General features: G+C 33.5%; 1 protein-coding gene across 1 annotated transcript; it reads right to left on the bottom strand.

The window, feature by feature from the left end:
• Nucleotides 1-54,354: 54,354 nt before the first annotated feature.
• On the bottom strand, nt 54,355-55,329 carry CPXCR1 (CPX chromosome region candidate 1). The gene is given in 3 exon segments (XM_028167030.2): nt 54,355-54,817; nt 54,819-54,956; nt 55,013-55,329. Coding segments are annotated over 3 exon segments (918 nt in total).
• Nucleotides 55,330-72,089: the final 16,760 nt, after the last annotated feature.

The following is a 72,089-nucleotide window of genomic DNA, read 5'->3' as shown; positions in this document are numbered from 1 at the left end:
TCATCTCAGTAGATACAGAAAAAGCTTCTGACAAAATTCAACACATTTATGATAAAAACTCTCCAGAAAGTGGGCATAGAGGGAACCTAACTCAACATAATAAAGGCCATATATGACAAACCCACAGAAAACATCATTCTCAATGGTGAAAAACTGAAAGCATTTCCTCTAAGATTGGGAACAAGAAAAAGATATCCACTCTCTCCACTTTTTTTCAACATATATTTGAAAGTCCTAGCCACAGCAAGCAGTGAAGAAAAAGAAATAAAAAATCCTATTTGGATAAGAGGAAGTAAAACTGTCAGTGTTTGCAATTGACATGATACTATACATAGAGAGTCCTAAAGAAGCTTCCAGAAAACTGCTAGAGCTCATGAATTAATTTGGTAAACTTGCAGGACACAAAATTAATACACAGAAATCTCTTCCATTCCTATACACTAACAATGAAAGATAAGAAAGAGAAATTAAGGAAACAATCCCATTTACCTTCTCATCAAAAAGAATAAAATACCTAGAATATACTTACCTAAGGAGGCAAAAGACCTTTATTCAGAAAACTATAAGATACTGATGAAAGAAATCATAGATGACATAAACAGATGAAGTTATATACCATATTCTTGGATTGGAAGAATCAATATTGTCAAAGTGACTATACAGTATGTACCCTACTTATGAACCTTCAAGTTGCAAACTATCAAAGATGCAAACATGCATTTGCATGTCCAATCATGTAAGTTAGTTCACATATCTGGCATACATTGTCATCCTTTACAAGTGGTTGTGATTGTGTGTACTTCACTGTACAGTACTGTATAGAGTACAGTAGCACAGTATCTTTATTTCAAGCCCAGGATGCCCAGAAGCAAGCATAGAGGCAGAAGTGATGTAGCTGTTACTATTGTACTTTTCAAGATACTGTGCTGTAAGATTAAAAATGTTTTCTTTATTTTTTGATTTTGTTTATTTTTTATGTATTATTTGTGTGAAAAGTATTATAAACTTATTCCAGTTCAGCATTATATTGCTGATTGTGTTAGTTGGGTACCTAGGTTAACTTTGTTGGACTTACAAACAAACTGAACTTACAAATATGCTGGACTTAAGAATGTGCTCTCGAAATGCAACTTGTTCCTATGTAGGGGACTTATTGTAGTACCCAAAGCAATCTACAGATTCAATTCAATCCCTATCAAATTACCAATGGCATTTTACATAGAATTAGAACAAAAAACTTTACACTTTGTATGGAAATACAAAAGACCCTGAATAGCAAGAGCAATCTTGAGAAAGAAAACCAGAGCTGGAGGAATCGGGCTCCCTGACTTCAGACTATGCTACAAAGCTACAGTAATCAAGACAGTATGGTACTGGCACAAAAACAGAAATATAGATCAATGGAACAGGATAGGAAGCCCAGAGATAAACCCACACACGTATGGTCAACTTTGACAAAGGAAGCAAGAATATACAATGGAGAAAAGACAAACTCTTCAATAAATGGTGCTGGGAAAACTGGACAGCTACATATAAAAAATTAAATTAGAACACTCCCTAACACCATAAACAAAAATAAACTCAAAATGGGTTAAAGACCTAAATGTAAGACTGTATACTATAAAACTTTTAGAGGAAAACATAAGTAGAACACACTCTGATATAAATAACAGCAAGATCTTTTTTGATCCACCTCCTAGAGTAATGAAAATAAGAACAAAAAAATTTAAAAATGGGCCCTAATTAAGCTTAAAAGCTTTTGCACAGCAAAGGAAACCATAAACAAAATGAAAAGACAACCCACAGAATGGGAGAAAGTATTTGCAAATGAAGTAACCAACAAGGGAATAGTCTCCAAAATATACAAACAGCTCATGCAGCTCCATATCAAAAATAACAAACGACTCAAACAGAAATTGATCAGAAGATCTAAATAGATATTTTTCCAAAGAAGTCATGCAGATGGCCAAAAAGCACATGAAAGATGCTCAATGTCATTAATTATTAGAGAAGTGCAATTCAGAACTACAATGAGGTATCACGTCATGCAGATCAGAATGTCCATCATCAAAAAGTCTAAAAACAATAAATGCTGGAGAGGATGTTGAGGAAAGGGAACCCTCCTACACTGTTGGTGGGAATTTAAATTGGTACAGCCATTATAGAGAACAGTATGGAGGTTCTTTAACAAACTAAAAATAGAGCTACCATATGATCCAACGATCCCACTCCCGGCCATATATCTGAAGAAACCCATAATTCGAAAAATTACATGCACCCCAATATTCATTATAGTACTATTTACAATAGTCAGGACATGGAAGCAACCTAAATGTCCATCAACAGAGGAATGGATAAAGAAGATGTACCTATATACACTGAAATATTGCTCAGCCATAAAAAGTAACAAAATAATGACATTTGCAGCAACATGGATGGACCTAGAGATTGTCATACTGAGTGAAGTAAGTCAGACAGAGAAAGACATATATGATATCACTTATATGTTGAATCTAAAAAAAAAGAAAGGTACAAATGAACTTATTTACAAAACAGAAGTAAAGTCACGGATGTAGAAAACAAACTTATGGTTACCAGGTGTGGAAAGGGGGGAGGGATTAATTGGGCTATTAGGATTGATACATATACACTGCTATATATAAAATAAATAACTAATAGTGACCTACTGTAGAGCACAGGGAACTCTACTCAGCACTCTGTAATGGCCTATAAGGGAAAGAAAAATCTAACAAATGTGGATATGTGTATATGTATAACTGATTCACTTTGCTGCACACTGGAAACTAACACAACATTGTAAATCAATGTAAATATATATATTTATATTAAGATAGGGGTCCAAATCTAAACTTTTACATATGGATATCTAGCTGTTCCAGCACCATTTGTTGAAAAGACTACTTATTGCCCACTGAATTGTCTTGGCACCCTAGTTAAAAATCAATTGACCATAATTTCAAGAGTTTATTTCTGGACTTTAAATTCTACTTCATTCTTCCTTATGTGTAGTCTTATGCTGGTGCCACACTGTTTTAATTATTGTAGCTTTGTAGTAATTTTTTACATTAAAAAGTGTCAGTCTTTCAACCTTTTTTTCAAGATTATTTTGGCCATTCTGGGGCATTTGCATTTCCCTATCAGTTGTAGTATCAGCTTATAAAATTTTTCAAAATGACATCTGTAACTTTGACAGGGATTTTATTGGACCTATAGATCAACTTGGGGAATATTGCCATCTTAACAATATTAAGTGTCCCAATACAACAAATATAAATTAATTTTTTAAATGGTTGATATTAATCCAAGTATATCAATAATTATTTTAAATGTGAATGATCTGAATTTGCAAATGAAATTATAAAGATTGTCAAAATGGATAAGAAACCTTCAAAATCCAATTATTAGTCTACAAGATACTCATTTTAATTGTACAGACTCTAAAAGTTTGAAAAACGATGAAAAAAGATATACAGTGATAACTGATCAAAATAAAGTTAATTAGAATTAATCTCAGACAAAGCTGGCTTCAGAAATGTGAAATTTTCAGAAATAAAGAGCAAAACTGCATGATAATAGAAGGGTTGATTCTTTAAAAAGACATAATAATTTTTAATGTGTATCTATCTAAAAATATTAAGTCAAAATATGTGAGGAAAAACTGACAGAACTGCAAGAAAAACATACAAATTCACTATTATACCTGGAAAATTCAACACTCCTTTTTCAGTAATTGATAGTTCAAAGAGAAAGAAAATCAGTAAAGATATAGTTGACCCAAACAGCACTTCTAAGTGGCATTTATAGAATACTTTGCCCCCCCGAAAAAAAAAAAAAAGAAAAAAAAGAATACTTTACTCAAAAGCTTCACAATGCATCTATTTTTCAAGAGCACATGGATTATTAACCAATATAGACCACATTCTAGGTTACAAAACACATCTGAAGAGATTTAAAATAATACAAATTCTGCAAAATATGTTCTCAGACCACAATGGAATTATAGTAGAAATAAATTACAGAAAGTTACCTTGAAATATTAAAATATATAGAGATTAAACTACACATGCTTAATAACATATGTATCAAAGAAAAAGTCAAGAGAAATTTTAAAATGTTTTGAACTACATGAAAATAAAAACATAACAACAAAGTATCAGAAGCTGGAAAAGGCAAAAATGTATTTTCACCAAGAAGCTTTTGAAGGAGCATGACTATGCAAAAACCTTGATTTTGGATTTCTATTCTCTAGAACTATGGGAGAATAAATATCTGTTCTTTTAAAGCCATCCAGGTTGTGGCACTTAGTTACTGAAACCTTAGGAAACAAACACATTTCCTAACTCATTCTGTATGGTCAGCATAATCTAATACCAAAACCAGATGAAGACATCACAAGAAAGGAAAGCTAAAGACCAGTATATATCATTAATATAGTTGCAAAAATGCTCAAGAAAATCCTAACAAATCAAATCTAACAATGTATAAAAAGAATTATACACCAACTGGAGTTTATTGTAGATATGAAAGACTGGTTCATATGATCACGTCAACTGATGTAGAAAAATCATATGACAAAATCCAACACTCATTCATGATAAAAAGTCTTAGCAAGTACTTCCTCAACTTAATAAACTATATTTACACAAACCTACAGCTTAACATCATATTTAATGAGTCTGGCTAAATGTTTATCAATTTTGTTTATCTTCTCAAAGAAAGATCTTTTAGTTTCATTGATCTTTGCTATTGCTTTCTTTGTTTCTATTTCATTTATTTCTGCTCTGATCTTTATGATTTCTTTCCTTCTACAACTCTGGGTTTTGTTTGTTCTTCTTTCTCTAGTTGCTTTAGGTGTAAGTTTAGGTTGTTTATTTGAAATTTTTCTTGTTTCTGGAGATAAGATTGTATTGCTATAAACTTCCCTCTTAGAACTGCTTTTGCTGCATCCCATAGGTTTTGGATTGTCTCGTTTTTGTTCTCATTTGTCTGTAGGTTTTTTTTTTTAATTTTATTTATTTATTTTTGGCTGTGTTGGGTCTTCGTTTCTGTGCGAGGGCTTTCTCTAGTTGCAGCAAGTGGGGGCCACTCTTCATCGCGGTGCATGGGCCTTTCACTGTCATGGCCTCTCTTGTTGCGGGGCACAGGCTACAGACGCACAGGCTCAGTAGTTGTGGCTCATGGGCCTAGTTGCTCCGTGGCATGTGGGATCTTCCCAGATGAGGGCTCGAACCCGTGTCCCCTGCATTGTCAGGCAGACTCTCAACCACTGCGCCACCAGGGAAGCCCTGTCTGTAGGTTTTTTTTAATTTCTTCTTTGATTTCTTCAGTGATCCATTGGTTATTTAGTAACATAAAGTTTAGTCTCCATGTGTTTGTGGTTTTTTACAGGTTTTTTTTCCTGATGTTATTTCTAATCTCATAGCATTGTGGTTGAAAAAGATGCTTGCTATGATTTCAATTTTCTTAAATTTACTGAGGCTTAATTTGTGACCCAAGATGTGATCTATCCTGGAGAATGTTCTATGTGTACTTGAGAAGAAAGTGTATTCTGGTGCTTTCAGATGGAATGTCCTATAAATATCAATTAAATCTATCTGGTCTAATGTGTCATTTAAGGTTTGTGTTTCCTTATTAATTTTCTGTCTGGATGACCTGTCCATTTGTGTAAGAGGGGTGTTGAAGTCCCCCACTATAACTGTGTTACTGTCAATTTCCCCTTTTATGGCTGTTAGCATTTGCCTTATGTATTGAGGTGTTCCTATGTTGGATGTATAAATATTTACAATTGTTGTATCTTCTTCTTGAATTGATCACTTGATCATTGTGTAATGTCTTTCCTTGTCTCCTGTAACAGTCTTTTTTTAAAGTCTATGTTGTCTGATATGAGTATTGCTACTCCAGCTTTCTTTTGATTTCCATTTGCATGTAATATCTTTTTCCATCCCCTCACTTTCAGTCTGTATGTGTCCCTAGGTCTGAAGTGGGTCTCTTGTAGACAGCATATATAAAGGTCTTGTTTTTGTATCCATTCAGCCAATCTATGTTTTTTGGTTGGAGCATTTTATCTATTTACATTTAAGGTAATTATCAATATGTATGTTCCTATTGCCATTTTCTTAATTGTTTTAGGTTAGCTTTTTTGGTCTTTTTTCTTCCCTTCCTCTTTTGTTCTCTTCTCTTGTGTTTCTTGCCTAGAGAAATTTCTTTAGTATTTGTGGTAAAGGTGGTTTGGTGGTGCTGAATTCTCTTAGCTTGTCTGTAAAGCTTTTGTTTTCTCTGTCAAATCTAAATAAGGACCTTGGTGGGTAGAGTATTCTTTGTTGTAGGTTTTTCCCTTTCATCATTTTAAATAGATCATGCCACTCCCATATGTCCTGCAGAGTTTCTGCTGAAGAGTTAGCTGATAACCTGTTGACAAACTGGAGACTTTCCCTATGAGGTGGGGAACAAGGTAAGGATGTCCTCTCTGACCACTCATATTCAACATTGTACTGGAAGTGTCATCTATTGCGTTAAGAAAAGAAACAAGAATTAATGATATGTCTATTGAAAAGGAAGAAATAAAGTTTTTATTTCATAGATGACATGATTGCATATATTAAAAATTGAAAAGCATCAACAACAACACACGTCCTGGACCTAATAAACATGTGTAGCAAGGTTGCAGGATAAAAGTTGATATACAAAAACCTTTTTACTTTTCTATATATAATCAATGAATGTCTGGAATTTGAAATTTGAAAAAAATGACATTTATAATAACAATCAGAAAAATGAAATACTTAGGTTAATTCTAACTTAATATTCACAGGACCTATATTTAGATGACTAAAAAACACAGATGAAAAAGTTAAAGAAACTCTAAATAAATGGTGAATATTGAATAGTGATGTCTTAAAACAATTGTTAAGGTACCAGTTTTTCCTAACTTGAGCTACAGATTCAATGTATTCTAAATCAAAATAGCAAACTGATTCTAAATTTTATATGGAAATGCAAAGGAAGTAGCATAACCAACACAATACTGAAGAAGAAGAAAATAGTTGGAGGACTCATGTTATATAATTTTAAGATTTTCAATAAGGCTACAGTAATAAATAAGGTGGAATCTTGATGAAAAATATACTTATATAGATAATAAAACAGAATAGCCAACCCAGAAACACACACATGAAAATATAGTCAACCAAGTTTTGACAAAAGAACATAAATAATTCAATGGAGAAAGGAGAGTCTTTCAAAAAATGGTGTTATAACAAAATAATATTCATATGAAAAACTAACCTAGACATGGGTCTTACATCTTACAGAAATATTAACTCAAAATGCATCATAGATCTAAACATAAAATGCAAAAGTATAAAACATCTTGAAGAAAACACTGGAGAAAATCTACCCGTCCTTGGGTTTGGTGATTATTTTGTTTTGTCGTGAGAAAATCTATATAACATAAAATTTACCATTATTTACCATTTTAAGTGTATAATTCAGCAGCATTAAATACATGAACAGTGCTGTGCAGTTATCACCACCATCCATATCCAGAACTATCTCATCTTCACAAACCACAACTCAGTTTGTGCATCAAACAATACATACCTAATCTTCCTCCATCACAGTTCCAGGCAACCACCATTATATTATCTGCCTCTATGAATCTGACTATAGTATGTACCTCAAATAAGTGGAACCATACAATGATTGTAGTTTTGTGCTGGCTTATTTCATTTAGGATAATGTCTTAAATATTATTTCATTTGGTAAAGTATGACAAAATTTCCTTCTCTTTAAAGCAGGCTGAAAAATATTCCATTGTGTATATACCACATTTTGTTTATCCATTCACCCATTGATAGATACATGTGGGTGTCTCAACATGTGAATCATAGCTTTTTCAAATTTTCTTTGATAGTTCCAACATCTGGGCTAATTCTGAGTTTGGGTCTTTTTAGTTGTTTTTAATCCTGAAATTTATTTTTTTTCCTCCTGTTTTTTGTGTGTGTCATTTGATAGAATGCAATAAATCATATCTTTGGCACCAGAGGCTAAGTTATAAAATAGTTATGCCTGAAAATCACTGCTATTGTACAGTAAAGGATTCACCTCACCCAAAGAGAAGGCTAGCTTTTTCCCTTGGCTTCTAGGAGGTAATCTTCAAGGCCTTGGTATGTTTTGCTTAATGACAGTATCTTGGTTTTCCCAGGTACCTGGACCACACCAAAAAGTCTATACTATCAATACAATTTAAGGAGGGGGCTTTGGGCCATGGGGTATCAGCTCAAGCAGTCAATCATAACTGCATGAATGAGCCCCAATAAAAACTGTGGACGTCAAAGCCTGAGTGAGCTCCTTTGGTTTGCAATACTCTGTATGTTTTGTCATGTATTATTGCTGGGAGAAGTTAGTGCTTTCCACAGTTCTACTGGGAGAGGACTAATGAAAGCTTGTACTTTAAACTCTCCTGGACTCTGCCCCTTGTGTCTCTTACCTTGCCTTATTTATTCTGTATTATTTTACTGTAATTAACCTTAACTGTACAGTAGCAATCTGTGAGTATTATTAGTATTTCCAGCAAATTTTTGAACATGAGGGTGGTCATGAGGTTCCCCAATTTTCAATTAGTGTCAGAAATGAGGGTGGTCATGAGATCCCTGGAACTTGTAGTTGGTGTTAGAAGTGAAAGTGGTGCTGGGGACTCCCAAAATTTGTATCTGTTTATTGCTCTTGCTTCACACTGTGAAGGTCTATGGAGGAGACTCTCTGAGTAAGTAAATATTCCACTTGTGTCTATGGTCTGGGGCACCCAGAGGCTATTTGTTTTTACACAATTTTTCATTGTATATCTTTAACCTGATTATATGGTACCCAGAATATCTTCCTACCATGCTTTGCTGTCAGTGAACCAGTACTCACATCCCATCACTCCTTGAAGGAGTCCCGTGTTTCCTTGGAATCTAGGTTACACAGCTGTACTTCAGTTATCTGATGTGTTTGATATAAGGTATTATTTTGCAGCGTATTGGGCATTTTATTGTTTTTAGAATAAGAGGATCACTCTTTCCAGGTTTCTACATCCTAGGTGGAAGTCAAAATCTACAAAGGGTTTTAAATGACCTGTGCAACATTGATCATGATGAACTATGTGACAGGTCATAAAATAAGTCTCAATATATTTAAATTAATTGAAATCAAATACAGCATATTCTTTGATGGCAATATAATTATATTAGAAATATTAACATTGTGATATGCAGTAAACTGCAAATATTTGAAAATAAAACAAGACACTTCTAAATAATACTAGTCAAAGACAAAATTGTAAGAAATCGGAAGATATTTTAATTAATTTGTAGATACGTCTGTAGATTAGTAGAATGCAGCCAAAACTGTGAATATATTGAAATGTATATACTTAAAAGCTTATATTAGAAAATAAAGGTGGAATAAAATCAATGACTTCAAGTTCCACTTTAAGATGCTAGAAAAGAAACAGGGGAGTAAAACCAAAGTGAGTATGAGGAAAAAAACAATATAGAATAGAAATCAATAAATACTAAGACAGGTAAACAATGGCTAATGTTTACAAAATCAAAAGTTGGTTTATTGAAAATGTCAACAAAATTGATAAAATACTAGATTGATTAAGAAAGAAAGCATAAATTATCAATTGTGGGAAAGATTGGGGAGATACTATATTCTTAAATATACTAAAAGAATATTAAAATAATATCATGAAAAACTTTTTGCTAATAATTTTCTCAATTTAAATGAAGTGAACAAGTTCCTTGAAAAATGAAACATAAAAACTGACACAATTTAATGTAGAAAAATACAAATAATATGTATTTACTTTAAAAATTGAAATTGTTATTAAACATTTCTTCAAAGAAAGATTCAGGTCTAAATAATTTTATTGCTGAATTATATCAATTATTTAATGGAGAAATAAAATATTTAATGTAATCTTTCAGACACTAGAGACCTAGTTAACTCTTTGCAACTCATTTTATTAGGGCAGTATAAAGCTAATAGCAAAACCTGACAAAGGCATTGCCACAAATAATTATAGACCATTCAAAACAAAAACAAAAACACTAACTCAAAAAGATACATGCACCTCAATGTTCATAGCAGCATTATTTGCTATTTCCAAGATATGGAAGCAACCTAAGTGTCCATCAACAGATGAATGGATAAGGAAGATATGGAATATATATATGCAAAGGAAGACTACTCAAACATAAAAAAGAATGAAATTTTGCCATTTACAACAACATGGATGGACTTGGAGGTTATTATGCTAAGTGAAATAAGGCAAACAGAGAAAGACATATACTATATATTATCATTTATATATATAATCTAAAAAATAAAACAAAGTAGTAAATATAACAAAAAAGAAACAGACTTACAGATATAGAGAATAAACTAGTGGTTACCAGTGAGGAAAGTGAAGGAGGGAGGAGCAATATAGGGGTAAAGGTTTAAGAGGTACAAACTACCGTGTATAAAATAAATAATCTACCAGGATATATTGTACAACACAGGAGATGTAGCCAATATAATAACTATAAATGGAACATAACCTTTAAAAAGTGTGAATCACTATGTTGTACACCTGAAACTTACATAATATTGTACATCAACTATACCTCAACATAAAATGGTCATGAAGAACCTAGGGGCAAGACGGGACTAAGGATGCAGAGCTACTAGAGAATGGACTTGAGGATACGGGGAGGGGGAAGGGTAAGCTGGGCCAAAGTGAGAGAGTGGCATGGACATATATACACTACCAAACGTAAAATAGATAGCTAATGGGAAGCAGCAGCATAGCACAGGGAGATCAGCTCAGTGCTTTGTGACCACCTAGAGGGGTGGGATAGGGAGGGTGGGAGGGAGGGAGATACAAGAGGGAAGAGATATGGGGATATAAGTATATGTATAGCTGATTCCCTTTGTTATAAAGCAGAAACTAACACACCATTGTAAAGCAATTAAGATGTTAAATATATATATATATATATATATATATATATATATACCAATATTCTTTTTGAACATGGATACAAATATCCTTTAAAATATTAGTAAATTACATCCAGCTAAATATAAAAAGTATAATCCACCCTGACCAATATGGGATTTATTCTGAGAATTCTAATCTTATTATTATTTGAATATTATCAATGTAGTTCACGCAAAATGAAAATGAAGTGAAAAATCTGCATGATCATTTCTATGAATGCATGAGAATCATTGGAGAAAACTCTATAATAAATCATCATAAAAATCTGTCAGGAAATTAGTAAGAGAAAGGAATTTTGTCAGTCTGTTTAAGGGCATCAACAAACAAACAAACAAAAAACTAACCAAAAAAAAAAAAAACCCAAAACAAACGAAAAAAAAACAGCTCCTATGGCTAATATCATTCTTAATGATGCAGTATTGAGCACTACCCCCCATATATCTAGCATAAGAGAAGGTTATTTATTCTACCTCTACTCTCCATTGTAGTAGAGTCCCTATTCAGTGCAAAAAGACAAGTTAAAGAATAAAAGACAAACAATGTCAAGCAAGAAGTAAAACTGCCTCTATTCACAAATCTCATGATTGTTTATATAGAAAAATTAAAATCATTTATAAAAAAACTATAGACTGTATAAGTTAACTTAGCAAGATCACAGGATAGAAGTTCAATATGCAAAAATAAATGGTACTTTTATATATTAGCTGCAAAATATTAGAATAAAAAATTTAAAAAGTTTCACTTACAGTAGCCTGAAAAACAAATCCAGAGTTAAATTAAAACAATAGTTAAGCTTCTCATTTTTAATAAAATAATCACAACAACAAAAAGTTTATTGAGTTTTAGTAAAAAAACCCAAATAATTTAGAATTTAGTATTCCACTTATGTTATCTATAAAATTAGAAAATCATCCAGAAATCCTCACATATGTTACATAGTAGACAATATGTGGTTGAACAACTATGACAACTCATATTGTATAGGGTTGCTCTTTGACTTCTCCCGCAGTTTATAATTTTAGAATTCTTGGTTTTCCATCTTTTGATTTCACCTAGGCAAACCTCATCTGTTGTAACTGCATATCAAAAAAGCATGAGGGAAGAAGAAAGGTTTGGATAGAAAAAAAGGAAAAAGGAAGATGCAAAAAGGGTATTATGCAGTACTTTGTGGGTAACAAAAAAGAATAAGGGAAGTTGGGCAGCCAATGGAAATGGGCAGAATTGGGAGTACAGGAGGGAGTAAATGTTAAGAGAGACAGGAGAAAAACCTTCTAGGAAGTGCTGAAGGGCAGTAATGTGAAGAAATACAAAGTAACAGGATTGTCAACCCATAAGATTAAGCAGTTTTCAAAATTTTTTTTAAAATTCATGGTGTGTTCAAATTAAAAAAAAAAAGATTCTGTCCTTGAAGAGCTTATAGAATATAAAGAAGGAGAGAGATGATAGAAGGAGACAGAGAGAGAAAGGAAGGAGAGAGGGAAGGAAGGAAGGAAGAAAGGCTGGCAGAAAGGCAGTTTAAGTTGTAAAGAGGCAATAAACACCAGAAAAGTATAATGGACTCAGTTTCTCTTCAAGGCTCTTCCAGACTCTTAAATTCCATGAATCTTAAAACACAAAGGTGGGTTAGTTTAGAAGGCTTCATGAAGCAAATATTGTAGGAGGAGTAAGGTATATATTGATCAGTATAGGAGCACTCCAAAGGTCCAATAACCAGGAACGCCAATGTCCAGGGGCAGGAGAACATGAATGTTCCATCTCAAGAAGAAAGAGAGAAAATTCACCCTTCCTCTACCTTTTTTTTCTTATTCAGGACTTCAACAGATTTGATGACACGTGTCTACATTTTTAAGGGTGGATTTTCTTCACTTAGAAAAGAAGAAAAAAATTGTCATTATTCACAGATGATATTGCTATCTATATAATAGCTTATCTAGCTACACAATATCTTTTCTTTAGAAAAGAAAATTGAAATTGTATATATTGATACCAACCATTAGAAAATGTGAATTGAGAAAATATATACTATTTACAATGGCAATCAAAATAAAACTTCTGTAGGAATTCATATCACATGTACTTAAAACTTTCTGAATAAAAATATAACATTTTTGAGAGCCACTAAAAAAAAGCCAAATAAATGAATAATTATGATATTTTTACTAGTTTTCTTTTGTTGCTATAACAAATTATCACAGACAAGTGACTTAAAGTAATACAAATTTATTACCTTGTAGTTCTGTATGCTAGAAATATGACATAGGTCTCACTGGGTTAAAATCAAGATGTTAGCGAGGCTACATTTCTTTCTGGACTCTCTAGAGGAAAAACAGTTTGCTTGCCTTTTCTAGCTTCTAGAAGCCACCAGCTTTCTTTGCCTTGTGACACCCTTACCACAGCAATGCACCATGTTTCTGACTCTGCTTCTGTTATTGTATCTCATTCTCTGACTTTTATTTTTCTGCCCCTTTCTTTCACTTTTGAGGACTCTGTTTACTATACCTGGATAATATGAATAATCTCATGATTTTAAGGAGAGTTGATTATAAATATTAATTCAGTATGTAATCTTAATTTCCCTTTGCCATGCAACCTAACATATTCACAGGTTTGAGGGAATAAAATGTGGACGTCTTTGTTGGGACATTATTCTGCTTACCACATGTTCATGGATTAGATGATTCAATATTGTAAAGATATCTTATTTTCCACAAATTTATCTTTAAAATCTGCAATTTAAACAAAAATTCATGTAGCTTCTAAAGAAGTTTCAACCTGATTCTAAAACATATTTTGACGTACAAAGGACAGAGTACAGTCAAGACATTCATAAAAAGAATGAGGTTAAATTGTTTATTTTCACAGTTATAAAGATTTATTACAAAGTCATGGTTAAGAGAACATATTCATGTCATGGGAGTAGAAAATAGATCTCAGTGAGATAGAATGGAGAAACCCAGAAATAAATTTAAGCATATATGGAAATTTATTAGTGAAAGACTTAGCATCTAGATCAGTGAAGAAAGGATAGATGTTCAGGAAATAGCTTTGAAAAAATGAGTTTTTCACATGAAAATAAAAGTCTTCACTTTCACACACCATATTCAAAAATCAAGTGCAAATAAACTAAATGCTTAGACACAAAATACTGCAAAATTTTAGAGGAAAATAAAGTATTATACTCTTACAACTTGAGGTAATGAAGGCTTTCTCAACATCCTTTTTCCTTAATAAGTTACATTTTATTTTATTTTATTCATTTTATTTATTTATTTATTTATTTATTTATTTTGGCTGTGTCATGTCTTAGTTCTGGCATGCAGGATCTTCACTGAAGCATGCGGGATCTTTCACTGTGGCACATGGGCTTCTCTCTAGTTGTGGCTCATGGTCTCCAGAGTGCATGAGCTCTGTAGTTCTGGCACATGGGCTCCAGAGCACATAGGCTCTGTATTTTGCTGCATGCACACTCTGTAGTTGATACACGTGGGCTCGGTAGTTGTGGTGCACAGGCTTACTTGCCCCCCCAGCATATGGGATCTTAGTTTTCCAACCATGAATTGGATTTGCCTGAGGGCAAAACCAAAGCTGAACACCAGGAGTTGTGCAAACAAAGAAGAGAAAGGGAAATTTCTCCATGCAGCCTCAGGAGCAGCTAATTATATCCCCAAAATCAACTTGATGTACTCTGAATCTGTGGAATACCTGAATAGAAAACAAAGCATCCCAAAATTGAGGCGGTGGACTTGGGAGCAACTGCAGATTTGCAGTTTGCTGTCTGCAACTGATTTGTTTCTGATTTTTATGTTTATCTTAGTTTAGTGTTTAGCACTTGTTATCATTGGTGGATTTGTTGATTGGTTTGGTTGCTCTCTTTCTTTTTAGTGTTATTATTATTTTTAATAATAATTTTTTAAAAATTTATATATTATTATTTGTTTCTTTCTTTCTTTTTTTCCCCTTTTCTTCTGAGCCATGTGGCTGACAAGGTCTTGGTGCTCTGGCCTGGTGTAAGGCCTGAGCCTCTGAGCTGGAAGAACCGAGTACAGGACCTTGGAACACCAGAGACCTCCCAGCCCCACATAATAGCAATTGGCAAGAGCTCTTCCAGAGATCACCGTCTCAACACTAAAACCCAGCTCCACCCAACGGCCAGCAAATTCCAGTGCTGGACTCCCCTTGACAAACAACTAGCAAGACAGGAACACAACCTCAACCATTAGCAGAGAGGCAGCCTAAAATAATACTAAATTCACTGACACCCCAAAACACACCACTGGACATGGCCCTTCCACCAGAAAGACAAGATCCAGCACCACTTACCAAAAAAAGGCACCAGTCCCCTCCACCAGGAAGCTTACCCAAGCCACTGAACCAACTTCAACTACTGTGGGCAGACACCAAAAACTATGGGAACTATGAATCTGCAGCCTGTGAAAATGAGACCCCAAACACAGTAAGTTAAAAAAAATAAGAAGACAGAGAAATATGCAGCAGATGAAGGAGCAAGGTAAAAACCCACCAGAACAAACAAATGAAGAGGAAATAGGAAGTCTACCTGAAAAAGAATTCAGAGTGATGATAGTACAGATGATCCAAAATCTTGGAAATAGAATGGAGAAAATACAAGAAACGTTTAACAGGACCTAGAAGAAGTAATGAGCAAACAAACAATGATTAGCAACACAATAAATGAAATTAAATATTCTCTAGAGGGAATCAATAGCAGAATAACTGAGGCAGGAGAACAGATAAGTGACCTGGAAGACAAAATAGTGGAAATAACTACCGCAGAGCAGAATAAAGGAAAAGAATGAAAAGAATTGAGGGCAGTTTCAGAGACCTCTGGGACAACAATAAAGGCATCAACATTCAAATTAAAGGGGTCCCAGAAGAAGAAGAGAGAAAGAAAGGGACATAAGAAAATAATTGAAGAGATTATAGTCGAAAACTTCCCTAATATGGGAAAGGAAATAGCCACCAAAGTCCAGGAAGTGCAGAGAGTCCCATACAGGATAAATCCAAGGAGAAACACGCCAAGACACATATTAATCAAACTATCAAAATTAACCACAAAGAAAAAATATTAAAAGCAGCAAGGGAAAAACAATAAATAACATAGAAGGGAATCACCATAAGGTTAACAGCTGATCTTTCAGCAGAGCTCTGCAAGCCAGAAGAGAGTGGCAGGACATTTAAAGTGATGAAAGGGAAAAACCTACAACCAAGATTACTCTACCCAGCAAGGATCTCATTCAGATTCGATGGAGAAATGAAAAGATTTACAGACAAGCAAAAGCTAAGAGAATTCAGCACCACCAAACCAGCTATACAACAAATGCTGAAGGAACTTCTCTAGGCAGTAAACACAAGGGAAGGAAAAGACCTACAAAAACAAACCCAAAACAGTTAAGAAAATGGTAATAGGAACTTACATATTGATAATTACCCTACATGGAAATGGATTAATGCTACAACCAAGAGACACAGACTGACTGAATGGATACAAAAACAAGACCTGTATATGAGAGATCAACTTCAGACCTAAGGACACATACAGACTGAAAGTTAGGGGATGGAAAACTATATTACATGCAAATGGAAGGCAAAAGAAAGCTGGAGTAGCAATTCTCATATCAGACAAAATAGACATTAAAATAAAGACTATTACAAGAGACAAAGAAGGACACTGCATAATGATCAAGGGATCAATACAAGAAGAAGATATAACAATTGTAAATATTTATGCACCCAACATAGGAGCACCTCAGTACATAAGGCAAATGCTAACAGCCATAAAATGGGAAATCAACAGTAACACAATAATAGTGGGGTACTTCAACACCCCATTTTCACTAATGGACAGATCATCCAAAATGAAAATAAATAAGGAAACACAAGCTTTCAAGGACACATTAAGCAAGATCGACTTGTTATTTATTGGACATTCCATCCAAAAACAATAGAATACACTTTCTGCTCAAGTGCTCATGGAACATTCTCCAGGATAGATCATATCTTGAGTCACAAATCAAGCCTTGGTAAATTTAAGAAAATTGAAATTGTATCAAGTATCTTTTCTGACTACAACGTTATGAGACTAGATATCGATCACAGGAAAAAAAACTGTGAAAAATGCAAACACATGGACAGAAAATTATATGCTACTAAATAACCAAGAGATCACTGAAGAAATCAGAGGAAAAAAAATGTCTAAGAACAAATGACAATGAAAACACTACGAACCAAAACCTATGGGATGCAGCAAAAACAGTTCTAACAGGGAAGTTTATAGCAATAAAATCCTACTTCAAGAAACAAGAAAAATCTCAACTAAACAACTTAAAATTACACCTAAATCAATTAGCGAAAGAAGAACAAAAAAAACCCTAAAGTTAGCAGAAAGAAAGGAATCATAATGATCAGATCAGAAATAAATGAAAAAGAAATGAAGGAAGCAATAACAAGCATCAATAAAACTAAAAGCTGGTTGTTTGAGAAGATAAACAAAATTGATAAATGACTAGCCAGGCTAATCAAGAAAAAAGGGAGAACACTCAAATCAAGAGAATTAGAAATGAACAAGGAGAAGTAACAACTGACACTGCAGAAATACAAAGGACATGAGAGATTACTGCAAGCAACTATTCGCCAATAAAATAGAAGAGATGGACAAATTCTTAGAAAAGCACAATATTCTGAGACTGAACCAGGAAGAAATAGAAAATATAAACAAATCAGTCACAAGCATTGAAATTGAAACTGTGATTTAAAATCTTCCAAAAAACAAAAGAGCAGGTGCAGATGGCTTGAATTCTATCAAACATTTAGAGAAGAGCTACCACCTATCCTTCTAAAGCTCTTCCAAAATCTAGCAGAGAGAGAAACACTCCCAAATTCATTCTATGAGGCCACCATCACCCTGCTACCCAAACCAGACAAAAATGTCACAAAAAAAGAAACTACAGGCCAATATCACTGATGAACATAGATGCAAAAATCCTCAATAAAATACTAGCAAACAGAATGCAACAGCATATTAAAAGGATCATACACTGTGATCAAGTGAGATTTATCCCAGGAATGCAAGGATTCTTCTATATAGGCAAATCAATCAATGTGATACACCATATTAACAAACTGAAGGATAAAAACCATATGATAATCTCAATAGATGCAGAAAAAGATTTTGCCAAAATTCAATGCCAATTTATTATAAAAACTCTCCAGAAAGTAGGCAAAGAGGGAACCTACCTCAACGTCATAAAGGCCATATGTGACAAACCCATAGCCAACTTCATTCTCAATGCTGAAAAACTGAAACCATTTCCTCTAAGATTAGGAACAAGACAAGGTTGCCCACTTCACCACTATAATTCAACATAGTTTTGGAAGTTTTAGCCATAGCAATCAGAGAAGAGAAAGAAATAAAAGGAATCCAAATGAGAAAAGAAGAAATAAAACTGTCATTGTTTGCAGATGACATGATACTATACATAGAGAATCCTAAAGATGCAACCAGAAAACTACTAGAGCTAATCAATCAACTTGGTAGAGTAGCAGGATACAAAATTAATGCACAGAAATCTCTTGCATTCCTTTACCATAATGATGAAAAACCTGAAAGAGAAATTAAGGAAAAATCTCCCATTTACCCCTGCAACAAAAAGAATGAAATAGCCAGGACAAAACCTACCTAAGGAGACAAAAGATCTGTATGCCGAAAACAATAAGACACTGATGAAAGAAATTAAAGATGATAAAAACAGATGGAGACATATACCATGTTCTTGGAGTGGAAGAAACAACATTGTGAAAATGACTATTCTACCCAAAGAAATCTACAGATTCAATGCAATCCCTATCAAACTACCAATGGTATTTTTCACAGAACTAGAAAAAATAACTTTACAATTTGTATGGAAACACAAAAGACCCTGAATAGCCAAAGCAATCTTGAGAAAGAAAAATGGAGTTGGAGGAATCAGGCTCCCAGACTTTAGACTATACTACAAAGCTACAGAAATCAAGACAGTATGGTAGTGGCACAAAAACAGAAATATAGATCTATGCAACAGGATAGAAAGCCCAGAGGTAAACCCACACACATATGGTCACCTTATCTTTGATAAAGGAAACAAGATTATACAATGGAGAAAAGAGCTTCTTCATTAAGTGTTGCTGGGAATACTGGACAACTACTTGTAAAAAAATGAAATTAGAACACTTCTTAACACCATACACAAAAATAAACTCAAAATAGATTAAAGACCTAAATGTAAAGCCAGACACTATAAAACTCTTAGAGGAAAACATAGGGAGAACACTCTATGACATACATCACAGCAAGATCCTTTTTGACCTACCTATTACAGAAATGGAAATAAAAACAAAAGTAAACAAATGGGATCTAATGAAACTTAAAAACTTTTGCACAGCAAAGGAAACCATAAGCAAGATGAAAAGACAATCCTCAGAATGAGAGAAATATTTGCAAATGAAGCAACTGTCAAAGGATTAATCTTCAAAATATGCAAGCAGTTCATGCAGCTCAATATCAAAACAACAAACAGCCCAATCCAAAAATGGGCAGAAGACCTAAATAAACATTACTCCAAAGAAGATATACAGATTGGCAACAAACACATGAAAGAATATTCAACATCACTAATCATTAGAGAAATGCAAATCAAAACTACAATGAGATATCACCTCACACTGGTCAGAATCGCCATCATCCAAAAATCTACAAACAATAAATGCTGGAGAGGGTGTGGAGAAAAGGGGACCCTCTTACACTGTTGGTGGGAATGTAAACTGATACAGCCACTATGGAGAACAGTATGGAGGTTCCTTAAAAAATTACAAATAGAACTACCATACGACCCAGCAATCCCACTACTGCACATATACCCTGAGAAAACCATAATTCAAAAGGAGACATGTGCCACAATGTTCATTGCAGCACTATTTACAATAGCCTGGACGTGGAAGCAACCTAAGTGTCCATCGACCGATGAATGGATAAAGAAGATGTGGCACATATATACAATGGAATATTACTCAGCCATAAAAAGAAACGAAATTGAGTTATTTGTAGTGAGGTGGATGGACTTAGATTCTGTCATACAGAGTGAAGTAATTCATAAAGAGAAAAACAAATACCATATGCTAACAGAGATATATGGAATCTAAAAAAAAAAAAAAAAAAGGTTCTGGTGAACCTCAGGACAGGACAGGAATAAAGAAGCAGACATAGAGAATGTATTTGAGGACACGGGGAGGGGGAAGGGTAAGTTGGGATGGAGTGAGAGAATAGCATTTACTACCAAATGTAAAATAGATAGCTAGTGGGAAGCATCTGCATAGTACAGGGAGTTCAGCTCAGTGCTCTGTGACCACCTAGAAGGGTGGGATCAGGAGGGTTGGAGGGATATGCAAAAGGGAGGGGATGTGGGGATATATGCATACATATAGCTGATTCACTTTGTTATACCACAGAAACCAACACAACATTGTAAAGCAATTATAGTCCAATAAAGATGTTAAAAAAATGAAATTGAACTCTTAATTTAAAACCTCTATTTTACACCGACCATATTGTATAAAATAAATGTTAAGGTATATAATACCCAGTATTTTTGAAGTTAGGGAACCACATAAATACTTTCATACTTCTAGTGGAAATGTCAATTTATTCAACTACTTTGGAAAATAATTTGCACAATTTAGAATTTACATACACTATGACCTAACAATTGCATTCATTGTTATATATTATGGAGAGATCCTTTCATTAGGAGAAATAAGAATATTCAAAATAAGTTTTTTCTAATAGCCAACATCTGGAAACCACTTTTCTCTAAAATACAGTAGATAAATTAATTGTTGTATGGTAAAGAGCATATAGCTGACATTCAATCTCAGTCCCTGTTCTCAGGGTGTTAACAGGACAGTAAGTGAGCCATAAAAATAAGCAATTAAGTGGAATAGATTGTGATATGTACTAAAGAAGCATAAATTCCCAATAATATTAACAATAGATGTATTAAACATATTTCAGTTAAATATTTGATTAGCAGTCCAAGGCAACATATATTACCCACCATACCGCAAAACAAATAAAGTCATACTATGTTTTTGTAGCTATTCCGCTAAGGAGTTTTTAATGACCTTGCCTTTTTTCTCATATTATTTCTTTCCTAAATGGCTAGATGATATTTCTCTTGACTTTTTTTTTCTCTCCATTGACCACATCCACGTAGCATATATAGCAGTTATTACAAAGACACATATATCATGAAGTCTTTACCCGAATGAAAAGATGTAGAATATTGTATTCATTAATTTTTAAAATGTTCGTATTTTGGGGTGTTCTGGGAATGGCCCAAATGAAGGCCAATGGAAGGTAAATTTGTAACAGATAGGTTAGAAAAATAATTTCAGCTGGGCCTAGAACATGTCTAACAGTTTTGAGGGTTTTCTTGCTATTGTTATGTTGTTTTTTCATTAAGTTTAACTCTCAAAGTAAGAGAAACAGACTGACAGGAGTTTAAAGTCATTTGCAACAATGTATAATGCTACTGTAGTGTGACTGATTTCTTTAGTTTTAGCTAATGCCTCCAGATTGTATTTTGCTGTATCCCCAATTGACGGCCTCTTGGAAATCTATCAGCATCTGTATACCAGTTTATTGGATGAAGTGACCTGCCTTGTTAGCAAAGAAAGTTTAGAAATTCCCTGCTGTTTCAGTTATGTTCTATAATCCTCATTAAAATTCAGTTATAATTTAATAAAAAAAATGTGCCCTAGTGCTTCGGAAAAAGCTAATTCACTTCAATTGAGATTTACAAAGAAAAAGAGGTGCTTTTATCCTCCTCCAATCTTTTTCACTAGATGGAACGAGAAACCTATTATGATAATTTTGAGAAATCATAACTTTTTTAGCAATACAGTCTTTGTACAATCTTTTGAGATAAGGATTAACATCTTTTTGTCACTCTAGTTTAGAATATTCATAAAATAAAAATATTTTATACTATTTTACATAAATTTAATAAATTTCCAACTGTGGCTTAGTAATGACTCAGTAAGATTCCTTTATCTTTGGTATAGCCAATAAAAAACTTCATAGTTTTACATTCTTAAACGTTAATGTTAACTATTTATGGACTCTGAAGAAATGTTATCCTTGTGTCAAGCAATTATTTTCTTCTTTTTAAATCATGAGTTTTATCCAAAGGAAGATAAAATTAGAGGGATTGAGTAATAGGTAGTTGGTTGCAAATCTCTTTCTTTTTAAAATCTTCTTCCATTAAAATTATATACAACTGTCATCATTAAGAACTACCCAAATTATGACAAGAATAGATTGTGAATACCATGTTCAATTCATTAAATATATATGTATTAAATACAGATTGAACAGTACATGTATTAAATTCTTGCAAGAATTCAATTTTTTACCATACTTTAGATATCATCTATATTTTATGAAAATGTATTTTATCTATTTTACTGAGAAAACCAGCGTTCACACTCATCCTATATCTCCATATCTTGTCTTCTTTATCCATTCATTCAACTTTCCTTCCATTCCACCACAAGTCATGATGCTATGAGAATACAATATAGTTTCTGCAGGCAAAAATTGATTCAAACGAGTACTATATAAAATACTGAAAAACAAGAATACTCAAGATTCTATTATGTTTGTTCATATGAAAATCTGGAAAAAATATTATAATTTTTGCAGCAACATTTTAAAAAATTATACATATATTAATATTTTGTAACTGTGACAAACACTTCAGTTTTTACATATGTAAACATCTAAAGTGAATAAAAATGTTTTCAGGTACTAGATTTTTATTGTCATTGTTCTAAGACTACAAATAAGGGATAAATTGTTAATCCATTCCTTACAGGCAACTTAGCAGAAGCAATATAACAACAATGATAAAATTAGTAGTCATGTCTTATAAACCATTTATTATATACTTGGCACTATTCCAGAGTTTTTAAAATTATTTACTCATTTTATCACACAACAACATTGTACAGAAAATGTTATTACAATTTCAGCTTTTACACCTGAGAAAATCAAGGCAGAGAGAGGTTAATGAACTCTTTTAGGACCATGCAGCTAATAAATAGCAAAATTGGAACCTCTCAAATATAACACATACATATAAGACAAAACATACCAAACATCTGTGGGAAAAGTTCCTTACAATTTTAGATACTAGAAACAGTCAGTGATATTTGTAAATATTTGTGTTGTTGAAGTAGGAAAAAAACTGCCTATTACTGGATACTGATTTAATTTATTTGTATAATAAGAAAAATTGAAGTGAAATGGATTCAAACCACCTTATTTTAGAAAGAGTAACTCAAATTAAAAGGACAAATTGTATATACTTGAAAAGGTGAAAGATGATTTGTCAGATATAAAAGACACTAATCTATTTAAAAGCAGAACATAAATAAGCAAATGGCATTAATTTAGATTCTACTCATTCAGATTTTGTTATAGTTTGGACACAGCCTGAATTGAAGATGGCTTTTGCATTATTTACCAAGAAAGGAGTTTTTAAGTAAGTTATTTTATGAATGTATATGATGTCCCTGTCACATTGGCCAAGTCACATAATTTCTCAGAACACTTATTTACTCATCTGTAAAATGGGGGAAATTATATTAGCTGTATAAGTTTGTAGCATGAATTAAATGAGGTAATGTATGTGAAATAAATATAAATGTATGGAATTATTCTTATTCAGCATAAATGACTAAACGTTTTTGCAAAATAAACCTTCTTAAAGCCACCTTAAGTATTTTAGAAGCAACAATTTATTATATACATTTGATACAATGATTTTTAAATGATTCTTATCTATTTGCAAGTAAAATCCAGTTCTTCTGAGGAACATTTATTTAACCTAGTTTTTGCTAAGTATACATATTTTTGTAAACATATATTTAAGAATATGCTCTATAATTAAAATTATCACTATCACTTCCTCCCTTAGTAAGCCTTTACTCTACTTATTGTTCTGCTAGTAAATAAGAATGGTTACACGCTAAATGCAAAGTGTGTCCTGCAGAATCACTCTATTCCCTGTAATCAATTTGTAGTGTTAGTTTGCATGAAATGTGATTGACTCTGACTTTTCCACTTCTTAGTCAAACTGCCAAACAGTCCTGGAGTACATACAATAACTATATGTGTTGGTACCAATATAATTTTCTCCAAATTTAGCTAATTATCCCCCTACTCTATCTAACACAGTGGCCATTACATTAATTTTCCTCAAGATCATGACAACTATCTCAATCATCAGAGCCTTTGCTTTTCTACTTTACAGAGAGAACAGAGCTATCACATGGAACTCCTGCAGTTTCCTTTCCCCATATCTGTAAGCTTATTTTTTATCTACATCCAAATTTACCAGCTTTCCTCCAGATCTACCCAAAGATTCCCCCTCCTTACTGTCTATACAGTTAATCCTTCTGCCAATGTTTTGTATCCTCAATTTAACCTGATGTATTTCCTTATATATTTCAATCTCTTCCTCTCCAAAGACTTTTTCTCAGCATCTAATGATAATAAACTCTCTCCCTTCAAAGGAATCTTTCCTTAACTCTAGAGTGTACTTAAGATACTGCTGTATCTCTTCTTCTTTTACAACAATCTTCTTTAAAGAACTGGTGTACACTTGCTATCTCTAATTCTTCAGCACTCATTTAGTCCTCACACAATCCAACATGGTTTTATTCCTCCCAGATCACAAAGGATCACCTAATTGTCAAACATAATGTATGATTTTCAGCCCTATTTTGACATTTCTGCACATTTGACACTGTTCAGTTTCTCCTATAACTTTCTCATTGTGTGGTTTTGGGGATGCCTGATTTCTTTCCTACTTATATGACTACTTTTTCTCAATTCTTTTAAGAACTTCACTTTCTTATCTGACTCTTAAATATTATTATTTTCTGACTTTCTTTTCACTCAGTACACATCTCTGGGTTCATTTTATCCATAAAAAATTTCAGGTAACTCCACTCTGACAAAGATGGATTTATCTCCAGACTCTATCAATTTTCCGAATTTCAAGGGGATGCATCTAAGTTCCTGCTGGCTTTTTCCATTTTGATGATCCACAGGGATTCTAGAGTCATCATATTTAAAATGGAACTTCTCATCTTTTCACTCAAACCTCTTTTTCTTAATTATCTACCTATATCAATGAATGACAGTGTCACTTACCCATTTGCTCAATCCAGAAATCTTGAAATCAACATTTAAGCGTCTTGATTTTTAATCCTATAACATAAAATCCATTACCAATCCAAGTTGATTTGATCCCAAAAATGTTTCTTAAATCTGTCTACTCTTAATTCCCGTTGCCATCGTCTCACTCTAGACTCTTATGATATTTTGTAATCTTTTAATGGGACTGACATTTTCCAGTCTTCTCTAGATGAAGTCCATCTTCCACATTGTTGCCAAAGCAAAAATTCTAAGCTGATCATATCTCTCTTCTGCTCAATGTTATTTGATAACATTTAATCATTTAAATTATAATTTCAAAATAGTTTAGCATAAAATATTCAACGCAGAAACTTGAACCTTGCTAACTCCTCCCACTTCATTAGCAGACACCCTATATTCAAGCCATGTTGATCCACTTTCAGTTGTAGAACTAATCACATCTTGCAATACCTCTGTGACTTCGAATATGTTATTTCTGCTGCCTGGTACTCTCTTTTTCCACTTTTGAACCTATATGGCTTGCACTCATCCTTTATGACTCAGCTCAAGAGTTTCCTTAGAAGGGTTCCCCAAACATTTGGCCTACTCCTTCCTTTTGGCCCAGGTTACCTTTTCTGTCATTCTATAGCATCTTATGTCTATCTTTCTGTGCTCATCACATAGTATATTATTTAACCTTCTCTACTACTAAATTATGAGATCTATTCATATATGTAAAGGATATTTATCTAGGACCTATTCATTCTAGGCATTTTTCTTAATATTAGGTACAGAATATTCATGAAAGTCATATTTTATCTTCCTAACAGCTTACTGACAGAAGCTGTGCCTTAACTTTATATCAGTTTTTAGCATCAAGCCCCATGCTTGCCCTATGGAAGATACTTGAGAAATGTTTGTGGAATATATCACAAAATAGGTGAACATATAAAGCACTATTTTTGAGCCGTATATACACTAACAGATGCCACCTCAGAATATTACTTTCTAGCCTCTCATGACTACTTACAGAGATTTGCTAACCTCCTTAAATTGTAGGCTTAATATTCCAGTTTTTCAAATGGCCTTCATAAATAAAATGCAGTTTCTGACTCCTTTTGAACTGTCCTAAAATAAATAGTAATACCACTTAATGAGAGACCTGGAGTATTTCTGAATCCCCAATGTAACTCTAAATTTTTTTTTATGCTGAATTTTCCCATTCTATATCCATGTTGGAACTTAATCAAAACTTGTTGAATGAATAAATGAATAAATGTGACCTAACCAGTCCAACAAAACTGTTCATGTCACAATGAATCCTGTTCAACTAGATTTACCATTTTCTTCACTCATGAATTTAAACTGTTTATTCAATAAAATAACTACTGAGAGTCTACTATTTGCCAAGAATTGTTCTGATTCCATAAACAGAACAAACAAGATCCCTTCCCTCATGGAACTTGAATTATTTTGAGATTCTTCTACTAATGGTTTTGCATGTAAGCTCATATGCATAAAATATGCATATGACATAACATGTCCTATCACATGTTTATATATCAACTTATATATAACTGACCCAGTTTCCATTTTATTTCTTGATAACAAACCCTTAAAGTCATAATACTGTATGCAGTTATTATATTTTAACTTGTATTTTCTCTATCCTCAAAGAGTTAGTAGTAATCACTTTAAAATTGCTGTAATCTGTGTTTAGGTATAAAGGTAATTGTTACTTAGATTTCATTACAAACACGTAAATTCTTTGGAATTTTTGTATCTGTGATCTTTTAAAAATCGTAAAAACTTTTTTGAATTTTTTAATATAAACAATTGACCTTGAAAACTTCTTTCTTTTCAGTTATAGATTTTTCTTTTGTCTTTAATTATATTTTCTATCCCAAGATCATATTTGACTAAAATCACCAATTGCACACTATTAATTTTCTACTATTTTTTTGTTTTGTTTTGTTTTCCTCAAAATAAAATGTAATACTATACTAAGTAATGTTTCTCCCCCCAGGGAAACATGATAATATATTTACTTTAAAGAGATACATGGTATCTTTAATACAGTTAATGAAAACTTCATCATGGTCTTATCAGACTAATGAAAATTTTAAATGTAGGATTAAAATGCAACAAATTATTTTAAAAATATGTAATTACTGCTGAAATGGGAAATGAAGAGGGACATCCTTCTTCATTTTATGAAGCAAAAACAAACGTTTAATGGTTTCTCATCTAAATTATTTTTAAGATCAGAGTAAATTTATTAAAAAAATTATTACTATGATATTGAACACTTTCGAAAAGGAAAACCAAGAATTATCTACCATTGTAGGCCTTAGATGATCTGTATTAAATAGTCTAAAGAACTCAAATGCAAGTGATGAGAACAGCTTTATGACCTGATTCCATAAGTAGCAATCCCATGGATCTGCACAGAATTATTTTTAAGATGTGTAGTAGATTAATGTTGCCTGTAGTATGGAATGCTTAGGGTTTGGAGGAAAACTGTTTAGCCTCACAATTACACTGGTGTGAGGGGTAAGATTTCTTAGGACAAGTGTTATTTTATTTCCTAACTTAATTTCTACTCATTGATTATCTCTAAGCTACTTTCAAATCATAGATATTTAACATTTCAGAGTTGGTATAATGCTCATATATCTAGAAACAGTATCACAAACGGTGCAAATTTACTTGATAAATTTGTAATTTATTGTAATATTGAAATATTCAATACCTCCCTTCCTTTGCACACATTTACACATGCTTCCTCTCTTTCCTTATGGATCCTAATACCATTTGAAGGCTATTGCTATATTTGTTTTATATTTCAATAAAAAAGGAAAAAGTTATTTTAAAGCTAATTGAAATATATTGGAATTTTCCCACAAATTTTATATGGATTTTTACCATTATAGATATTTTATTATGGGTATTCAGGAAATGTATTTATATTATAAACATATAAGAATCTGAGATTGTTAAAGAAATTTGGTATTTGCAATATTTTTGTGTGGAGCTACTTACTCCACCAAATAGTCCAAAATATCTTTCATATTTCTTACTAGTTGTACTTCAAAATATTTTACAAGGTAGAAATCTGGAAATTGTATAGATTTCCTTTCCATCATTAATGACAGCTATTTATTTTCAACAAGTTTGGGTCAGCTGATGGTTAGCTGATTATAAACATTACAGATCCTTTATTTTAGAAAGTTGGCAGTGAAAGAAACACAATTATAGATATTAATCACTAGCAAACATTCATTGCCACCTTTCTTTTTTTAATATCAATACCTCTGAGCCTTGATTCCTCTATACAACATGTGTTAATTCCCACCAAGTACTTACCACACCTTCTTGGTACAGAAATGATCAGTTGATGTATAAAGAGAAATTTAGTCATATTACCTTTCAGGGTTTTATATGGAGGCAAGGATCTTTGAACAGAATTTTTCACATTTTAATGGGTAGGGTTTATATTACTTGAAATAACCAAACGGCTCCACGTATTTCTAAGACAGACGTCTACTTGCGGAAGAATAGACAGGGATTTGTCAGTTGAAACAGGTACTCACTCCCCTTGGAAAGTATGTAATTTTTTTGTATTATATATTTTACAATTACAGATGGAAAAAATGATAAAATAATTATATTATTTAAAACTTTCCACAGTTAGACTATATGGTTATTTACACGTAGCTACCCTAAAGGAATCACTATTTATAAAGAGTAATGCAGTCTATAATAATGGTTAGGGTGTAGTTAAATTTGGAGAAAAATTAGAAATAACTGTAATATGATAATAGAGTAAAAATTTAGAGTGAAGATGGAAATTTTAGTATATTTATTAAGTTTTGGTGCCTTACTAATCAATAACTATTTCATTGTGAAATTTTAAAAAAATTATTTTACTCAAGTCATCAATTTCTATGGCTCTGGAAACATACATAAGAGCTACCCAAGCACAACTAAACAGTATTAACTATGAAAACTTCATATTTTACAGATCAGTGGTATATAAATGTTATAGGTACAATTGAAGGAATACTCAGGTGACCTCTGATTACCAACTCTTCATAGTTGTTTTGCTATCCTGCTAACTCAGGAAATCTCAAGTTACTCTAACAGAAAAAATAGAAGAGAATGGAAAAGGCAAGCTACATCCCAAGAGAACTTCATCATTAAAACATTTTTTTCTTATTCCTGGAATTCTTCACTATGACGAGAAGTATCAAACAGATGAGCATTTTAAATTAATAATATGTTTAATACTTTATTATAAGATAAAATTGTATTTCCACATTTCCATTAATATCTACTGACATACATCACAGCAAGATCTTTTTTGATGCCCCCTCCTAGAGTAATGAAAATAAAAACAAAAATAAACAAATGGGACCTAATGAAACTTAAAAGCTTTTGCACAGCAAAGGAAACCATAAACAAGATGAAAAGACAACACTCAGAATGGGAGAAAATATTTACAAATGAAGCAACTGACCAAGGATTAATCTCCAAACTTTACAAGCAGCTCAGGCAGCTCAATATCAAAAAACAAACAAACAAACAAACAACCCATTCCAAACATGGGCAGAAAACCTAAATAGACATTTCTCCAAAGAAGACATACAGATGGCCAAGAGGCACATGAAAAGATGTCCAACATCACTAATTATTATAGAAATGCAAATCAAAACTGTAATAAGGTATCACCTCACGCCAGTCAGAATGGCCAGCATCAAAAAAATCTACAAACAATAAATGCTGGAGAGGGTGTGGAGAAAAGGGAACCCTTTTGCACTGTTGGTGGGAATGTAAATTGATACGGCCACTGTGGAGAAGAGTATGGAGGTTCCTTAGAAAACTATAAATAGAATTATCTTATGACCCAGCAATCTCACTACTGGGCATATACACAGAAAAAACCATAATTCAAAAAGTCACATGTAACCCAATGTTCATTGCAGCACTATTTACAATAGCCAGGACATGGAAATGACCTAAATGTCCATCAAGATGAATGGATAAAGAAGATGTGGTACATATATTTAATGGAATATTACTCTGCCATAAAAAGGAATGAAATTGGATCATTTGTAGAGATGTGGATGGACCTAGGGTCTGTCATACAGAATGAAATGTCAGAAAGTGAAAACCAAATATCGTATATTAACGCATATATGTGGAATCTAGAAAAATGGTACAGATGAACCTATTTGCAGGACAGGAATAGAGATGCAGACATAGAGAATAGACAGGTGGATACAGGGGGTGAAGAGGAGGGTAGGATGAACTGGGAGATTAGGTGTGACATAAATACACTACCATGTTTAAAATAGATAGCTGTGGGAACCTGCTGTATAGCACAGGGAGCATATCCCGGTGCTCTGTGATGACCTAGATAGGTGGGATGGGAGATAGGGAAGTCCAAGAGGGTGGAGATATATGTATATATATATCTGATTCACTTTATTGTACAGCAGAAACTAACACAGCATTGTAAATCAATTATACTCCAATAAAAGGTAACTTAAAAAATAAAAATAAAAATCTATTCTAAAATGAACAAAAATTAAACTTGTATGTATTTTTAGTTCATGCTTTTTGTCAAACTATCACATTTATTCTAACAAAAGTAAAGCATCTGCAAGAAAATGTACATAGATATTTTTAAAACCAGAGAAAATACTATCCACTTTTGAGTCCAGTAGAGAAAATAACTATTGTAGTACAATACTATGAGAAGGCCCCATTGGAGCAATATTTTTGTTAATGGGTTTTCATACTATTGTTTATGTAAAATAGCTTCTCCATAGAGTTGTTTGTAATATAAATTGAAAATTAATGAGTGGTAATACTATATCATTTATCGACCCTCTATTTTCATTTCAGGTTTTTTAATACTTTCACTACAAACCTGTGATGGTACTGCTGCAGGCAATGGAATAAAAATTTAAATCAAATATTGTGAAAACCATAGGAAAAATGTAAATTAAAAAGAATTTTTTGAGAAAGAAGGTATTTACAAAATAGTTTAGTAGCAGTTAGTTTTAAAACTGCACACAAACATGAGGAGATGGAAAAGTGTAAGATTGAGATACAAAAGCATGCTCAATTTCTCTACTCTACCATTTTCCTACCAAAAGTACAAGTGGGTTTCCTTTTCTCCACACCCTCTCCAGTATTTATTGTTGATAGATTTTCTGATGATGCCCAGTCTGACTGGTGTGAGAGTATACCTCATAGAAGTTTTGATTTGAATTTCTCTAATAATTAATGATGTTGAGCATCTTTTCATGTGCCTTTTGCCCATCTGTATGTCTTCTTTGGAGAAATGTCTATTTAGGTCTTCTGCCCATTTTTTGATTGGGTTGTTTGTATATTTTATATTGAGCTGCATGAACTGTTTATATATTTTGGAGATTAATCCGTTGTCCATTTATTCATTTGCAAATATTTTCTCCTATTCTGAGGGTTGTCTTTTCACTGAAGCACTATTTACAAGAGCAAGGTCATGGAAGCAACCTAAATGTCCATTGACAGATGAATGGATAAAGAAGATGTGGTATGTATATACAACGGAATATTAATCAGCCATAAAAAGGAATGAAATTGGGTCATTTGTAGAGACATGGATGGACCTAGAGGCTGTCATATACAGTGTAGTAAGTCAGAAAGAGAAAAACAAATATTGTATATTAACGCATCATATATGTGGAATCTAGAAAAATGGTACAGATGAACTGGTTTTCAGGTCAGAACTAGAGACACAGATGTAGAGAACAAACGTATGGACACCAAGCAGGAAAGGTGGGGGTGGGATGAATTGGAAGATTTGGACTAACATATATACACTAATATGTATAAAATAGATAACTAATAAGAACCTGCTGTATAACACAGGGAACTCCACTTCACTGTACAGTAGAAGCTAACACCACACTGCAAAACAACTATTCCCCAATAAATAAATAAATAAAAGTACCATTTTGCAGACACCATAGTACATGTGAGGTAAGAATTTATATTGACAAACCCTTCCAATAGAAGTTTGGCAATAGTTTAAAATACATTAAAAATTTTATACTCTCTTTGGTAGAGATTTGCATAGCTGAATACCAAATTCAGTTGTCCTTCCTCACAGATAGCAAGGCTAAATTTTCCAGTGTACCTTCTTAAGGGGGTACATTGTGACAGAATTCTGCTGAATAAAATATGTGTGCAATATGCAGGCACTTCCCAGCCTGGCCAAATATAAAAACAAAATTCTGTAACCCTCTATGTCCTTTTCCACTTCTGGCTGTTTAGAATGGAGACAACTTCTAGGACACTGATTGGAATCAAGTGCTGCATATGAAATAAAGAGATTTTTTAAAATATGTCAAAATTGACACAAAATATTAAAGTAGCTTTCAAATTTACAATAATTTAAGGGAATACTTATATAAAATATGAAATAAAATAAAGAAAAAATAGAATACAGGATAATATGAACTTAATACATGATAAGAAAGATAATCAATGGGAAAGGAAATTTTATTCTAAAAACATTAGAAAAATTGACAATCAAAAAAAAATTCCGGGCTTCCCTGGTGGTGCAGTGGTTGAGAATCTGCCTGCCAATGCAGGGGACATGGGTTTGAGCCTGGGTCTGGGAGGATCCCACATGCCGCGGAGCAACTAGGCCCGTGAGCCACAATTACTGAGCCTGCACGTCTGGAGCCTGTGCTCCGCAACAAGAGAGGCCACGACAGTGAGAGGCCCACGCACCACGATGAAGAGTGGTCCCCGCTTGCCACAACTAGAGAAAGCCCTTGCACAGAAACGAAGACCCAACACAGGCATAAAAATAAAATAAAAATAAATAATAAAATTTATAAAAAAAAGAAAAAAAATTCCAAGTATACACTTGCATTGCACTACACACCAAAAGTAATCCTAAATGTATGAAAGAGAGGAAAACATAAAATTATAAAATGAGATATATTGGATAGTAAAGTAATTTTTCTCATTTAAAACCATGGGGAAAATGACTGAGAATTATTAATGCACCAGCATTAATATTTCTGAATACAAAACAACATTATTGACCAAAGTGAAAAGCAAATGAACAAACATGGGAAATATTTGCAATAGTTTTTCCAAAAATTAAAAGTTCTACAAATAAATGAGAAAAAAATCTATTACTTAAAGAGATAAAAGTGTCATCAGACTTGAATAGCTCAATCATGCATACAAAAAATAATGTAGTAATACAATAAATGATCATTAAAATTTTTTAAATGTTAACTATAGTTAATACTGTATTGACTACTTGAAAGTTGCTAAGAGAGTAGATCTTAAAAGTTCTCATCACAAGAAAAAACATTTATAACTATGTGTGACAATGGATGTTAACTAAACTTATTGGGATAATCATTTCACTATATAGATACACATATATGTATAAAACTATACATATATCAAATCAAATCTTTATGTTGTAACCTGAAACTAATACAATGTTATATGTCAGTTATATCTCATTTTAAAAATAGGTAAATAAATAAAATAAATAAATCAAAAGGGCCCATGGTCAAGCTCTGAGGGACTCCAAACCTTAAAGGCCAAGAGGAGGAAGGGATAGTCCAAAGAGAGATTTAGAAGAAACAGCCAGAGAGAGAAGAAGAAAACCACGGGAATAAGGTGCTATGAAAACTAAGAGAACAGTGTTATAAATGCTGATTAGTAGTGTAACCACAGAAACAGTCCAAAACTGGACCTATACTGTTTCTAACAAGATATTGAGTTGTTTTTCAGATAAAACAGAACAAAACTGCAAGTCATGCAGCTGAAGCATGTTCAGAGGGGAAAATTTTCACCTCAAACAACACTCAGAACCAAAGTCTCTCTCTCTCTCAGGGAACAGAAGGACCAGGATACGATCAGAACATGAATGCTGGAGCCCTTTCAGAAGCAAAGGGTCTGTTGCCCAGGAAGATCCAGTGCCAAAGCCCCCTTAACCATACCTTACCATAAATGACCAAGTTTGAAGCACTCCATTTGAAACTTGCCCCACCAGCTCTTCCTCATACCAACCCACCTCTCCTAACTCATGAAAGTTAAACAGAACCCCAGATCGGGGAGACAGATTAGAGCTTTACCTCCTGTCTCCTTGCCAGTCGATGGACCTCGCAATAAAGATTTTTTCTTTTATCAAAAGTTGGTGCCAAAGGGGCTTCCCTGGTGGCGCAGTGGTTGGGAATCCGCCTGCCAATGCAGGGCACACGGGTTCGTGCCCCGGTCTGGGAAGATCCCACATGCCGCGGAGCGACTGGGCCCGTGAGCCACACCTACTGAGCCTGCGCGTCTGGAGCCTGTGCCCCGCAACAAGAGAGCTGCGATGGTGAGGGGCCCGCGCACCGCGATGAAGAGTGGCCCCCACTTGCCACAACTGGAGAAAGCCCTTACACAGAAACGAAGGCCCAACACAGCCAAAAATTAAAAAAAAAATTAATTCATTAATTTAAAAAAAAAAAAAAGTTGGTGCCATAATATTGGCTGTTGAGTTTTGTCAAATGCTTTTTCTCTATTAAGAAGTTTTTATCCATTACTACATTGATACAGTATGTTACAATAATTTTCATATGTTAAACCAAACCAAGCTTTCTGGAGATAAATACCACTTGGTCACAGTATATAATCCTTTTTATATATTGATGGATTTAGTTTGTTAGTGAATTGTTGAGGGTTTTTGCATCTGTATTCATAAGGGTATTGCCCTGTAGATTTATTTTCTTGTGATGTCTTTGCTTTTGGTATAAGGGTAATACTGATCTTACAAAATGAATGGTGATATGTTCCATCTTCTTCTGTTTTTTTGAAGATTTTTTTCAAAATTGATTTTAATTCTCCTTAAAAATTTGGGTAGAATTAACTAGCAAAGGAACCTGGGCCTGGTGTTTTTTTGTGAGAAAATATTTGATCACTAACTCAATCTATTTACTTGTTATAGGTCTATTCAGATTCTCTGTGTCTTCTTGTGTCAGTTTTGTTAGTTTATGTCTTCTTGGAATTTACCCATTTCATCTAGGATTTCTAAATTTTTAGCAGAAAATTTTTCACAATATTCTCTTGAAATCATTTTTGTTCCTGTAAGAGTGGTAGTAATGTCTCATATTTCTTTCCTAATTTTTGTAATTTGAATCATCTTTCTTTTTTTCTTGGTCTGTCTAAAGATTTGTCAACTTTGTTGATCTTTGCAGAGAACAAACTATTGACTTCATTGATTTCCTTGATATTTTTTCTCTTCCCTATTTTATTAATTTCAGCTGTATTATTTTCTCCCTTCTGTTTACTTTAGATTTGGTTTCCTATTCTTTTGCCCAGTGTCTAAGGTGGAACATTAGGTTGTTCATTTGGTATGTTTCTTCTTTTTTAATATAGGTTTTAACAACTGTAAATTTTCTTCTAAGCACTGCCTTAGCTGTATTCCATGCATTTTAGTATGTGTGTTTACATTTTAATTCATCTGAATGTATTTTTCAACTTTCATTGCAATTTCTCCTTTGTTTTGATGAGCTAGAAATACATTATATAAAATTTACAATTTCATGCATTTTTTTAGTGTATTGGTGCATAAATATCTGTTACTGTGCCTGTTTTCAATTATTTTGTGTATGTACATCCAGAAGTGGAATTGTTGATCATATGGCAATTGTATTTTTAATTATTTGAGGAAATTTCATACTGTTATACATACTGGTTGCATGATTTTGAATTTCTACCAGCAATTCACAAGGATTCCAAATTCTGCATATATTTATAAATATTTGTTTTGTTTTTGTTTGTTTGCTTGTTTGTTTGATAGTTGGCCATCCTAATCAATGCAAAATGGTCTCTCATTGTGGTTTTTATTTCTATTTCCTTAGTGACTAATGTTGTTGAGTATCTTTTTATTTGCTTGTTATTCATGTATATATCTTGTTTGGAGAAATGTCTATTCAAGTCCTTTGCTCATTTTTAGTTAGGTTGTGAGTTTTGTTGGCAGGAGTTTGTGATATATTCTAGAAATATATATATATATATATAATATATATATAAGTATATATATATTTTTTAACAAACATTTTCTTCCATTACGTGGGCTGCCTTTTCAATCTGTTGATAGCATTTTATGATAAACAAACTTTTTTTTTATTTAGATGAAGTCCAATTTATCTTTCTTTTTTGTTTCATTTGTCTGTAGTCTGTCCTTTTGTTGTTATATCAAAAAATAATTTCAAAATCCAATTGTCATTAAACATTTACCTTATATCTTATTCTAAGTGTTGTATATTTATATATCTCATGTTTATATCTTCAATCCATTTTAAATTAATTTTGGTACATGGTGTAATATAAGGTTTCAACTTCATTCTTTTGCATGTCAGTAACTGGTTTTCCAGCACCATTTGTTGAAGACACTGTCCTTTCCCTATTGAATGGTCCTGGCAACTTTATTGAAAATCATCTGATCATAAATGAGAAGGTTTATTTCTAGACTCTCCATTCTATTCCATTGGTTTCTATGTCTGTCTTTATACCAGTGTCTCACTGTTTTGATTACTGTAGCTTTGTAGTAAGCTTTGAAATCAGGAAGTGTACAACATCCAGCTATGTTCTTTTTTTTCAAGATTTTTTTCTATCAATACTCCTTTGAGATTTTCTATAATTCTTATAACAAATTTTTCTATAAAAAACATTGTAATTTTGATTAAAAAATGCATTAAATCTGAGGATTTCTTTGGATAATATTTATATTTTAAAAATATTATATCTTCCAATATTTAAACATGAGTTATCTATTTATTTATGTCCTCTTTAATTTTTTTCAGCAAAATTTCCATGTATAAATCTTTTGTCATCTTGGTTAAATTTATTCCTAAGTATTTTATTTATCTTGATGCTATTGTAAATAGAATTGTTTTCTTAATTTCCCTTTCGGATTGATAGTTGTTAGTGTCTTGAAATGCAACTGATTTTTGTGTGTCAATTTTGTATCTGGCAACTGTCCTGAAATTATTAGTTCTAAGAATTTTAGAACAGATTATATATGCATGTATGTGTGTGTGTAAAATAGTGTGTGCCATCTTTAGAATTTTCTACATGTAAGATCATGTCATCTACAAACAGAAAATTTTATTTCTTCCTTTTCTGTTTGGATGACTTTCATTATTTTTTCTGGACAAATTACAGCAGGTAGGGCTTCTAATACTATATTGAATAAAAGTGGTGAAAACAGTATCCATATATTGTTCCTGATATGAGAGAAAAAGCTCTCAATATTTCCACATTTTATATGATGTTAGCTGTGATTTGTTTATATGTATAGCCTTGATTGCTTTGAGGAAGTTTTCTTCTATTCATTTTTTGTTGAAAGTTTTTATCATGGAAGTGTGTTGAATTTTGTCAAATGCTTTCTTGGTATCAATTGAAATATGTATTTTTCCCCTCTTTTGGTTAATGTGGTGTGTTACATTGATCAATTTTCACATGTTGATATATCCTTACATTCCAAGAATAAATCACACTTGGTCATGGTGTATAACCCTTTCAATTTGCTCCAGAATTTGTTTAACTAGTATTTTGTTGAGGAATTTTACATCAACATTTATCAGAGATATTGGTCTGTAGTTTTCTTTCCTTGTAGCGTTTTTGTCCAGCTTTGCATAACAGTAATGTTGGCCTCATAGGATGTGTTTGAAGTGCCCCTTCCTCTTCAAATTGGAAGAATTTGAAAAAGGTTAGTGTTAATTCTTCTTTAGTGTTAGGTAGAATTCAGCAGTGAACCCACGTGTTCAAGGACCTTTCTTTTGAGGAGGTTTTTGATTACTGATTTAATTTCCTTACTGGTTATATAATCTACTGAGAGTTACTATTTCTTCAAGATTCAGTCTTGGAATGTTGTGTGCTTCTTGCAATTTGTCTGTTTTATCTAGATTATCCAATAGATCAGCAAACAATTATTCATTGTACTCCCTTATAATCTTTTTCTTCTGTAAAATCAGTAGTAATGTCCCCACTTTTATTTCTGATTTTAGGTATTTGTATTTCTTAATCAATTTAAGTGAAATTTTGACATTTTTTTTTAATCTTTTTCTAAGAACCAACACTTGGTTTCATTGATATTCTCTATTATATATATATTTTTTTCTTTATTTCACTTGTTTCTGTTTTCAAATTTATTATTTTCTTTCTCTTGCTATCTTTGCGTTTAATACATTCTTATTTTTTCTAATTCCTTAATATGTAAAATTAAATTTGTTGATTTGAGATTTGCCTTTTTTTTTAATACATCTTTATTGAAGCATAATTGCTTCATAATGCTGTGTTAGTTTCTGTTGTACAACAAAGTGAATCAGCCATATGCAAGTGTTTACAGCTTTAAATTCATCCACTTCTCAACAGTGCTTTCAATGCATACCATAAGTTTTGGTGTGTTGTATTTTTATCTTTATCTGTCCAATATATTTTCTATTTTCCTTCATGATTTCTTCTTTGACCCATTGGTTATTTGAAAGTGAGTTTAATTTCCACTAATTTGTAACATTTCCACTTTTCCTTCTGATTTTGATTTCTATTTTCATTCCATTTTGATCAGAAAAGAACCTTTGAATCTAATATTTTCCATTGTATAAATCTCTTTGGTAACCAAATATATGATTTATACTAGAGATTGTTCCATGTACAATTGAAAAAAATGTGCATTCTGCGGACATGTGGAAAGTTCTGTATAAGTCTGTTAGGTCCAACTGTTCTATAATATTGTCCAAGTTTTCTATTTCCTTATTAATCTTTTGTTTGGTTGATTTATGTCATAATTTCTTTCTTAATATGTTCATTATTTAGAAGTGTATTTCCACATATTTGTGAAATTTCCAAATTTTATTCAGTTACTGATTTCTATTTCCTTTCCATTTGTGTCAAAGATTAGTTATTTTATAATTATTATACTTTAAAATTTATTGAGGCTTGCTTTACTGTCTATAATACAGTGTATTCTAGAAAATATTCTATGTGCACTTAAGGACAATATTCACTATGCTGCTCCTATGTGGAATGTTCTGTAGATGTTTCTTATGCGTAATTGTTTTATAATGCTTTTCAAATCTTCTAAATCCTCATTTATTTTCTGTCTGGTATTTCTACTCATTACTGAAAGTGGAGCATTGACATATCTATTACTGTTGAATTGTCTGTTTCTATTTTATAATTCCATCAATCAATGAGGTAATTATATGTTTACATTTTTTATATCTTCTGAATGGAATGAGACTTTGGTTATTATTAAATGTGCCTATTTATTTCAATTAACTACTTTTCATTTAAAATCTATTTGTCTGATATTAATATAGCCACTCCAACGTCCTCATGGTTACAGTCTGCATGATACATCTTTTCCCATAATATTTATTTCAACCTATTTGTATCTTAGAATGGAAAACATGTCTTTTGTAGACAGCATAAAGTTGGATTTTGTTGTTGTTGTTTCTTACTTCAATCTACCATGCTCTGTCTAATGACTGGTGTATTTATATCTTCTATATTTAATGTTATTATTGATATAATTGGATTTGCACCTGCCATTTTACTTTTTATTTTCTTTATATTTTATGTCTTTTTGTTCCTCTGTTTCTCCTTTCCTGCTTTTGTTTAGCATTAAGTCAACATTTCTAGCATAATATTTTAATTACTTTAATATTTTTTACTATATATTTTGAGTTATGTTTTAATGGTTGCTCTAGGGATTACCATATACATATTAAAATATTAGAAACCAAACTATGTTTATACTAACTTAATTCCAGTTAGATATAGAAATATTGCTCCTATATAGTTCTATTTCCTTTTCCCCTTTTTTGTGAAAAATCATTATGTTTATTGCATCTATGTGAGTTATAATCATAACAATGTTTTGTTATAATTAGTACTTTATAATTTTATGTCTTTTACAGAATCTAAAGCAGGAGAAGTATATATTTAGATAATTTAATATACTAACCTTAAATTGCCTTTTCTGGTTCTTTTCCTTTGTTCTTTTGCACTCAGGTTACTCCCTGTTATAGTTTTTTTTTTTTTTTTTTTTTTTTTTTTTTTAGACCAATACTGCTTGGGCCACTCACCTCTACTGTGTTCATATTGTCAAATATATAATATTTTTATATGTTATAGGCTCAACAATACAGTTATATACATACTGTTTTATAATTGCTTTTAATATCAGTGGAGATAAGAAGTATGCATTTATACTGCCTTTTATAATATTATTAATTTTATTTTTGCTTTTTCTATGTTTGTGTAGATTTGAGTTGTTATCAGGAGTTACTTACTTTTGGCCTAGAGAACCTCCTTTAGTATTTCTTATTAGGCAGGTCTGTCAGCAACAAATTATCTTAGTTTGTATTTATCTAAAAATGCCTTTTTTTGCCTTCATTTTTGAAACATAGTTTTGCTGAGCTTAAAAGTTCTGGTTGCCAGTTTTCTTCTTTCAGCACTTTGGCCATGTTATCTTATGGCCTGCTGATCTCCAATGTTTCTGCTGAGAAGTCAACAGTTGATCTTACTGATATCCCCTTTTATGTGATGTTATTTTTCTCTTGCTGCTTTCAATATCTTCTTTTTTTCTTGGCATCAATGCTTTTTTATGGTGTGTCTGTGGGTAGAATTTTTCAGTTTTTTTCTGCTTGGAGTTTGTTGAGCTCCATTGATGTGTACATTAATGCTTTTCACCAAACTAGCAAGTATTCAGCCATTATTTCCTTTAATTTTTTTGTTTCTATCTCTTTGCCATTTCTACTACTATAATTTTGCATAAGCTTTTACACTTAATAGTGCCCCACATTTCTCTGATGTTCTGTTCATTCTTCTTCATTTTTTAAATTTTCTGTTCTTCATATGCATAATCTCTATTGATTTAATTTCAAGTTCACTGATTCTTTCTCCTGCCAGTTCAAATCTACTTTTCAGCTCCTCTAGTGAATTATTAATTTCATCTTTATGTTCTTTTAAATTCCAGAATTTCACTTATTTTCCTTTACAAAATTCTGTATCTTTATATATAGTTTTTATTTAATTAGACATTATTATTTTACATTTCTTCTTTAAGCATGCTTTCCTGTAGTTCTTTGAACATATTTATGATGGCTACTTTGGAAACTTTTTAACATAGGCCTTTAATCTTTCTCATGGGTGTTTTTTTTTTAATTTTTTTGTCTTTATGTTAAAGTCTTTTGATTTTTTTAATGAAAATTGGACATTAATTAATGTATTAAAGCAGGTCTGTATACTGATCTTCCCTTCTGGTGTTTTCATTGTTATTTATTTGTTTAGTGACTTGGACACTTTTAGTGACTTGGAAAACTTTAGTGAAGTCTGCTTCTCTCTCATCTTACAGACTTTGATATCTTTTCTCTATGGACTCAAACTTGGACATGTGCACATTCATCCTAGGATGACAGTGGTTTCATTAGGGCTTTTTTGGATTGCCTCTTTCCCTGATCTCCCTGTTAAACAATCTGTCTCATTTTATTGATATTTCACACCCAGCTAATAAGCTCTGCTAATTTCAGGCTAATCACTCTATTGTTTTTAACAGTGCCCTGGGGCACAATTTGCACTACAGACTCATCATATTAAGTCCATGCCACTTTCTGGGGCAGATTTTTAGGTCAGTCTTTAAAGGTTGTCCTGACTTCAGGTGTGTTCTTAACTATCTCTTTCCCTGGTAATTGCCGATATACTAGGTAGGCTGTTTCAGCTTGTTTTTCTCATAGAGCTACTGGCCTCTTCTTAATTACTTACCTCCAAAAACTCCATTATTTTCTAGAGCACTTTTAGGTTTGAAATTCTCCATAGTTTGTTCCAAGTAAAGTCAGTTTCCTTTGAGAAAGTTTCTGACCTATCTTTTCTTATGACTACTCTCTCTTTCCCCTGGGGAATATTTCTATGCTACTGCTCCAGAACTGGAGGTGAGTACCATGACCAACTTATCTCTGGTTGATCCTCCTGCTTTACAAGCAGGGTGCTGGGATTGGGAAGCAGCCTTTCATCTTCTTAGTTTGTTTCTCTCATACTTGAACCCGTTCCTTATGAATAAGCTAGGGCAAGGGGAATAAAGACCTCAGTATTCTTGACCTGTTGCACCTGTGGTAGATCATCTGTCTTTAGAGCAGGAGATGGGTGAAGGAAGGGAGCCCACTATAATTAAGCTGAAGTTGCCAGGAATTTAGACTTGGCACCATGGAGCTGGGAAATATGAGAAAGATTAATGCCCTGCCCTCTCATGGCAGAAATAGTAGGTTAAAACTAGGAGTAGGGGGAGAGAGACCTCCAAAAATTTTAACCACACCTACCTGGAGTGGAGTTTCTGATGAATTTGAGAAGGGGGAGTGAGAGAGTGGATCATGGCTCAAGTGTTACAGATTCTTCCTGTTCTTAGTGATATTTAGTAGATTTTACTGAATAAATTTTTTTTTTCATTTCCTATGTAACCTTAAGATAATTTCAAGAGATCTTAAATTGTGTTTATTTTTTAATAATTTCACTAGTTATGATTGTTATCCTGGAGATAGGACCAACAAAGCTCTTTATGCCAACATTCTGAAAGTAGTCTCTTTAGCTGCATTGATTTTTGTTCCATTTGATATCTCAATAATTAAATACTTTCTTGTATTAGGTTCTAGGACACTGGATTTCCTTCGTTCCACTTTTACCTTTCTGGTTGCTTTTCTCTTTTTCTCTGGTTTTTATTTTTCTTCTCACTCTTTAAGAGCACATGCATCCAAAACTGAATCTTCAGAACTATGTATAATTACATATTTACTTGACATATTACCCTTATTTTTAACTATGGCCAGATCATCTTCAGTTTAATAATCAATTGTGATCTCAGCCAATATGTCCAGAACCATATCCTCACCTAATAACCTGGCACCCATTTCCATTAACTTTATTTTATTCTGCTGAGTCACTTTTATTATGGTTCCCAAAGGAAGAAACATAGGTATAGTATTTGACTATAACTACTTTTTTGCCAGAAGTTTCCAATACCACTCACCAATGCCTGCTAATCTTTTTTCACCTATGTTTATTGGATTATCTGTACTTTTCTATTCATGATTCTACCATTCTACTCCATATTTGTATAACTGCAACAGCCTATTAGTAAGTCATTAACCTCATATATCCTCTCTTCTCTTCTATTCCACAGTTTATACTGTAGACACTAGCATCTACTGACAGTGCTTCTGCCATATCACAGTAGCACTGAACAAGTGTTATTTTTGTCTACCATATGAAGTCCTACAACTTAGGTGTGGCTTCTAGGACTTTCCATAAATTGTTTTATATCATCTAGCTAAAGTTATTTTTATTGAATATTCGTACTACAAGAAGGAATCATACATATTGTCTACCATAAAGATATTTACTGCCTACCTGCCATCTAATGTGAGCTAGTTTTCTCAAAAAGGTTGACATATGGGGTATGTCAGTTTTGTTCTTAATGTTTTATACTTACTTCACTCCTCATGTTATCTAAACATTCTGCCAGTCTCCTCATATCTCTAACCTGTTTATATTTTAATGTTTATTCCTATTGTGTTTATAAACATATTTACTTACTTTGTTCATTTTTATTTCTCATTTTTCTGAATTAATCTTGAAACATATTTTAGCACTTAAGTGTTCTCTATTTCATATATGCAAGTTTTATCTTCCCAACTACCTTGTAAACTCATTTTACCCGTAGACTACCATTCTCAGTCCACAGATGTTGTTGCCCTGCAAGTGGTTCCAAGACCTCTGTTAGAACACCAGATTACTGAGGTTGTGCACAGACACATAAAGTCTACCTACTTACTGAAGGCTGACCAGCACTGTTGTATTCACTGTTTATTTTCAGTAAGACCATCTATGAAGCCTGATAAGGAGACGATTGACCTGAGATTGTTTCTATCCCACTGTCTGCTTCTCCTGAGATTGTTTCTCCACTTTTCTGTCTGTCACCCATTTTGGCATCATCCATCTCAATTCTCAGTAGCCCCTCCTAGTTCCTATCTTCCTCATCTTCCAAGTTTAAGAACCTCCATTTTCAATTTCCCTTTTTCAACTCCTATCATTTCTTGCATGCCATTTTAAAAACTCCAATATATCCCTCCATTCTCATATTGTTATAGCCTTTTAAACTTCCTTTTTTGTAACCCTCTCCATACTTCATTCTAGGCCTCAATTCTCATACTGCATTCCTCCCTCAGCCCAAATTTCTTTGTAAAGTGGCTTTTATCTTAATCTACAGACCTATACCTGTCATAGGCTCTCCATCTTTCAATCTCAACTCATACATCTCTTCCTTAGCATCTCCCATTTTACAGAGCTCCTAACATTCATTTAGTTTTAGCTTGATCTTAATTGCAACCTCCCTCTGTAATACACATATAAATCTATCAGTTGCTGATACTCAGTCCCCTACTTTCTGTTTATTTCTGCATATTTCCTTGGTCAAAATTTGTCCTCAGTCTACAGTCCCTTTTTACCCCCTATAGTGTGCATGATATTATAAGTCCAGCTAAGCTTCAACATTTTAATCTTTTTTCTTTCCACTGTTGGTCTTAGCCCCTGCAAACTTAGATCAGCAAATCAAAACTTAATTTTCTTGCCAACTGTGAAGTTGCGAGTCACTACTCTACAACCTTGACTGCAGCTTTTTTGGAAGGGGTTTGATTTTTTTTTTTCTTTATTAGGGTATAGTTGCTTCATAATGCTGTGCTAGTTTCTGCTGTACAGCAAGGTGAATCAGTCATATGTATACACATATCCCATCCTTTCTGGATTTCCCTCCCATCTAGGTCACTACACAGCATCGAGTAGAGTTCCACAGGCTATACAGCAGGCTCTCACTAGTTATCTATTCCATACATAGCAGCATATACATGTCAATCCTGATCTTCCAATACATCCCACCCCCCTTTCCCCCCTTGGTAACCATAAGTTTGTTCTCTACATCTGTGTCTCTATTTCTACTTTGCAAATATGTTCATCTGTACCATTTTTCTAGATTCCACATATATGCATTAATATATGATTTGTTTTTCTCTTTCTGACTTACTTCACTCTTTATGACTACATTGTCAATTAATTTAAGCAAAACAATGAGTCAATTCAAATAAAGTGTTATTTGGATATGGCAAACACTTTAGGGGGTTAATAAAATTAACTGAAATTTGGCAAAGCATTGTTCTTAATGTGCCTAACACAGTGTTATGTACATAACAGTGACTCAGTAAAGTCGATCAGTTTTTCTTCTAGATTTTGTTTGATAATTAAGAGAATTTTTTTTTTTTTTGACCATGCGGCTTGCAGGATCTTGGTTCCCCATCCAGGGATCGAACCCAAGTCCCCTGCAGTGGAAGAACAGAGTCCTAACCACTGAACTGCTAGGGAATTCCTTTGTTTGATAATTAAACACATTAAGATGATGTGGATATAATTAGGATATTGAATCCTCAATTTATAGTCCTCTTTCCAACAAAGTTGAAGAATGTTCAGGGTGCTTTTTTATTGTATCCCTTTTCAGGAAAGAAGAGATACAACATTAAGAAAGGGATATGAATGAGAAGAAAATGAATGAGAAGTATTAGTTGTGAATTTTGAATTGCTAGATGAATTTTTACTGGAAATTTAAAAAATGATATGGGTGAGAAATGTAGAGAATGGAAATTTGTGGAAGGGGGATTATGTGAGGGAAATCTTTTTGTGGTTTTATCTTTCAAGTGAAGAAAAATGAATCTGATATATATTCTTTAATATTTAATTTGTTCCAATGTAGTACACTTGGAAAAGCTGTGCTGTTGCTTATATTTATTTCAATATGTAATCTATAATTTTTTTAAATGTGCTCTAACTGTACAGAAAGTAGTCTCAAACATACATATAAGAACAAATGCTCTGTTTGCCATAGCCTTTAATGATATCTAAAACAGTTTCTTATAGTCTTAATTTTTGTTTTTACCTTGTAGCTATGACTTTTAAAGTTAGTGATTATTAATTTTCCTCTCCTGCTTCATGCATCACAGACTTCTCAGATGGTTTACTTGTATTAAAATGCCTGTTTATGCCTTTGAATCAAATTCAAGTTAATGATTTTGACACTAGGTCATATTATCTTTCTGTTTCTGTTGATTGTTCTTGCCATCTTTCTTTGTTTCAAACTATCTTAAAACAGGTTCACTAGAAAAAAGACTCTGAGATGGAGATATATGTTTAGGAGAGTGTTTTGTTTTGTTTTGTTGTTTCTTGCAGCAGAGGCAGGATTGGATACCACTGGCAACCTGTAAGAAAATGAGGAAAACAGGATTGGAGGCAGAATTCAAATGTGAAGTAGTTAAAAGGAAGAATTTAGACAGTTTCAAGGGAGCTCTGGGGCTGAGCTAGCACTTCAGAGATGTCCTGAAATGAGGCAAGTGCGCCAAAATTTTGTTTCTTTCATTGGCCAATAATTATATGTGAGCTGGCACTGTGGAGGGGTTGTAACCTTGGGAGAGGCAGCTCTCTTGTAATTACTAGGGAGGGACTCCACTGTGAGTATAAATCCACATTTATTAGGGCTTTCATCTCCAAACATTGATGCAAGGACAAATTCAAAATCAGACAGTAGAGACACCTATACTCTCAGCCCTTTTATTTCTATTGATTAAAATGAGTCATTTCAGATTGTTTCTATGTATAACAAATGGTATTACACACTAAATATTCCCTTTGAAAGTGTGAATAGAATTGAATATTATTTGAGAATTCACTTTTGTTGTAATTTTAGAACATTCCCTGAAATATTTTTCATGCTTCCAGTTTAACTTTTAAAGTGTTTTGCATAAATTAGAATAAAATTATTACCACACGTGATGTAGTTTGATTCTTTCAAAAATCTGAAATTGTTCTGATTAAATATGTCTAAAACATAACTTACAAACAAATATCCAATGCACTGATGACAGATAAATAATATGAGGAAAATAGAAAACTCTGTCATGATACATCTTTGAAACAAAATATAAGAATGCATTCTTAAATTCTAACTAGTCAAAATTTGAGAACATTAAAATGGGAAAAGGCTGCCATCTTCAGGGTTCTATAAACTCAAAGGTTATATATTCTAAAAATGTATTCTTCACTGTGTTCAGTATATAATTTTCTGGTCTTTGTGATGTTAATGTAATCTGTTATAGATGCTAAATATTGTATATATGTGGAGTAATGGTATTATCATGTACCTGTATTATAAAACATAATGTTCTCTGAGGGAAATCTGAAAATTACTAATGCAATCATAAAGAAATACAGTACATGCTTGTTCCTATATCTTTGGGAAAAAATAAGTACACCTGTGAGGTGTTGAATAAGTTTGCAAAATTTTAAAGATTTAAAAACTCATTTTTTAAATGTTGAACTGCATTACTCATCTGTCTTTTTTCTGGGTGAAAGCTTGCCTTCCTTCTCTACAGAAGCTGAGAATCTTTCAAGTGCACTGCTGGAGAGGATGTATCTAGAATTCTTTATTTTAGATTTTTCTGATTTCACTATTCTGATTTTTATTTCTCATTTTTATAATTTTAGTTCAATAGATATCTTTTTATTCATGAGAAAAATGTAAATAATATCTAGTTTAACTGCTTTGTCCTGTGTTTAAATCATGTTTTCAAATTTTGTGGAGGTTTGCCAGCTGAAGTTTGGATACTATGGATGGTAATATGACAGTGATAAAACCTACTTTTTAAATCTAATTGCTATTTTTATTATACCTTAAGTTAGGAAAAATGAAGAACAAGAACAAAATATTTTTCCTATTTTATTTTTATTGATATCTACCTGATGGCTTATATTTATGTAAACTGTATTTTATACCTCATTTGCATTAATGAGATGAAAATTAAAATAGCATATTTTTAAAATTAAGAAACATTTGATTTAGTTGTCTGAATTGTCATAATCAGTTTAGTTTTTTACTCTGTTTTATTGTTGACAGTAAATAATTGTATCTGGAAGTAGCAAATCTACCTTCAGATAAACAAATTTGACCTGTCTTAAATATAGCCTAGGTATCCTCTACTTCATGACAGTTTAGAATTTCTGTAATACAGTATATCTATGTATTAAATAAATTCAATATATTATATTATACATACATATTTATTTGATAAGGCATAATATGCAACAAGCCTCCCATTAAAGTAAATACCAGCTATATTATGTTATTATATGATAACAGCATGCACTTACTAAATGTGTGACCTGGAGAGTCACTCAGTTTCTTGGAAACTATTTCTATGCATTTAAATTTACAATAAAAATATATACAGGTAAGATTATTGTTAAGACTAACACATGGTATGATCCTAGCATAGTGCTTTACACATAAGGGGTGACCAATAAATATGAGTTGACTTGAAGGTGTAGTTATGGAATTTATCTTTACTCATTATAAATATGCAGATCAAAGGCAATAAAAAGGTACAGAAATTTGAGCTGCCAGTACCAAGATAAGGAGCTCCTTAAATATGTGTGGACATTTGTGCATATAGGCATATCTCATTTTATTGTGCTTCATTTTATTGCACTTCTCAGATATTGCATTTTTTACAAATTGAAAGTTTGTGGCAACCCTGCCTCAAGCACGTCTATCTATCAGTGCAATTTTTCTAACAGCATTTGCTCACTTCAAGTTTCTGTGACACATTTTGGTACTTCTTGCAATATTTCAAATTTTTTATTATTATATTTGTTATGGTGATCTGTGATCAGTGATCTTTGATGTTACTATTGTAATTGTATTGGGGTGCCACAAACTCTACCCATATAAGATGGCAAACTTAATCAATAAATGTGTATGTTCTGATTGCTGCACTGACTGGCCATTCCCCATCGTGCTCCCTCTCCTCGGGCCTCCATATTCCCTGAGACACAACAATATTGAAACTAGGCAAATTAATTACCTTACAATGGCCTCTAATTGTTCTAGTGAAAGGAAAAGTCACATGTCTCTAAAGTCTCCACCTCCAAGTACCACCACATGTGGGCTTCAATATATGCATTTTGAGGGAACACATACATTCCATCAATAGCATTGTTTGTAACTCCTTTTTCTCTTATTTGATATAAGAGACTACTTCATAAAGCGATCATTATAAACCCATGGTGGTGGAAATACAATGTATAAAGATGTAATTTATATAGCAATAATAGCAAAAAGTAGGGGGAGGGCTTCTCTGGTGGCACAGTGGTTGAGAATCTGCCTGCCAATGCAGGGGACATGGGTTTGAGCCCTGGTCTGGGAGGATCCCAAATGCCACAGACCGACTAGGCCCGTGGGCCACAACTGCTGAGCCTGCACGTCTGGAGCCTGTGCTCCGCAACAAGAGAGACCACGATAGTGAGAGGCCCATGCACTGTGATGAAGAGTGGCCCCCGCTTGCCACAACTAGAGAAAGCCCTCGCACAGAAATGAAGACCCAACACAGCCAAAAATAAATGAATAAATAAACAAATTTAAAAAAAAAAGGAGGGGGACACAATGGAAATAGATAGAAACAAAATTTTTATATACTATTGAAATTAAGGTAGTATTAATTCAAACTAGACTGCTATAGGCTGAGATGTTCTGTAATGTTCAGGGCAACCACTAAGAAAATAACTTTTAAAAATATATGATAAATGGAAGGGAATTAAAATTGTACACCAGAAAATATCTAATAACATATAAAAAGAAAATAATGTAGGAGTAGAGGAACAAAAAAGACATATAGAAAACAAAGGGCAAAAAGGCAGGCATAAATCCTACCTTAACAGTAATTACATTGAATGTAAATGAGTTAAATATTCCAATTAAAATGTATGTATATGCAGAATGAGTAAAAAAACATGATCTTACTATATGCAGTCTATAAAGGGCACACTTTAGACTCAAAGACACAAACAGATTGAAGGCAAAAAGGTGGAAAAATATATACCCTGTTCAGTGTAACCAAATGTGAGCTGGAGTACTCATAGTAATGTGAACTAAAAATGCCACCTGCCATATCAGTATATTGTAGCCATCAGCCACTACAACTGAGTCCTGAGGGGACTCAGGATAGAGACATAAAACCTGCCATCAAATCATCAAGATACTGCAGCCACCCCCAAGAGTGCACCCTGAGGAAACTCAGGATGAGAAAACACAGGATACTGGCCCCAGATAGCTGAGGTTCATATCAAAGGAATGATTTCAGTTTGCCCAGACTCTGGCATTTTCCCATACATAGAAAAGTGTTAAATTCCTTAACTTGAGATACCTGGTTTTCTAATTAAAAGTAATCTTTTGATGTTCAGACTACCTGGTCTTTGTTGAAAAAACTCCTATATATCCTGGCTCCTCACTTGCCTCTTTGGAACAGTCTCTCAGAGTTATCAGAGTTGATGTGTCCTGGGATTAAGTCTTCAGTTTTGTCCTGGGGCAAATAAAACATTACTCTCAACTTTTAGTTGTGCATTTTTTTCAGTAGACAGTAATATTGGACAAAATAGATTTTAAAACAAAAATTGTTACTAGAGACAAAAAAGGACATTTTCTAATGATAAAAGGCTCATTCTAGCAAGAATATATAAAAACATTAACAGAGAAGCCTAACAACAGAGCACCAAAACACATAAAGAAAAAACTGAGAATCGAAGGGAGAAATAAACAAAAACAATAATTGGATTCTCCAATACCCCACTTTCAATAATGGATAAAACAACTAGACAAAAGGCCAAGCAGGAAATGGTCTTGAACAACACCATAGACTAACTAGAACTAACAGACATCTAATAGAATATTCCATCCCCAACAAGAGCAAGATACACATTCTTCTCAAATGCACATACAACATTCTCCAGGATAGATTAGATGTTAGCCCATAAAACAAGCCTCAGTAAATTTGAAAGTACTGAAAAAAAAAAAGCTAGAAATTATTAAGCTTAGTGAGGAGGTATATCAAAAGTCAAAATAGGCTGAAAGCCAGGTTTCTTGTGGTGAACAGTTAGCCAATTGTGAATGCAAAGAAAAAGTTCCTGAAGGGAATTAAAAGCACTACTCCGTTAACACATGAATAATAAGAAAGCAAAATAGCCTTATTGCTGATATGGAGAAAGTTTTAGTGATCTGGATAGATAAAGCCAACCATAATATTCCCTTAAGCCAAAACCTAATCTAGAGCAAGGCCTTATCTCTCTACAAGTCTATGAAGGTTGAGAGAAGTGAGGAAGCTGCAGAAAAAAAGTTTGAAACTAACAAGGATTGGCTCATGAGGTTTAAAGAAAGAAGCTGTCTCCATATCAAAGTGCAAGGAGAAGCAACAAGTGGTAATGTAGAAGCTGCAGCAAGGTATCCAGAAGACCTAGTGAAGATAATTAATGAAGGTGGCTACATTAAACAACAGTTTTTCAATGTAGACAAAACAGCCTTATACTGGAAGAAAATACCATCTAGGACTTTCATAGCTAGAGAGGATAAGTCAATGCATGGCTTCAAAGTTTCAAAGGACAGGATGATTCTCTTGTTAGGGGATAATGCAACTGGTGACTAAGTTGAAGCCAATGCTTATTTACCATTCTGAAAATCCTAGGGCCCTTAAGAACTATGCTACATCTACTATACCTGTGCTATATAAATGGAATAATAAAGCCTAGATGACAGCACATCTCTTTGCAACATGGTATACTGATATTTTAAGCCCATTGTTGAGACCAGCTGTTCAAAGAAAATGTTTCAAAATATTACTCCTCATTGAAAATGCACTTGGTCACCCTTGAGCTCTGATGGAGATGGAAAATGAGATTATTTTTGTTTTCATGCCTGCTAACATAATACCCATTCTGCACCCTTAGATCAAGAATAATTTCAACTTTCAAGTCTTATTATTTAATAAATACATTTGTAAAGCTATAGCTGCCATAAATAGTAATTTCTCTGATGGATTTTGGCAAAGTAAACTGAAAACTTTCTGGAAAGGATTCACCATTTTAGATGCTGTTAAGAACATTTGTGATTCATGAGATGAGGTCAACGTATCAATATTAACAGGAGTTTGGAAGAAGTTGATTCCAAACTTCATAGGTAACATTGAAGGGTTCAGGACTTCAGTGGATAAAGTCACTACGGATGAGGTGGAATTAGCAAGAGAATTATAATTAGAAGTGGAACCTGAAGATGTGAAAGAATTGTTGCAATATCTTGATAAAATTCAATGAATGAGGAGTTACTTCTTATGGATGATCAAAAAAAAAAAAAAAAAAGAGGTTTCTTGAGATGGAATCTACTCCTGGGGAAGACGCCGTGAAGATTGTTGAAAATACAACTAAGGGGTTTAGAATATTACATAAACTTAGTTGATAAAGCAGTGGCAGACTTTGAGAGGATTGACTTCAATTTTGAATGAAGTTCTACTGTGGGTAAAATGTTATCAAATGGCATTACATGCTACAGAGAAATCATTGATGGAAGAAAGAGTCTGTCAATGTGGCAAATTTCATTGTTGTCTTATTTTAAGAAATTGCTACGGCCACCCCAACCCTTAGTAACTACTATCTTGATCAGTCAGCAGCCATCAACATCAAGGCAAGACTCTCCACCATCAAAAAGATTGACATGCTAAAGGTTCAGATAAAGACTAGCATTTTTCAGCAATCAAGTATTTTTCAAATTAAGTATGTAAATTGATTTTTTAGATATGTTATTGCACACTTAATAGACTACGGTATAGTGCAGACATAACTCTTATATGCACTGGAAAACAAAACAAATTTGTGTGACTCACTTTACTGTGATATTCACTTTTTGCAGTGGTCTGGAACTGAACTTGCAATTTCTCCAAGGTATACCTGTATATGGGTGGAACGTAAAATGTGAGTGGTGATCATAGGCAATGATGAAGCTATCCACGAAAAAATGATTACTATCTTATGCTACCAGTTTAATATTTGTTCACTTCTATCTCAAATAATTTCACTTCTACCACATTATTTTCTTTTAATGAGTTTAATTTTTATTTTGAATCATCAACATTATTATCTAAACACAGAGGGCTTCCCTGGTGGCGCAGTGGTTGAGAGTCTGCCTGCTAATGCAGGGGACACGGGTTCGAGCCCTGGTCTGGGAAGATCCCACATGCCGCGGAGCAGCTGGGCCCGTGAGCCACAACTACTGAGCCTGCGCGTCTGGAGCCTGTGCCCCGCAACGGGAGGGGCCGCGATAGTGAAAGGCCCGCGCACCGCGATGAAGAGCGGTCCCTGCACCGCGATGAAGAGCGGTCCCCGCACCGCGATGAAGAGTGGCCCCCACTTGCCGTAGCCGGAGAAAGCCCTCGCACGAACCGAAGACCCAACACAGCCAAAAATAAATAAATAAATAAATAAAGTAGCTATTAAAAAAATAAATAAATAAATAAACACAGCACATTTATAATGCTTGAAACTTTTTTCTACCCACAGAAATTTTTATCTAGTTGTAAGCACACAATGCAACTTTCTATGTCTTTAAAATTATTTTTATTGAATTTATGAAGAATGTGTCAGATATCAAATTTAGCAGAGTCTCTAGAAACACCTGGTAGGACTTTGTCTAGCCCTCCAATATATGTTTGCTATTGTTGTCAGAATCCTCTGAACTTGGAATCTGATAATATTAACAATACTTTCTTTCAGCAGAAGTGGATATTAAGAAAGTGCATATATTTTCCTAGTTCAATTGCTGACTATATACAGATCCAGGGCCTGATATTTTGATGATCTGTTTGTAATAGCAGAGTTTAGACAGAGGTTTCCTTATGAGTTGTTCCTCTCTTCTCAATGGTGATTCTTTTTGATATATCTTATTTTGTGTTCCTTTCTGCAACTCCATCTAACACTATTAAAATTTATGTTCATACAATTTTGCCTCAATTTGGTAGTCAAATTATAAATTTTTTAGAAGTTAAATTTTAAAATTAATTTGTCTCAATTGAAGTTAATTCTCAGGAAAGCTGCAGGAATGTTGTCTAAATTCAATCAAATTGTTGAAACTACTTCCACAGACGGGGCATAGTTATTTCCAACCATTATTGGTGTTTATAATTACAACCCTCATGTTGTGGTGAGATCTCAAATGATCCTCCAAAGCTTTTCAATTAAATGTGTTTTGAATTTGGGCTTGTGAGATACAGAGCACAGGCCTCACAAAAATGTGGAATCCATCCTTTCCTTTAGTATCAGTTGATTTGTAAAATTTTCATGGTGTCATTCTCTCAATGAGGGGACGGTAATAGTACACCCTCAAAGGTCTTCCAAATATTATGGTTCTCTCACCGTGAGTGAGGACATTTGGATGAGGAAGACATGCTATATACTTTTGCTTCACCCACATGGTATTTTGACGACCTGTAGCCTGAGAGAAATGTCTACCACAGAGCAGATGGGGAATCATTCTTCTCATGATTGTTAATAAATGGGATTCTTCTCCATGAAATTGAGAGTTGGAGAGAAATTTTGTAATTTATGGTGTTATGACAGAAATCACTTGTTTTCGTCTCCACTTTTCCTGAGTAGAATCTTGCTCTGTTAGTTAAGGGACTGTTTTTATCAATTTTTACTAGTGGGATACTCAGGTAATTCTCCCTAATCCTGACATGAGCAAAACCCGTGTTCTAGGAATGGGAACCTGAATTAGAAAGGACTCATCTTCTTTAAAATCTTCTTTTTGAGAATCTTTTTGGGTTTCTTCTACTTCAAGCTCAGTATTTTCTGCTGCTTGAGGAACAGCATGCTCCTGGGAAGTTGGTGCATCTAGCGCCCTGTTCATTGGGTTGCTTTCCACCTGAGAAATCATATTAGAATCAGCAAATGAAGGCTCTATATCTGCACTGCAGTCATTTGGAGCCTCATTTTCTAAATTTTTGAGAGCATTGTCAGCTGGATTACTTCCTTCTTTAGTAGGAGAATTCATCCTGAGTTCTATTTATGAAAAAGAAGACAAAGATCTATTAAATTGAGGAATGCTCTACTTCATAAGAAACCAGTTTAATCCTGGAAAAAATATGTGGATGTGTTATTCCTGAGCTTTCACACACCTTTAAATATATATGTATTTCTCACATTTTTAACATCAGAGTCACAGACTCATAAAATAAAATAAGGAAAAATGAAAACTGAGGGCAAATTTGACTCCTATTAAATAGGTGGTCTCATTACTTACTTTTGAAACTTGTATAAATTTAGAATAACATAAACTTTCATCTAGTTAATATAGGAATGTACTCTCTGCACTACAGTGCATATAGTTCCCAGTAGGAAGCCTAATTATTCCCTTTTGGATGGTAAATTAAATAGAATTTTTATTTAATAAAACAGATCCAAATACTGACCTGGGATTTTTAACTGAGGATAAAGTAGAAGACAGTTTTCTTTTTGTTTTGTTTTGTTTTGTCTTTTTTTAATGAGTATATATGTTTAAGAGAGAATCAAGACCTATGTGAAAATGAAATGGTTGAATTTGTATGGAGAACTAGCTATTTTTCCCTTGGAATTAAAAAAAAATTGTTTTGTTCTTTTATCTGTTCTTTTAAAGCAATATGTATGCAAAGAAAAACAATTATGAATTATGTGGGAGGGCAAGGCAGAGCAGGTAAGAGAGTAGAAAGCTGAATAGTGAAGTCCAAACTCTGAGTCATTTATTAAAATATCTTTCAAATTCACCACTTCCTTTTCATTCTCATTGCCTCAGCACTAATCAAACTGATAATCACATCATGCTTCCTTTACTGCTAAAAGTAGTTGAATTCTGATTCCAAACTCTCAGCTCACTCCTCTCCTCTTACCTGTTTCTTTCCTTATGCCACCTACCTGCTCAAACACCTTCAGTGAATACTAACTTTCTGAGCCATATATTTCCCATTCCTCTCTATGAGGGTACTTGAGAAGATATGAGTTGGAAGATTTCTTCAGAGTTAGAAACATGGATAGGAAAGTTTCTTACTGAAGGCAATGGTGGAAAGGCAGGTGAAAATGGGCTGAAAACAAATCTGGAGGAAGCTGAGAATTTAACAAAATTTCTCCCATTTTTTATGGCTAGATTTTATGAGCTAACCTAGACAGAATTTATGGATAGGTCAGCTGGATTTAAGGATATAAAGTGGCATAGACCTTTATCTCATACTGCAGTCTTCAGAGATTCTCTATAAGTTGACTCCACCTCCCCTGTTCAACTTTCTTTTCTTTATTCACATAATATGTTTTTTCTGTTCTAATACTGATGGTCTTTTTTTGTTGTTTTTGTTATTTTATATTCATATTTAACTTACAATTTAACCATTAAGTATTTTTTCCAAAATTTAATATTAAGTTTTTTCTCTCAAGCACTTGCTAATTAAATTTTTTTCTTTATTATTATTATTATTTTTACTGAGGACCATGATCACAATGAGATTTTGTTCTGTATGTTCCACTCTCTAGTGTTGTTCAACTAAAGTCATGGAACTCTAAGTGCTTTATCTTCCTGTACTTTTAAGCACACAATTCTTTGATTTCTGTTACCATGTGATAGTTTGTTACCCTTCTGCTTCTTTTATCCTAACCTAATTTTACTTTTTTTTTCTAACATTTAAATGTAGGCATTCCTCAAGATTTATTTCTTGATTCTCTATTCTATTTTTTCTTACTCCCTTCTTCAGTGTATTTATACACTACCCAAATTTCAAGGAGTGGGTCCTTGCTGAGTTTAACTGAGTTTGATCTGTTCAAGATTGTCAATTAAAGCAGCTCTTTACCAAGATATATCAGCAATCAGCACAGTGATAATCAAGGTAAAACAATAAACAGAGTCTATGTTTTAGAGGATGCCTAAAAAAGAAAACAAAAACAAATTGAACTCACTAAGTTTGAGGATAAAAGACTGGCTGCCTCTCAGTAAGGTTGATATCAAGAAATTTGGTGGGAACTGAAGTTCCTGGTGGTCATCTAGATCTTGTCAGATGCACCCTGAAAACAAATCAAGATATTTTCATAAAACAAATGGAGACTAATCAGCTCTTGGACCTTCTACCTCCAAGTAAAGTACCTATTCTGTTTTGCCTATTAGTAGGTTCTTCCACTTCCACATCCCAGGGTAGCTATGAGATTTATTGTTCCCTTCTACATTCAGCATTGACATTTTTATATGATATATCCAGTGCATATACTCATATCGATCACAGATATGTATGCTATTAGAATATATTAAGATGGATGTGCCAGTACAGTATAAGTTATATCTGAAGGCTTTTTTTTCTCTGTAAAGCAGTCACATTAGAAATCTATGTACTTAGGACCATTATTATTTATTTAAAATATAAGTATTCATTGAGATTGAACAAGAATCACATAGGGTATTCTATTCTACATAATAATCTTTATCTTTTAATGCCTGGATTTATGTTTGGAAATAGCCAAGAGTCACATGTCTTCTTCCTAAATTTCTAATAACTCAGTCAAATATGTATGTGTTTATTTAAGCAATACATTCTTCTAATCTCTTCCTGTTCTCTTTTCTTTATATTTGACGTTCCTTCACCTAGAGTATTTCTTTAATTATATATAAAAATATATATGTATATTTACTGAGAGCAGCATTTTATATAAGACAGAAAACCAAAATTGTTACAATCCACAGATAAATGTAAATGTGCCTGATAGCTTTTAAAATTATAATGTTTAACATTCTTAAAAAACACATTTTGAGTTTGTCATTGGGTTCTTGAGGAAGTACAATATTATAGTTATATTTTTATAATGGCTAATTCAAAAGCTATAACTAAATACCAGGGTTGGCGTTTTTAAATATTCTCTCTTCTGATTCAGATTTTTATATACAAGGCCTGTTGAGGTTTAAAATATACATATATAGAGTTTAAAATAAATCTGGCTATTCTGAACCTTTTAAAATCAGATTCAATTAGCCCTAAATTAAGGGAAGTTTTTATTCTTGTCAAACTGTGTCCTCCAATGCCCATATGCTCTGAGAAGAATGTTTGTTCCTTCTACTAAAATTTTTAAAAATTTACACCAAATTGCCTTAATGATTCATCAGCTCAGTAAACATCTTTACATGAATTAAATGTCTCATCTTTTCCTTCTGACAAACTCTCCAAGGTGCACTTCACATTATCTCAGATGAAAGGTCCTCAATTAGCATATGCCTCTGAGCCCCAAGCACCTATGAGTGTCAGGAAACTCCTCACTATGCACCAACTCTTATTTGAAGGAACTTAATATCTCTTGTACCTTCTAAATTTGTTAATTTTACTTTTAAATTGTTTTTGTCACTCCAACATTTTAGCGACAAATAAAATGAAGTACTTTTCTCCATTTGAGGTATATTCACGGAATCATATTTAAACGTATTGAAGCCCTGACCTAAAGAAGCAAGTCTCAGAGTAGCATATCTATCATAGAATAATAAATCAAGCAAAAAAGCTAATTTCAGAATAATTTTAAAACACTAGAAAAAGGATACACACACTTATTAAGATCTCATATTTTCCTTCTCACTTTCAACTTACCCTTTATCTCCATTCTCAGTAGTACAAATCCCTCCAAAAGATGTGCTTTACTAGGCGCAGCCTGTTTTCCCCCTCTCCTTCTGTCCTGTACTTCTCCATTTATACCTTTTTAACATTTCTTTTGACTCTGCATCACAATATCCACAGGACTTGGCAACCTAGAAACTGAAGAGAAACCTCTGCAGAGGGCGGGAGGAGAGAATAAGTGAAATGTCAAATCTTGGATTGGTTTTACATAGCAGGGAATGAGTAAAGGTTGGAAAGATCTATAAACTTATATTTGCCTTATCACAGATAAAATCCTAACTATATGCTTTTCCCCAAATCAGAACAGCATGACAATAGAATTGCTAGATAACATAAAGGACATTCAGTAAAATTTGAATTTCTAATAAACAATGAATACTTTTTTAGTATAAGTATGTTTCAAATGCAGTCAAATATGTTTTGGGACATATTTGTACCAAAAATATTATTGTTTATCAGAAATTCAAATTTTACTGGTCATTCTGCTTACTAAGTATGGCAATCTTACAGGGAGATAATATGACTGTTACATTTTTTTACGTTGGTTTACAAACTTTTAATTGTCTTTACATGATTTGTCTCATCTTCCTTTTTGCTACTTTAGGTGAGTATTTTACAGGTGACCCTTGAACAATGCAGGGGTTAGGACAGTTGAAAATCCATGTATAACTTACAGTTGACCCTCCATATCCACAGTTCCCCATCTGTGGATTCAACCAACCATGTATCATGTAGTACTGTAGTATTTACTATTGAAAAAAAATCCACTTATAAGTGGACCCATGCAGTTCAAACTCATTTTGTTCAAGGCTCAACTGTATTTTCACTACCCGATTTCTCTTAACTTTGTTAGCTTTCAGTCATCAAACAATAAGGAGACCTATATTCTTTGAATGTATTTTTGACCCTTATCAATGTACTTTTATTTTTTATTGGATCTCCAGAAGACTTCTAATTTTTATCTACTGTTGGTTTGGGTCAAGATGAGAAATTTCCTGGTACATGTGAGCTCATGAGGCTCAGAGGGAATATGAGAGTTGAGTGTCTCTCATCTAAGCTAAAGTCTATCCTAAAAGCAGCAGAGAACATGAATGATGAGAAATCTTAAAACCAAAGCATTACTATAGCTCCTGAGTAGAGACTAGAAGTTAAATTGTGACATCAAAAGTGAACCACTAGTCCAGAAAAAAAGGGCTAGTACAGCAACAAATGAAAAGCAGGTGTATTAGGGTTCTCCAGAGAAACAGAACCAATAGAATATATTTATACAGTCTTCACTTGAACAACACCGGTTGAACTGCACAGTCCACTTACAAGTGGATGTTTTTCAATAAATATATCAAAAATTTTTTGGAGATTTGTTACAATTTGAAAAAAATCATGGATGAACCTTGTAGCCTAGAAATATTTTTTAAAAATTAAGAAAAAGTTAGGTATGTCATAAATGAATAAAGTATATGTAGATATGCATATAACTTATAAAACCTGTGTTAATTTTCTATTTATGTTATTGATAAAGCTTCCAGTGAACAGTAGGCTACTAGTATTTAAGTTCTGGGAAGTCAAAAGTTATATGTGATTTCCAGCTGTGCAGGGAGTTGGTACCCTTAAGCAACATGTTCTTCAAGGGTCAACTGTGGATATTTATTATTATTTATATTATTATAAATTATATTATATAAATATATAAATATATTATAAATATATTATATATATTATATATATATATATATATATATATATATATATATATATATATAATGAGATTGGATATGTGATTATTAAGACTAAGAATTTCCACTCTTTTCCATTTGAGAGGTAAAGGCCCAGGAAAGCCTGTGATATAGTTCCAGTCCAATCTCAAAAGCCTGAGAATTAGAGGAGTCAATAGTTTAAGTCCCAGTCAAGTCTGAAGGTCCAAGAATCAGAAGCTCAGATGAATGAGGGCAGGAGAAGATGGATGTCTCAGCTCAGGGAGAGAGCAAATTTGCCCTTCTTCTGCCTTTTTGTACTATCCAGGCCCTCAAGGGTTTGGATGATACTCACCTGCATTGGTGAAGGCAATCTTCTTTACTCAGTCTACAAATTCAAATGCTAATCTCTTCCAGAAAAAAAAAAAAAAAAGAAACAAAAAAAACCCCTCACATACACCCACAGAAATAATGCTTTACCATCTATCTGGGCATACCTTAGTCCAGTCAAGGTGACACATAAAATTAACCATCCTAAATCCATCCCTTGTCACATTGACACACATATTCATCTCTCTAAACTCTGCTTAATCTCCAAATAAAGACAATAACAAAGTTGTAATTCTGCCTAACATGATCCAACTATCCTGCATACAACTAAAAATTCACTAGTCTTTCCCCAAAGAGGAGGCAAAGACCTTGAATGATGTTCAGTCTTCTGCTGATATTCTATAACTTAAGTACTATGATGTAATATTAACAATACTCCAATACAAATATGAAGTCAATATATCTTATGTTATCTGATAAGGAAATGATAGAAGAAAGAAAACAAAAATATTCGTTTAATATATGTATATGTACACACAAATATATTCATAATAAAATGAGTAGAATACATTCATGACAATTACAGTATTCATTTCTGTATCTTGTGACACGATTATAACTGGTATTTATACCTGCCTTCTTTTACTATCCAATCTGTATTCCATTGCCTTCAGCAAGATCCTCAACTGCTTCTGGTTCTTTACCTGGTAGAGTGACCCAAACTTTCATTCCAGAAAGGTCTAGATCATTTGTAGTCCTGCTTGGATTGGATTGCTGTAGTTTTCCATTGATCTTAATCACATGGCATTGTAATACTAAGACAGGCCCTAAGAGATCTCCTCTATTCTAGACATACCCTTCCATATCTTCATTGTGTATTAGTAGTCCAATTTTGCTTTGTGTAGTAGTCCAATTTTCCTACTTCCTCAAGTAGTAGTCAGGGTCAGTAACCCCAATACAGTAACTCTCCTCTTTGTTGATTCTGAGACATGAGGAATCCTAAGTTGCCAGGGGCTTTATTAACCAAAACTGACACCAATAGCTGCCTTGGTTCTCAAGCCTTCTTGTTTGTACTGTATCTACATCATTGGCTTTCATGAGCCTCAAGATGACAGATGGAAGGCTATAGGACTGCTCAGCCTGCAAAATTATGGGAGCCATTACTGCGGAGCTAAAACTTCGTTGACCTTACCTCCATGAGCTCCTACATTGACTGGCGTACCTTGGTAACATTTTAAGTATCTTGAAATTAGTATCAGTTCAGAGTCAGTGTCCAGTAGTCCCCAAAACTTCTAATTATTTTATTATCCCAATGTCCAGTTACCCTAGTAAAAAACTATAGTTTCATTTGTGGAAGACTGGGTAAAAGAATAAAAGTATAAAATTTCAATTGTTGCCAGGATCTTTCTTCAAGGGGACCCATTCAGAAGGCTCTGGGTCTGTATATTGGCTCAAGTCTGAGAATTGATTGAGGCACCATGACTCTGTTTTTATGATTTGAGTTAGACTTTTGTCCACTTGACCTAAAACATTTCTGTTTAAATAGATCAAGTAAGAATTTAGTAAGCTTCCTTTCTATTTCACTTCTAGGAACACCATTATTAACTACCCAACACCATACGTCTGCATAAGTCAGACTATTCTGATTTATAATTTGACTCTGATGTCCATTACGATAATCATGACTACATTGTCTTTGGTAGTTGAATGTCACCATTTGGCCCCTGCCACCTCAAGATCCAATTACTCCCATTGCATTTAGTTTTCTCAGTTCAGTGACTGCAGTTCTAACAGTGAGGCCTGACTTCCAGAGAAGAACAATCAAAGAGCTCTTCAAGGATGCTAAAGTTCCCCACACAAATTTATTTCCCACAATATTCATGAAAGATAGTTCTTCTGGACCCTCTCAGTGAGTAGGCTTTAAATGACAAATATATCCTAACATCCATTCTAACATTCCAATCTCCCTAAGCCTCTGAATCCATTCCTCTACATTAAACCAAGGCATGTCTAACATTTCCAATTCACGTGTACTGGACCATGTTTCATGTTTCAGCCAACCAACCAACCAAACTGTTAGAGCCCTTTCTAACTTCTGTGAACTGCAACATCTCTGCTTATGTGGGCCTATATCAATAATTTCAGCCTGGTCCAACTTTATGTTCCTTCCACCATTATCCCACATCCTTAGCAACCATATTCACACATGTTCCCTGGATTTCTGTCTGTATAAACTAGAACACTTAACCAGTTCTTTTGGACTGTAGCACACCTTCCCATGAGTCATACTTTGTACCTCATCTTTAGGGTCCTGCTGAGACTTGAGTTTAGTTATAGATGTAGAAACAAAGAAAGGTGGTGGGGGTTGGTCCTAAGGAGAATCAGCATCGTTTTGCATATCTACTGCCTCAGGTGAGGCCATTGCCATTTTTTTCAGGCAATGCAGGTTGAATCCCCTAAGAGGGAGGTGGAAAGGCCAAAAATACTGTGGGTGGATAGGCCAATATCATAGGGGTGGGGGTGAGGGTCAGTTCCACTGGTTGAGAAAGCCACTTCTGCTGGGGGTGTGAAATTTAATTCTGCTGGGTTCATGTCCCCAGTAGACCCACCAGGGTCTACTCACATGTCCCCATCTCAACTCATAAGATTTCATTCTTTCCAAATCAATTTCCCTCACTTTAACAGTAGATACCATGTGACGTCAGTTCAGTTTGTGTTGTGATTTAGCCAGTCACAGAATAAAGTTCTGAACTTGATTTTTATAAATTTTAGCCCTGCAGCTAAAGGAGATACAGGACTCTTTCAGAGCACACAAAAAAAGCTCTTGGGTCATTTACATGACACTTTAACTGGGAATTTGAACCCTTGGGTTAATAATTTACGACTTGGCCCATGGACACCAGGAGCAACCAACCAACATCATTATATTCATTAGTTTTCCAAAAATGTTTGAAAGTATATACAGTCACTTAGTGCCTTCCTTCTTATAAGTGGTTGATTAGGAGTATCCAATGCAAATATTCTGCTTACCCCTATAAAAAGTTTATGCCATGGACTATCAGTGCTCTCTTCTCTACCAGAAATAGAGTCATTAGCATTTTAAATCTAACCAGCATAGAAAGCCAAACCCAAAATCCCCAAAAACAATTCAGAATAATCATCCTTAAAATTCTGTTTCTCTAGAACATTCTTGGTACCACAATCTCCTAGAGTTTTTCAGAGAAACAGAAAATATATGATAGATATAGATATATACATATAGATAGATATATAAATACATAGAAAGAGATTTATTATGAAAAATTGGCTCACATAATTATGAAGGTGTAGGAGGCCCATGATATGTTGTCTGCAAGCTGGAGGCTCAGCAAAACTAGTGGTATAATTCCAAACCAAACCTGAATTCCTGAGAACCAGGAGCACCAATTCTGAGCACAGGAGAAGATATATGTTCCAGCTCAAGCATAGAACAAATTTGCCCTTCTCTGTTTTTTATTCTATCCAGACAATGAAGGGATTGCATTATGCCAGCCACATTGGTGAGAAGCATTTTCATTACTAGTCTACTGATTCAACTGCTGATCTCTTTTAGAGAAACCCTCACAGACACACCCGGGAATAATGTTTTAACAGTGATCTGCACATCCTTTAGCACAGTCATGTTGACACATAAAGTTAAACACCACAGCAATCAGACAAGATAAAAGAAATCAAAGGTATCCAAATTGGAAGTGAAGAGATAAAACTTTCACTATTTGCAGATGACATGATAATATATTTAGAAAGCCCTAAAGAATCCACTTCAAAACTATGAGAACTAATGAATGAATTCAACAAAGTTGCAGGATACAAAATTAATATACGAAAATCTGTCATGTTTCTACACACTAATGATGAAGTATCAGAAAGAGACAGTAAAAAAAAATCCTGTTGAAAATCACATTAAAAAGAATAAAATACCTAGGAATAAACTTAAACAAGAAAGTGAAAGGCCTATACTCTGAAAAATATAAAACATTAATGAAGAAAATTGAAGATGATACAAAGAAATGGGAAGATATTCCATGCTCTTGGATTGGAAGAGTTACTATTGTTAAAATAGTCATCTTACCCAAAACAATCTGCAGATTTAATAAAATCACTATCAAAATACCCATGGCATTTTTCACAAAACTAGAAAAAATCATGATAAAATTCATATGGAACCACAAAAGAACCCAAATTGCAAAAGCAATCTTGAGAAAAAAAGAATGAAGTGGAGATATTACCCTCTCATACTTTAGAATATACTACAAAGCTGCAGTAATCAAAACAGCATGGTAGTGACACAAAATCAGATACCTAGATCAATGGAACAGAATACAGAGTGCAGAAATAAGCCACACATGTATGGCCAATGTATCTATGATAAAGGAGGCAAGGATATACAATGGAGAAAAGACAGTCTCTTCAACAAGTGGTGCTGGGAGAACTGGACAGCTACATGTAAAACAATGAGCTTAGAACATTTCCTCACACTGTATACAAAAATAAACTCAAAATGGATTAAAGACTAAATATAAGACCTGAAACCATAAAACTTCTATAAGAGAAAATAGAACACTCTTTGACATAAATCCTAGCAATATATTTTTGGATCTCTCTCCTAAGACAAAAGAAATAAAAGCAGAAATAAACAAATGGAACCAAACTAAACTTAAAAGCTTTTGCACAGCAAAGGAAACCATTGACAAAATGAAAAGACAACCTACAGAATGAGAGAAAATATTTGCAAATGACATGGCTTACAAGGGGTTAATATTCAAAATATATAAGCAGCTTATACAACTCAATATCAAAAAACCAAACAACTCAATCAGAAAATGGGCAGGAGATGTAAATAGACACTTTTGCAAAGACTACATACAGATGGCTATGAGTCATATGAAAAGATGCTCACAATCGCTAATTATTAGAGAAATGCAAACCAAAATAACAATGAGATATCACCTCACACATGTCAGAATGGCTATCATCAAAAAGGCTACAAATAACAAATGTTGGAGAGGATGTGGAGAAAAGGGAATCCTTGTACACTGTTGGTGGTTATGTAAATTGGTGCAGCCACTATGCAAAACTGTATGGAGGTGTCTCAAAAAACTAAAAATAGAACTATCATATGATCCAGCAATTCCACTCCAGGGTTATACCTGGAAAAAAATGAAAACACTAATTTGAAAATTAGTGTTTTCTTGTATTATTATATTTTTCTTGTATTAAAAATTAGTATTATCTTGTAATAACTTTTTTGGAGTATAATCTGTAAAATACTGAATCACCATCTTGTATGCCTGAAATTAATATAATATTGTAAATCAACTGTACTTCAATAAAAAAATTTAAAGAAGTATGAATAGCACCGATTATTTTTGTTCTTTCTGGGGAAAAAAAAAGAAAAAAGAAATGTAAAGAAGGCCAGGATGGTAAAACATACTGCTCTGTATTAATCTATATTTATAAGTAATATATTTGTATACCTTTTTTGAAAAGATGGAACAAATCATTGTTCATAAATTTCCATTCAAACAACATCCAATAATACTTCATCTTCCCTAGATTGACCCCTGTTACTGTTTGTTCTAAATCTTTCTGATCTCCCACCAAAGCTAAATACCTGTAAGAGAAAATAGGTTTTATTACCTTGAACAAAGGATATCATGTCATTTCTTTCTTTGGGGGAAGGGAATAGGGAATGTTCACCTGTGAATGGATATTAAACATTCTTCTTTCTCTAGTGGTGTAAGAACTAATTACGAAAATAAATAATAATCCACATATCTAAATGACTGTAAAAGTCCCAAACTCATGAATTACATAAAGCAATGAAAATCAACTAGGCAGATAAAGATCTGGGCATCAGTTTCAGTAGAAAAACTGGAATAAATTAATATTTATTGCTTATATAATTTTGATACCACAAGTTTGTGGTCCTGAAAGAATTAATGGATTTGAAAGATTAATTGGATTTCTTCTGTCTTTTAACCTTCACGACTGCACTGCAAGTGACTGATCCACCAAATTTATTGTATATTTACCCTTTCCAGTGAGATTTTTACTTTTGTATATTTTATTTTATTTATTTATTTATTTATTGCACAGCAGGTTCTTATTAGTCATCAATTATATACACATCAGTGTATACATGTCAATCCTAATCACCCAATTTGTCACACCACCACCCCCACCCCCCTGTGGCTTTCCCACTTTGGTGTCCATTCGTTTGTTCTCTACATCTGTGTCTCAATTTCTGCCCTGCAAACCAGTTCATCTGTACCATTTTTCTAGGTTCCACATATATACATTAATATATGATACTTGTTTTTCACTTTCTGACTTACTTCATTCTGTATGACACTCTCTAGATCAATACACGTTTCAACAAATGGCCCAATTTCGTTCCTTTTTATGGCTGAGTAATATTCCATTGTATATATGTACCAAAGCTTCTTTATCCATTCTTCTGCAGATGGGCATTTAGGTTGATTCCATGACCTGGCTATTGTAAATAGTGCTGCAATGAACATCAGGGTGCATGTGTCTTTTTGAATTATGGTTTTCACTGGGTATATGCCCAGGAGTGGGATTGCTGGATCATATGGTAATTCTATTTTTAGTTTTTTAAGGAACCTCCATACTGTTCTCCATAGTGGCTGCATCAATTTACATTCCCACCAACAGTGCAAGAGGGTTCCCTTCTCTCCACACCCCTTCCAGCATTTGTTGTTTGTAGATTTTCTGATGATGCCCATTCTAACTGGTGTGAGGTGCTATCTCATTGTAGCTTTGATTTGCATTTCTCTAATAATTAGTGATGTTAGGCAGCTTTTCATGTGCTTCTTGGCCATCTGTATGTCTTCTTTGGAGAAATGTCTATTTAGGTCCTCTGCCCATTTTTGGATTGGGATGTTTGTTTTTTTAATATTGAGCTGCATGAGCTGTTTATATATTTTGGAGATTAATCCTTTATCCGGTGCTTCATCTGCAAATATTTTCTCCCATTCTGAAGGTTGTCTTTTCGTCTTGTTTATTGTTTCCTTTGCTGTGCAAAAGTTTTGAAGTTTCATTAGGTCCCATTTGTTTATTTTTGTTTTTATTTCCATTACTCTAGGAGGTGGATCAAAAAAGATCTTGCTGTGATTTATGTCAAAGAGTGTTCTTCTTATGTATTCTTCTAAGAGTTTTATAGTGTCTGGTCTTACATTTAGGTCTCAAATCCATTTTGAGTTTATTTTTGTGTATGGTGCTAGGGAGTGTTCTACTTTCATTCTTCTACATGTAGCTGTCCAGTTTTCCCAGCACCACTTATTGAAGAGACTGTCTCTTCTCCATTGTATATCCTTGCCTCCTTTGTCATAGATTAGTTGACCATAGGTGCATGGGTTTATCTGTGGGCTTTCTATCTTGCTCCATTGGTCTATGTTTCTGTTTTTGTGCCAGTACCATATTGTCTTGATTACTGTAGGTTTGTAGTATAGTCTGAAGTCAGGGAGTCTGATTCCTCCAGCTCCATTTTTTTCCCTCAAGACTGCTTTGGTTATTCGGGGTCTTTTGTGTCTCCATACAAATTTTAAGATTTTTTTGTTCCAGTTCCATAAAAAATGCCATTGGTAATTTGATAGGGATTGCACTGAAACTGTAGATTGCTTTGGGTAGTATAATCATTTGCACAATATTGATTCTTCCAATACAGGAACATGGTATATCTCTCCATCTGTTGGTATCATCTTTAATTTCTTTCATCAGTGTCTTATAGTTTTCTTCATACAGGTCTTTTGTCTCCCTAGGTTGGTTTATTCCTAGGTATTTTATTATTTTTGTTGCAATGGTAAATGGGAGTGTTTCCTTAATTTCTCTTTCACGTTTTTCATCATTATTGTATAGGAATGCAAGAGATTTCTGTGTATTAATTTTGTATCCTGCAACTTTACCAAATTCATTGATTAGCTCTAGTAGTTTTCTGGTGGCATCTTTAAGATGCTTTATGTATAGTATCATGTCATCTGCAAACAGTGACAGTTTTACTTCTTCTTTTCCAATTTGTATTCCTTTTATTACTTTTTCTTCTCTGATTGCCGTGGCTAGGACTTCCAAAACTATGTTGAATAATAGTGGTGAGAGTGGACATCCTTGTCTTGTTCCTGATCTCAGAGGAAATGCTTTCAGTTTTTCTCCATTGAGAATGATGTTTGCTGTGGGTTTTTTGTATATGGCCTTTATTACGTTGAGGTAGGTTCTGTCTATGCCCACTTTCCGGAGAGTTTTTATCATAAATGGGTGTTGAAATTTTTCAAAAGCTTTCTCTGCATCTATTGAGATGATCATATGATTTTATTCTTCAATTTGTTAATGTGGTGTATCACATTGACTGATTTGCATATATTGAAGAATCCTTGCATCTCTGTGATAAATTGCACTTGATCATGGTGTATGATCCTTTTAATGTGTTGTTGGATTCTGTTTGCTAGTATTTTGTTGAGGATTTTTGCATCTATATTCCCCAGTGATATTGGTCTGTAATTTTCTTTTTTTGTAGTATCTTTGTCTGGTTTTGGTATCAGAGTGATGGTGGCCTCATAGAATGCGTTTGGGAGTGTTCCTTCCTCTGCAATTTTTGGAATAGTTTGAGAAGGATGGGTGTTAGCTCTTCTCTTATTATTTGATAGAATTCACCTGTGAAGCCATCTGGTCCTGGGCTTTTGTTTGTTGGAAGATTTTAAATCACAGTTTCAATTTCCTTACTTGTGATTGGTCTATTCATATTTTCTATTTCTTCCTGGTTCAGTCTTGGAAGGTTATATCTTTCTAAGAATTTGTCCATTTCTTCAGATTGTCCATTTTATTCGTATAGAGTTGCTTGTAGTAGTCTGTTAGGATGCTTTGTATTTCTGCCGTGTCTGTTGTAGCTTCTCCTTTTTCATTTATAATTTTATCTATTTGAGTCCTCTCTCCCTTTTTCTTTAGGAGTCTGCATAATGGTTTATCAATTTTGTTTATCTTCTCAAAGAACCAGCTTTTAGTTTTATTGATTTTTGCTATTGTTTTCTTTGTTTCTATTTGTTTTTTTTTTCTGCTCTGATCTTTATGATTTCTTTCCTTCTGCTAACTTTGGGTTTCGTTTGTTCTTCTTTCTCTAGTTCCTCTAGGTGTAAGGTTAGATTGCTTTTTTGAGATTTTTCTTGTTTCTTGAGTTAGTTTGTATAGCTATAAACTTCCCTCTTAGAAGTGCTTTTGCTGCATCTCATAGGTTTTGGATTGCCGTGTTTTCATTGTCATTTGTCTCTAGGTATTTTTTGATTTACTCTTTGATTTCTTCAGTGATGTCTTGGTTATTTAGTAAAGTATTGTTTAGCCTCCATGTGTTTGTGTTTTTTACGTTTTTCTCCCTGTAATTCATTTCTTATCTCATAGCGTTGTGGTCAGAAAAGATGCTTGATATGATTTCAATTTTCTTAAATTTACTGAGGCTTGGTTTGTGACCCAAGATGTGATCTATCCTGGAGAATGTTCTGTGCACACTTGAGAAGAAGGTGTAATGTGCTGTTTTTTGATGGAATGTCCTATAAATATCAATTACATCTATCTGGTCTATTGTGTCATTTAAAGCTTCTGTTTCCTTATTTATTTTTATTTTGGATGATCTGTCCATTGATGTAAGTTAGGTGTTAAAGTCCCCCACTATTATTGTGTTACTGTAGATTTCCTCTTTTATAGCTGTTAGCAGTTGCCTTATGTATTGAGGTGCTCCTATGTTGGGTGCATATATATTTATAATTGTTATATCTTCCTCTTGGATTGATCCCTTCATCATTACGTAGGGTCCTTCCTTGTCTCTTGTAACATTCTTTATTTTAAACTCTATTTATCTGATATGAGTATTGCTACCCCAGCTTTCTTTTGATTTCCATTTGCATGGAATATCTTTTTCCATCCCCTCACTTTCAGTCTGTATGTATACCTAGGTCTGAAGTGGGTCTCTTGTTGACAGCATATGCATGGGTCTTGTTTTTGTATCCATTCAGCAAGCCTGTGTCTTTTGGTTGGAGCATTTAATCCATTCACATTTAAGGTAATTATCGATATGTATGTTCCTATGACCATTTTCTTAATTGTTTTGGGTTTGTTTTTGTAGGTCCTTTTCTTCTCTTGTGCTTTCCAGTTAGAGAAGTTCCTTTAGCATTTGTTGTAGAGCTGGTTTGGTGATGCTGAATACTCTCAGCTTTTGCTTGTCTGTAAAGCTTTTAATTTCTCCATTGAATCTGAATGAGACCCTTGCTGGGTAGAGTAATCTTGGTTGTAGGTCCTTCCCTTTCATCTCTTTAAGTATATCATGCCACTCCCTTCTGGCTTGTAGAGTTTCTGCTGAGAAATCAAGTGTTAACCTTATGGGAGTTCCCTTGTTTGTTATTTGGTTTTTTTCCCTTGCTGCTTTCAATAATTTTTCTTTGTCTGTAATTTTGGCCAATTTGCTTACTATGTGTCTTGGTGTGTTTCTCCTTGTGTTTATCCTGTATGGGACTCTCTGTGCTTCCTGGACTTGGGTGGCTATTTCCCTTCTCATGTTAGGGAAGTTTTTGACTATTATCTCTTCAAACATTTTCTCTGGTCCTTTCTCTCTCTCTTCTCCTTCTAGGACCCCTATAATGTGAATGTTGTTGTGTTTAATGTTGTCCCAGAGGTCTCTTAGGCTGTCTTCATTTCTTTTCATTCTTTTTTCTTTTGTCTGTTCTGCAGCAGTGAATTCCACCATTCTGTCTTCCAGGTCACTTATCCGTTCTTCTGCCTCAGTTATTTTGCTATTGACTCCTTCTAGTGTAGTTTTCATTCCAGTTATTGTATTGGTCATCTCTGTTTGTTTGTTCGTTAATTCTTCTAGGTCTTTGTTAAACATTTCTTGCATCTTCTCGATCTTTGCCTCCATTCATTTTCTGAGGTCCTGGATCATCTTCACTATCATTATTCTGAATTCTTTTTCTGGAACGTTGCCTATCTCCACTTCATTTAGTTGTTTTTCTGGCGTTTTATCTTGTTCCTTCATCTGGCACATAGCCCTCTGCCTTTTCATCTTTTCTATCTTTCTGTGAATG

This window comes from Balaenoptera acutorostrata, chromosome X (assembly GCF_949987535.1).
Source record: "Balaenoptera acutorostrata chromosome X, mBalAcu1.1, whole genome shotgun sequence".
NCBI lineage: Eukaryota > Metazoa > Chordata > Mammalia > Artiodactyla > Balaenopteridae > Balaenoptera > Balaenoptera acutorostrata.
Note: the sequence above shows the minus strand (reverse complement) of the source record. Positions and strands in the feature narration are given on the sequence as shown.